The following is a 65,234-nucleotide window of genomic DNA, read 5'->3' as shown; positions in this document are numbered from 1 at the left end:
CCCTACCCAGGGGCTCAGCTTGACCTCACCATGGTGGTTCCATGCCCCGTCTCTGGGGAGACCGTGGGTACCGGGCCCGGGACTGCAGCCACATATGGGTGGCGGGAAGTGGGGACCCCTGCTGAAGGGTGTGTGCCGGGCACCCCTGACACCTCCCTGCTGTGCTCAGGCCTGAGAGACTCATGCTAAACAATGCAGGTGAGGCTACAGAGTCACGAGGCCGGAAATGCTGTGACCACGAGCTAGTAAGACCTGAAAACTTATCTAAGTGTAAGCCAAGGGGCACGACTTTAAAGGCCGTTCAGATACTTACAGGGCAGAGTGTGTGTGCGAACCCAGGCCTCCTGACTCCCAGGTCAGGACACTTGCCATGGTGCCAGGAGGGAGGACCAAGGCTGAAGGTCCCAGGAGAAGAGCTGCAGACTCATGAAAAGGCTCAACCATAGAAATCTCTGGAAAAGCCCACCTGCCTCACCCAGGGAATGCAGGAAGCAGAAAAAATCAGGTCACCCTCCAGGGGTCATGTTACCCCTGCTCTTCTATCTGAGGTGGCCAACCATTGGGGCCCAAGCCACCTCATCTTCTGAGACTCAGCTTCTCTCCCAGGAAGGAAAAGTGACACTTTCTCTCTTTGCCTCCATACTGGTCCTGAGCCTGAAATGGGTTCTTTCTGGATTCTCAGATGCTGGTACATTCAAGCTGCTTCTCTGATATCCACTAATAAGAATGACTTCCCCACCTCGTGGAGGAGACCATGAGGAACATATTGCTAAAGTGCTCAGCTCCTTGGGATCCCTGAGTGACTCAGCGGTTGAGCGCCTGCCTTCAGCCCACAGGGCATGAGCCTGGAGTCCCAGGATGAGTCCTACGTCGGGCTCCCTGCATGGAGCCTGCTTCTCTCTCTGCCTGTGTCTCTGCCTCTCTGTGTGTGTGTCTCTCATTAATAAATAAAATATTTTTTAAAAATTAAGTGCTCAGCTCCAAGTCACCGCAGGCGTAGGCTCTGTGTCTCTGATGTGCACCCAGTGCAGCTCTGACCTTCAGTCTGTTTCTCCAGCAGTAAATGTGGTCCTGGACCAGGAACGCTGCTCACCTCAAGCTCCTGATCTCTGAGAATGGAAACAGGGCACTTTGAGAGGCTCTCTGCTGGGGCCAGCTACTCATCTCCAAAGACTCAACACCAGCCCTCATGTGCTGGATCTGGAGGGCCACTCCTCTGGGACCCCCCCACTGGATGGTGGCACAGCCATACTGGGACACCGAACTCTGAAGGTGGCTTGAGAGGTGGTGAAGAGACAAGGAAAGATTTCTCTGCCAGAAGGAGGGCATCTGGGCTGTGAGGGTCATCGGGTGACAGTTTTGGGCACTCACAATCGCAGAAATCAAACTGATTCCGGATGAATATCCTCAAATGGAAACAGTGACCATGAGTAGCAAGTAGGGACGAGTGATTTCAATAAAAGATAGAGGTCACCTATTTTACCTGTTAGGACTCCTTTATAGGGAAATTAGTCTCATTCTTTAGGTTCAATGAGCAAGGATAAGCTGACCCTGTGTCCCTGAACTGGACGCGCTTCCCCCGGGCCTCTCTTGATATCTCCTTGGAAATGTGCTCATTCCCAGAGCCGTGTTGGGCCTATATTGGGCATCCAGGAAAAGACACATGTGCCCGACTCCCTGCCCTCCCATCAGGGGTTCCCAAGGACAGTGTGAGACCTGTGGTCTCCACATATCCAACGGATCCGCCCCTTGGTTCCTGGTAGAGGCCTTGGCGTGTGTGTTCCAGGTGCCACACGTCCCCATCCATTATTTTGGGGACAGCCCATCCCTCCCCACAGCCCAGCCCTGCCCTAACACGTCCAGCAGCTGTCCTGAAGCTGCAGAAGCACAAGACTCTAGGTGCTTGTTGACAGTCCAGATTCCTGATCCACCCACAGAGGACCAGCTGAGGCACCTCAGGATCAGAACTCGAGAATCTGCTTTCTGAGTGGTGCTCCAGCTGCTTGGACATTACACCCTGAGTAGTACCAAAGTAGTACTTTTGAAATTCTAGCATGTAAACAAATTATGAGAATACTGTGTACAGTACTGATGCTGATCCTGTAAGCCTGGTGCTGTCCTTCTAGGCATAAATTTGGAATAAAGATTAAACTTTAGTCTAAATTATTTAACCTTGGGCAGCCCTGGTGGCTCAGCGGTTTGGCGCCGCCTTCAGCCCAGGGCCTGATCCTGGAGACCTGGGATCGAGTCCCATGTTGGGCTCCCTGCATGGAGCCTGCTTCTCCCTCTGCCTGTGTCTCTGCCTCTCTGTGTCTCTCATGAATAAATAAATAAATTCTTTAATAAATAAATAAATAACTTAGCCTTCTTTATAAGGGGTTTCACCACATGACATGCCCTTCAAAATCCAGTATTCAGGGGCACCTGGGTGGCTCAGTTGGTTGGCGTCTGCCTTCAGCTCAGATCATGCTCCTGTGGGCCTGAGATTGAGCCCCACATCTGGCTTTCTGCTCAGCAGGGAGCCTGCTTCTCCCTCTCCCTCTGCTGTTCCCCCTGCATGCTCGCTCTCTGTCAAATAAGTAAATAAGTTCTTTTTTTAAAATCCAGTATTCCAAAGTCAAACAGCCTGACAATTGAGCAGTTCCATGCACAAGAGCCCATGAATCTATGTGCATCAGTCTGCATCACTCTGTGTGTCCTTTGGCAGCAAGTGGTGTCATCATAACTGCACAGAGTCCCCAATGCTGTGGGCTGTTAGATGTTCCCTTCGACAGTGGATGGCTGCAGTGCCTTCTTTGCAATTCCCAGGCCAGAACACAGGAGCTGTCCCATCAGTGAACATGCCTCTTTATCAAGTGGCAGATCTGTGGTCAAGTCCCTCAGCGGCCAGTGGCTCAGGGAGGACAGCCGACAAGCACAGCCTCTGCCTACCAACGACCTGTGCAGTGTCCTAACATTTGTGCAGTATGCTTGGCCCCAAGAAGAGGTGCCATTTCCACTTCCCATGGAGGAAATTCTGCACTTTTCATCCCTCTGATGATGTGAGAAGACTCCTGATGAGAGAGAAATCCTAAGTTGTTTTTTGACATGATAGCAAGTGTTACTCAGTAGGATCTGATAACCTGGTGCACTTGCATCTCCAAGGACTTGTGCTGCTCAGAATTGAGGAGAAGCCTTCAGTTCAAATGCCCAGAGCACCCCGAGTATTCAGGCATCTCACTGATGAAAGCTGCAAGCAGCTGTCAGATTGGGGACAGTCATCTGTCACTTCATGGTTCTGACGAGGATGGAGGACTAGACAGCTTGATTCAGATTTAACTCAACTACTTCCCAGTCCTCCATCCAATGTAGCTGCTTCTCTGGGGACTTGGTGCAGATAATGTAAGAAAATTCTCACATGTGGAACATGTTGTTTCCAATACTTAAGAAGCAGTCAGATGGAAGTGTGGTGGGGGCTTCCTTCTTGGTCACTGTGGGTTATATCAAGTCAGCTGTGAGTCCAGACCCCAGGCCTCCTTGCATTTCAGTTGGAGAAACCTGCATACAGAATGCCAGGTGCCTGAACCCTCAGTGGTTTCACAAGATCACACCATAGGCTCTGACCTCTTCACCCCCAATCCTCTCAGGTGAGACTTCTGGTAATGGCAGGAGGGAGTGGTTGAGTCAGTTCTTCCGCAGAAGGCAGTAATGAAAAACATTAAAAATAGTATTTGATGTTGGAGAGGATGTGGAGAAAGGGGAACCCTCCTGCACTGTTGGTGGGAATGTGAACTGGTGCAGCCACTCTGGAAAACTGTGTGGAGGTTCCTCAAAGAGTTAAAAACAGACCTGCCCTACGACCCAGCAATTGCACTGCTGGGGATTTACCCCAAAGATACAGATGCAATGAAACGCCAGGACACCTGCACCCCGATGTTTATAGCAGCAATGTCCACAATAGCCAAACTGTGGAAGGAGCCTCGGTGTCCATCGAAAGATGAATGGATAAAGAAGATGTGGTCTATGTACACAATGGAATATTACTCAGCCATTAGAAACGACAAATACCCACCATTTGCTTCAACGTGGATGGAACTGGAGGGTATTATGCTGAGTGAAATAAGTCAATTGGAGAAGGACAAACATTATATGGTTTCATTCATTTGGGGAATATAAAAAATAGTGAAAGGGAATAAAGGGGAAAGGAGAAAAAATGAGTGGGAAATATCAGGGAGGGAGACAGAACATGAGAGACTCCTAACTCTGAGAAATGAACTAGGGGTGGTGGAAGGGGAGGTGGGCCAGGGGTGGGGGTGACTGGCTGACGGGCACTGAGGGGGGCACTTGATGGGATGAGCACTGGGTGTTATTCTATATTTTGGCAAATTGAACACCAATAAAAAATAAATTTACAAATAATAATAATAATAAATAAAAATAGTATTTGAACTCACTGAAAAGTAAATGAAGGCAGGCAGGAACATGAGAGAACTTTAATCCTGAATAACTACTGCTATGATGGGCAAGAAGCGCTAGTTCCCAGCCTTCTCACCTGTGGGGGCTCTCCCCTCCCCCAGCATAACTGCAGGCTCATGGGGCCGATGACAGCAGTCACAGCAGGTGCCAAGGACTTGGACATTTCATGGGGAAAATCTGAAAGTGAGGGAGCAGCAGAGGGTCGCGATCCAAAATCTGAATACAGGCTCAGTCAAAATCCCTGGAACCACCATTCTCTGCAGGGCTGTGGGACACTCAGGAGACACTGCAGAAAAAGCAGAAAGAACCAGAGGGAGCTCTAGCTTTTTTTTTTTTTTTTTAATTTTTATTTATTTATGATAGTCACAGAGAGAGAGAGAGAGGCAGAGAGAGAAGCAGGCTCCATGCACCGGGAGCCCGATGTGGGATTCGATCCCGGGTCTCCAGGATCACGCCCTGGGCCAAAGGCAGGCGCTAAGCTGCTGCGCCACCCAGGGATCCCCGGGAGCTCTAGCTTTAAAGAGAGAATCATCCTGATCATCAGGCACTTGGCTGGCTCTTCTGCAGAGCATGAGACTCTTGATCTCAGGGTTGTAAATTTGAGCCCCGCATTGGATGTAGAGATTACTTTAAAATAAATCTATAAAAACATTCTTTAAAAAAAAGATTGTCCTAGCCCAATCTGTGAGTCTGTGCCTTTGACTTATGAATTTTACAATCAGCACAAGGCTCAAGCAACAGCAAGAAAAATGTCATACTGGGGGAGGGTGGCGGGCTCAGTCTGTAAAGCACACAACTCTTGATTTTGGATTCGTGTGTGCAAAACCCACGTTGGACATAGAGTTTACTTAGAAAAGTAAAACCATACTGGACAAACGTATCAGATATCAGACCCTGGGCTGGAACGGCATTTGGAAATTTAGGGGACATCCCAGGAACAAGGCAACCACAGAGAAGGTGAGTGCCAAAATCTGAATACAGACTGCACAGAACATTGATTGACCACTAAATCACACAGATGGAGGGCAGCTCTCTCAAGACTGAGGAGGGAAATGCAGCTACTGGGTGTGGGAAAACAGGGCATAGACAACAGCAGTCAGCACTGCAGGGTCCATGCAAGTGAAATACCAGGAAAAAAGCAATCTTCAAAAGAAGAGAATAGATTCCAGATCTGCTAAATTACTTTTAAAATACTTATTACCTGACATACAAAGAAACAGAAATGAGTCACTCTAATGAAACGCATTCCCAGTGCGCCCAGATGTTGGACCAGAGGCGCCCACGCGGTGTCAGGAATTACGTGAAAGAATTGAATAGGGGACCCTGGTGGCTCAGCGGTTTAGCGCCACCTCCCCCCCCCCCCCCCCCCCCCCCCCGGGCGTGATCCTGGAGACCTGGGATATAGTCCCACGTTGGGCTCCCTGCATGGAGCCTGCTTCTGTCTCTGCCTGTGTCTCTGCCTCTCTCTCTCTCTGTGTCTCTCACTAATAAATAAATAAGATCTTGAAAGAAAGAAAGGAAGAAAGGAAGAAAGAAAGAAAGAAGAAAGAAAGAAAGGAAAGAAAGAAAGAAAGAAAGAAAGAAAGAAAGAAAGAAAGAAAGATTTCGAAAGAAAGAAAGAAAGAAAGAAAGAAAGAAAGAAAGAAAGATTTCGAAAGAAAGAAAGAAAGAAAGAAAGAAAGAAGAAAGAATTGAATAAACGTGTTGAAGGAATTTAAGAAAATCTTGTTATTAAAGCATGAACAGAAAGGAAATCTGAATGAAAAAGAGGAATGTATACAGAACATCAAATAGAAGTTCTAGAACTGGGCAGCCCCGGTGGCTCAGCGGTTTAGCGCCACCTTCAGCCCAGGGCGTGATCCTGGAGACCCGGGATCAAGTCCCATGTCAGGCTCCCTGTAACGGAAATTCAGTGAGTAAAAGCCACTGAAGCTTTGGGAAGGCAGATTAAAGAATCAATGAGGAAAAAAAGAATCAATGAGAGTGGGGGCACCCGGGGGCTTAGCGGTTGAGCATCTGCTTTCAGCTCAGGTCATGATCCTGGTGTCCCGGGATCGAGTCCCACGTCGGGCTCCCTGCATGGAGCCTGCTTCTCCCTCTGCCTATGTCTCTGCTTCTCTCTGTGTCTTTCATGACTAAATCAATAAAACCTTTAAAAAAAAAAGAAAAAAGATTGGAAAGAAACTAATAAAACTCAGTTATCCATGTAAGAATGTTAAAATGGCAAATAGATGATCAGAGTCCAAACATGAAACAGGAAAAAAAAGAGCGGTTTGAATCCAGTTTGAAAATTCTTCTAATTGAGTGCAGGAACCGAGAACCTCGTCCCTGACTCTCCAGAGAAGAGAAGCAGAAGCACATCATACCTGGGCTCATCCCTGTCCACAGGAGGGAACCAAACAGAAGACAAATCTTCAAAGCAATGACAGTTAATGATGCCTTCCACCCAAGGTGAACTGGTTGTAAAATGCTCACAGATTCACTGAAATCCTCCAAGAAGAAGTAGAATTGGCCTCCTCTTGTGGGTGGACTGGACCTGGTGACTCACTCCTCATGGACAGAACGAGGGGGACGTGATGGTGTGTGTGGTTTTCTGCCCTCTCTTCTCTCTCTCCCTCTCTCAGACCACAGGTTTTGGAAGCAGCAGGGTACCATGGGAGAAAGAGCCTCACTTTTGGAGACCCCCAGGCACCAGGAGCTGGGGCTCGCCCCACCCCGCCCCCCAGAGCCAAGCTCACACCCTGCAGCTCCAGGCCTCCGCATCCCTGGGCTCCTGGTCCATCTCAGCAGCAGCCTGACGGGCAACCTCAGCTGGCGCCACCCGCTCCCCTGCCTCACACGTCTGATCCCCGGGAATGTGTTGCCCTAGTAACAGCACGGGAAGCTGTGAGTGTGTTACACTTGTCACACTGCACTGGTAACTCTTACACACATTGGAACCTGGCAGCGTGCACTTTACCCGAGGCAGGAGCTTTGGAGCAGGGCAGGGGTGGGGTTGGAGGGACTCTGAGGTCAGAGTTTAGGAGACAGAGGTTAAGAGGACGGATGGAAATTTTCCAGGAAAGGGGCGGAGACCGTAGAAAAAGGAAAAGAGACCTCTAGAGCCCTACAGTTCTCCCAGGGAGAAGCTGCCGAGGACGTGACCCTCCGCAAACTCAGCTACATGTCCCAGAAAGATGGGTCAGCAGGTGCATAGGGAGGCTCGGAAACACGCCCACTGGGTGTCGTGACCCCAACATGCACTGCCACTCTGGAAACGCAGGTGGAAGGGCGGCTGTGACCTGAGGAGGCAGTGGCTCTGTGAATATCGGGAATAAAAGAGATTGGAAATGGAATGCTGGAGACAGAGAGGGCCCCTCGTGGTCTGTCTAACAGAATGAGAGATGTTGAGGGCACAGACAGGAAGGACCCCAGCAGTGGCCCAGGGCTGCGGGCGGGGGGAGAGGACCAGATGCAGAGGGGTGGCAGGAAACTCTAGGATCAGAGACCAGTTCTGTACACTCGGCGTGGGACCAGTTCCATGAGTGGAAACAATGGGTTGACGTTCATCTAACTGCACCTCCGCAACGGGGGAATTTTTCTCATATGAAAGTCTTAATTGGGGGAAAATGGCAAAGGAAGATAAATATCAACTAGGTAAATATAAATGAAGAGATGGATGCTAGATAAATATATAATATAAATAAACTATGAGAATTCATTGCCAGCTCTCCTGTCATAAAATAATTTTAAAGGAAATCCTATGGCCAAAGGGACATGACCCTGGATGGTAACATATACAGAATAGAATACTTCACAACAGAAACGGTACTATTCTGTTTAGGTACATTGTTTGTTAATTTCTTTAAAAGATGTATAACTTTAGGGCAGCCCGGTGGCTCATCAGTTTAGCACAGCCTTCCACCCAGGGCCTGATCCTGGAGACCCGGGATCAAGTCCCACATCGGGCTCCCTGCATGGAGCCTGCTTCTCCCTCTGCCTGTGTCTCTGCCTCTCTCTCTCTGTGTGTCTCTCATGAATGAATAAATAAAATCTTTAAAAAATAAAATAAAAATAAAAGATGTATAACTTTAAACTTTTAAGGAGTACAGGATATTCTCTGGCTTATACTTTGTGTTGCTGTGACACATGTGCGAATAGTAGCACAGAGGGGGTACATGGAACTCCGTTGCTACAAGTTTCCTGTTTCCTGGATGGAGCTCAATGCGACCTTAAGTAGACTGTGAAAAGTCAAAGATGCAGGTTTCAAGTCCTACAACTTCAATTAAAAGAAATAAAAATAGTGAAAGAGACACTAGAGAATCAAACTGTAAACAAAAAATATCTGTTTGAATCAAAGCAACTAAGAAAAAGAGGCACAAGTATGGAAAAGACCTGAGACAACTCAGAAACAGAGAGCATTACATACTCTAAAGCATATAATTGAAGCCAATTGCACGCATCGCCTGCAATGAGCTTACCCTCACTGCACTTTACCCTGCACCTCCCATCCCCAACTAATGACTTACATGTACCAAGAAGATGGGCCTTATTTTATGCCAATATGGCCTATTACATCATTCCTAAACGATTCTTGGGGTTATGTACTGTAGACAAACTAGGATTATTACTCTTCCCAACCCCAGCAATTCATTACTTATGAGAACTGCCTCATCTGCCCCCAATTCCCATAATATGGTTCTCATATCAGACAGGGGAACACCAACCTTACCCTCCCCTGGTGGCTCTTCCAGCCCTGGGAAAGGTCTTATATAATGAGATAAAACAAACCGCTTGCTCAGCAGAACCTTAAATGACACATCCCAAGCATTAGATGTTCTAAGTCAAGAACTAAGTAAAGTTAGGGCAAGATTTCTGGAAAATCAGGCAACTATTATTACTCATTACTTGAACATCACTCAGGTTGTAAAGCCTCTACACATATGTTGTTTTAACATAACTGACAATTCTTATAAGGTCTCATGATTAATAAATGACATTCAAGCTCAACTGAACAAAATCCCATTCTCTCCAGGACTGTTTGATTGCCTCAGAAACCATGGTCAATATTTCAGAGATGCCGTTTTACTGATGGAAAGAATTGTTGGATTTTGTCTTTCTGTGTTTGTTGGTGCCTGTTGTTTGGTGGCCTCATGCCTTCCAGCACATCCCGGGAGCCACACCATGAACTCTTGGCCTTGGCCGATCCCTGAGAATACTCTGCCTAGAGTCCCTTCGTGCCGTCCCTTGTCAGCCTGAAGCAGCCAGAGTGGTCATCGTCCCACTCCCCAACAACAGTGAGGGTTACTATTCCAGGGGGAGGAATGAGTTAGGGACAGGAGGGGCTAGGCACGGAGAGATGGATGGGGACCATGGAATCAGGCTCACTGAAATCCCAAGGATGCTGAAATATAAAAACCAGAGATAAAAATAGACCAAACCACCAGGTCCCAAATGTTAGGGAGTCTCTTTCTTTGATGGCTACACAGTAATCACAGGACTCACCAGACCCAAAAAAAGCCATATGTCATTCACCCAAAACGGCACAAGAATCTCAAGGCCACAAGGTCCCTGATCAAATTTTCAATAAGACCAGCCTAAAGCTGTCAGTGGCAACCCTGACAGGACCCCTCTCCCTCCTGAGAGCCTTTTTTCTGTGTCCTTGCTTAATAAACTTCTATCCCCTTACTCACTCTCCTTTGTCCGCCAGATTTATTTTTCTTTTTCTTTTTCCTTTTTAGATTTCATTTATGTATTCATGAGAGACACAGAGAGAAAGAGGCAGAGACACAGACAGAGGGAGAAGCAGGCTTCATGCAGGAAGCCTGAACCCGGGACTCCAGGATCATGCCTTGGGCCGAAGACAGGCACCAAACCGCTGAGCCACCCAGGGATCCCCAAGATTCATTTTTCAACTACGTGAGACAAGAACCTAGCTCTCCCACAGCGGTACAAGAACCATTCAGTGTGCAAGTTGGACCTGTGGATTTTAATGTAATGAGAAGGACATAGTGATACTGCTTCAGGTGCCACTTTGCCAAGAACCTTAGAGAAAGTACAACTTGTGTAGTTTTGGGGCACCTGGATGGCTCATGGTGGAGCGTCTGCCTTTGGCTCCTGTTGTGATCCTGGGGTCCTGGGATCTAGTCCCTTATTGGGCTCCCTGCATGGAGCCTGCTTCTCCCTCTCTCTATGTCTCTGCCTTTCGGGGTGTGTCTCTCATGACTGAATAAATAAAATCTTATAAAAAGAAAAAAAACTTGGGGGCAGCCACAGTGGCACAGCGGTTTAACCCCGCCTGCAGTCTAGGGTGTGATCCCAGAGATCCGGGACCGAGGTGGGACTCGGGCTCCTGGCATGGAACCTGCTTCTCCCTCTGCCTGTGTCTATGCCTCTCTCGCTCTCTGTGTCTCTCATGAATAAATAAATAAAATCTTAAAAAAAAAAAAAAACTTGTGTAGTTTCAAAACGTGAAAAGGTTATGAAATACATGATTCTCCCCAATTTATGCAAGGATATAAATGTATTCATACACTTCAACCAAAACAAGACAGTAAGTGAAGTAAAACTGAACGAGCAGTGATCTTCTAAGGAGACAGACAAGAAAGAGACTTGCAAAAATGTGAAATGCAACAAAACCACTTCACTCACTATGCTGTTTATTCCCGGAAATAGTTATTTTTCATACAAATAATGTTTGTTTTCATGCCGTGAGTTATTAATACCATTCTAAAGGAATTAATGAATTTTTACACCGGCTTTGTTCCTATTCTGGTAAATGCGATAGCCAGAACCCACAGCCACAACGTTTTCCTGGGATCCTCAGTAATCTGTGAGACTGTGGAGATGCCCGGTGGGAACAGAATGTTCCAGACTCACTGCCTCACACAACTCCCGGGCCAGGACTTAGGGAGACAGTGCGACAGGAGCCCTGTGTGCCCTAGGTGAGGAGTCAGGGCAAGGTCTGAGGACCCCGGGCTGCCTCTCAGGGTCTCAGGCCCCAGGGCGGGTACGGGGCGGGGTCGCTCAGGCTGGGGAGTCCCCACTTCCCCGGGGTTTCACTTCTCCTTCTCCCAACCTGGCTCAGGGCCCCCTGCCTGGAGACTCGTGACGCAGCCCCAGCTCGCACTCCCATTGGGTGCAGCGTTTCTGGAGGAGCCAATCAGCGGCACCGGGTCCCGGGCTCTAAAGCCTCAGCCTCCGCCTCCGCCCCCGATTCGAGCGGCGACGGCCAGTGTCCCGGGAGCCCGGAGATGAAGGTGGTGATGCCGCGAGCCCTCCTCGTGCTGCTGTCGGCGGCCCTGGCCCTGACCCCGACCCGGGCGGGTGAGTGCGGGCGGGAGCGAGGGGACCGGCGGGCGGGGACGCGGGACCCCGGGAAGCCGCCTCTCCGCCGCCCCCCCCCCCCCCCCGGGCATCTCACCCTGGGCCCCGGGCCCCGCGGCGGGAGGGGGTCGGGCGGGGTCTCAGCCCCTCGGCTCCGCAGGCTCCCACTCCCTGAGGTATGTCTACACCTCCGTGTCCCGGCCCGGCCGCGGGGACCCCCGCTTCATCGCCGTCGGCTACGTGGACGACACGCAGTTCGTGCGGTTCGACAGCGACTCGGCCACGGGGAAGACGGAGCCGCGGGCGCGGTGGGTGGAGCAGGAGGGGCCGGAGTATTGGGACCGGGAGACGCGGAACCTCAAGGAGACCGCACAGACGTACCGAGTGGACCTGGACACCCTGCGCGGCTACTACAACCAGAGCGAGGCCGGTGAGCGACGCGGGCCCGGGGCCAGGGCACGACCCCCATCCCCACCGACCGGCCGGGGTCGCCCGAGTGTCCGGGTCCGGGCGTCACCCCGAGTCCGAGGTCCCCGCCCCTCCCCCTCGTCCCCGTCCCGAACCCGCGGGAACTCCCGGGAGGTTTTACTTTTTCTTTGGACTGAGTGGCGGCCTGTCGGGGCGGGGCCAGGGTCTCACACCATCCAGGTCATGTACGGCTGTGACCTGGGGCCCGGCGGGCGCCTCCTCCGCGGGTACAGGCAGGACGCCTACGACGGCGCCGATTACATCGCCCTGAACGAGGACCTGCGCTCCTGGACCGCGGCGGACACGGCGGCGCAGATCACCCGGCGCAAGTGGGAGGCGGCAGGTGCTGCAGAGCTCTGGAGGAACTACCTGGAGAGGACGTGCGTGGAGTGGCTGGGGAAGTACCTGGAGATGGGGAAGGAGACGCTGCTGCGCGCAGGTACCGGGGCGCGGGCCTCCCGGATCTCGCCTCCACTAGGGAGGGCTTCCCACCAGGAAGGGAATATGGACTCAGGGTCAGAACAGCGCCCCTCCCACGGCTGGGGAGAGGGGATCCGCCTGGGTGTTGATAGTCCTACTAGGGTGACTCACCCAGAGGCCGCTTTTCTCTAAGGACAATGGAGCAATCCAGGGTCTCCGGGGAGACAGGTGGAGGTGGAGGCCAGGGAAGCAGGTGGAGGCCATCCTGAGACAACCATCAGTGGTGCCCTTTGACCTGGAAACCACGTGAGGACTATGACTTTCCTCAAGGCTTTCGTCTCCAATGAAAACATATTTGGAGCTTGAACTGGGAGTTTTCTGACTCCTTCAGCCTCCACCACGGTCAGGACCATTAGTGTGCTCTCCACCTTAGACCTGCAGCCTCCTACCCTGGACTCTCTCCCTGATTCTAGAACTTCTAAAGATTAGGACAACCCAAAGGCTAGGTTGGTGACTGGGCTTTGTGCTTCTTCCAAGTGAACCAACTGCCCTGTCCACCCTAGGATGGTCGCACAAATGCAGTCTCAGTGGACCACACAGTTAGCCAAAGTGTGGGTTTTCCAATTCTTCTTCCTCAGAACCCCCCAGCACACGTGTGACCCGCCACCCCGTCTCTGACCATGAGGTCACCCTGAGGTGCTGGGCGCTGGGCTTCTACCCTGCGGAGATCACCCTGACCTGGCAGCGGGATGGAGAGGACCAGACCCAGGACACAGAGCTTGTGGACACCAGGCCTGCAGGAGATGGGACCTTCCAGAAGTGGGCGGCCGTGGTGGTGCCCTCTGGACAGGAGCAGAGATACACGTGCCACGTGCAGCATGAGGGGCTGGCGGAGCCTGTCACGCGGAGATGGGGTAAGGAGGACCTCGGGGTAGAGCTTCTACTCAGGGCAAGTGGAGCTCTTCTGGAGAATTTCAGCAGAGTCAGAACTCAAGCCAGAGGCCTGGACTTTCATCCTCCCTCCCCTTTCCAGAGCCTTCCCCTCTGTCCACCATTGTTGTCGTCATCATTGCTGCTGTGGTTCTCCTCCTGGTCGCTGGGGTGATTGGAGCTGTGATCTGGAGGAAGCAGCGCTCAGGTAGGGAACCGACTGAATACTCTGTGTTTTTCTGTCCTGCTGGGGGGTTTCCTATGGATCCGCTGTCCTGCCTTGTTAACGGGAGGTGTCGTCCATACGCGGTTACTCTCCCACACTGGAGCTGTGTACTCACACTCACTGTGCAGCAAACACTTGGGAAAATGAAGGCCAGAGTTTCGCCTTGGTGATTCTGGTGACGGGGACTGATTCCTAGCCGTCACAGGACAGAGCGGAAAGCCCCTTCAGCAAGTCAGGTGGTCCAGTGACCCCTCACCTCATGTCATGTCCCCTGACCCTGACCTGGGCGGTCAGTCAGAATTCTGCAGACTCACTCTGCACCAGGACTGGGAGCTTCCTCAAGGATCTCCTGGCCCAGCCCTGTGCCCAGCCTCTCACATGATGTTTTCTTCCCACAGGAGGAAAAGGACCAGGCTACTCTCATGCTGCACGTGAGTATGGACAGGGTGATCCTGAGACCCTGGGGGAGTGTAGACAGGACCCCATGGGGAGCTCACCCCCACAGCTCCTCCTTTAGTCTCACCTCCTGTGAGCTCTGACCACGTCCTGTTTATTCTCCTTTAGGCGATGACAGTGCCCAGGGCTCTGATGTATCTCTGACGGCTCCTAGAGGTGAGACCCCAGAGACCCTGAAGTGGGGAGGGTTGGGGCACTGGGGACCGGATGAGTGCGAGGGGGACTGTTGAGAATGTCAGCACTTATGTGACCGACCTCAATTTGTACTTGATTGTTTCTCACAGTGTGAGACCAGCTGCCCTGTGGTGACTGAGCGATGCAAGATGTGTTCACATCTCACGTGATGACATCAACAACCCTGACTTGTCTCTGCAAACAGTGTCAGGATGTGCCTGTGTCCCTAGGAGCATAATGTGAGGAGGTGGGGAGATTGGCCCACCCTGCCCACCATGACCTGTCCCTAATCTGATGTGCACTCTCTTCTCTGATGTGCTTTCCTGTCCAGGAGAGGCAGGGCTGGACCACCTCCATCCCTGTCTTTGTTTCATGTTGAGTACTAATCTTTTACTACCCGATTGATAATAAGAATCCAGATATGAGTTTGTGTTTCCTCAGTCTTGGGATGTGGGGCTGATGAGGTAATAAAACAAGATTTGTGAAGTTGAGAGAGCAAATAAATGGCGCCCTGAGAACCTTCCAGAACTCTCATGTTTGCTGTGTTGAGTCTGTTGAAGTTGGGGGCCGAAAGGTGTCAGGAGCCGAGGGGGGATGGGGCCTGTGCCCAGTAGGTGCTCAGTGCATCCTGGGTGCCCCTCAGCTGGGCCATCTCTCTGCTCCATGTCCTTGCTGTGGAAGCTTGTCTCATAATGATTTGTGATCAAGGGGACTTGGACATCACCTGTCACCAGGACCTTCTTTAGCCACAGCGTCCTAAGACTGAGTTAGCCTAAACTCATGTCTGCGTTGCGGCATAGCCCCCATTTTCTTTTTTAATTACTCCACTAGAGGCTCATGCCTGCTGTTACTCTTGTGTTCAAGTTCCTGTCCCATTGTCCCTTGGTGACCCCATCGGTTACAGTAGCAGGTGTCCTTTGGGCTTGCGTCCCCACAGGCCTAGGTCGTCCCCTGCACATAAGAGTCCCCGAAGTTTGGAGAGATGAACTTCCAGATCCATCCACTCTCTCCCTCCCAGATCGAGTCCCACATCGGGCTCCTTTCATGGAGCCTGCTTCTCCCTTTGCCTGTGTCTCTGCCTCTCTCTCTCTCTCTCTTATCTCTCATGAATAAATATATAAAATCTTTAAAAAAAAAAAAAAAAAAGGATCCATGGGATCCCTGGGTGGCGCAGCGGTTTGGCGCCTGCCTTTGGCCCAGGGCGCGATCCTGGAGACCCAGGATCGAATCCCACGTCGGGCTCCCGGCACATGAAGACTGATTCTTCCTCTGCCTGTGTCTCTGCCTCTCTGTCTCTCTCTGTGTGACTATCATAAATTAAAAAAAATAAAAATAAAAAATAAAAAAAATAAGGATCCAGATAGGGGTTTGTGTTTCCTAAGTCTTGGGATGTGGGGCTGCTAAGGTAAGAAAAGATTTCTGAAGTTAAGAGAGCAAATAAATGGAAGCCCTGAGAACCTTCCAGAATCCTCATGTTTGCTGTGCTGAATCAGTTGCAGTTGGGGGCTGAAAGCTGTCAGGAGCCTAGGGGGGACGGTGCCAGTGCCCAAGTAGGTGCTCAGTACATACTGGGTGAGTCGTGTTCAGGCCTCAGCGGGGTCCTCTCTTCTCCGTGTCCTTGCCCCTTCTGTAGAAGCTTGTCTCACCAGGACCTGTGATCACAGGGACTTGGACGTCACCTGTCACCAGGACCTTCTGTAGCCAGAGCTTCCTGAGACTGGGTCAGCCTGCTAGACTCAGGTCTGGGTCACAGCATAGCCCCCATTTCGTTTCTTCCTTTTTTTCTTTTTTTTTTTTTTGAGTTGTCCTCTAGAGCCTCATGCCTGCTCTTGCTCTTGTGTCCAAGTTCCTGTCCCATTGTCCCCTGGTGACCCCATTGGTTACAGCAGCAGGTGTCCTTTGGGCTCCCGTCCCCACAGGCGTAGGTCGTCCCCTGCACACAGGAGTCCCCGAGGTTTGGAGAGATGAACTTCCAGATCCATCCACTCTCCCCCTCCCTCCCCAGCTGCTTTCTGGATTATTGTTCACATCCTGAGGTAGAGAGGGGAGAAGTCAGAGGTTCTCCTCCTCATAAGCGTCCAGGAGTTTCTGCCTCCCCTGCTGCTCTGCCCTCCCTCCCCGCCCTGGGCCCCGTGATCCCCGTGGGATTTATAAAGCAGAGTGTAACGTAGATTTCTCTGTGGCTGGAGAAGAGGACCCAGGAAGCCCAAGTGCAGGGTGCCTGAGGAGTGAACTCTGTGCGTGGTGTGTGCAGGAGAGACGGTGTGGGGGTGGGGGCTGAGCTGAGGGAGGGAGGTGAGGGCAGCCCTGTGAGGAGGGAGAGGTGGCAATGATGACCAGTGGCTGCTGGGGGGGGGGGGGGGCTGCAATGGAACAGCTGTGCCCCAGGCGCTTCTAGAAGAGGGAGACCCTCTTCCTGCGCATTCATTCAGCTGTAACTGTCCTGTGTCACATGCAGGACACACTGTTTGCATCTGGGCAGCTCAGTGAGACTCAGGTGAGGCAAACCTGCTGGTCTCCTGGAGAGTATGTTCTAGTGGTCGGGGGAGACTACACCTGACCCAAGCTGGTGGGTGATTGGGGCAGAGACCCCCTTCTGTCGTAGGAAATCTGAGTGTAGCTCATGTCTCCCCCAAAACATGCCAGCTAATAGCGTGCTCGTGACTGGAAGCCTCACGGAGAACAGAGCAGTTGCTTACACTGTGTGTTACGGGTAGTGTGTACTGTGCTCTTACGATGAGCGAAGCTGCAATAAATTAGTAAATCATAAGGAAGGGAAACACCGTGGATAGTACTTACAGTAAAAAGTCCTCATACAGGTGCACACGCACAGTCCCAACCCATGTAATTCAGACATGAACTCTGTGTGTGTGTGTGTGTGTGTGTGTGTGTAAGCACAAAAGTAAGGGAGGTGTAGACATTGGAAGTAGGTAGGAGCCTTGAGGAAGGTGACCCAGAGAGAACCTGCTCTAGGACAGGGACGGTGGCCACCTTACTGCAGGGATTGGGGAAACCTCCCTGAGAAGGCGACCTGGGAGAGATTGGAGGACATGAATTGTGTAGGAGGATGTCTGGGGGAAGTTCTTTCCAGGCAGGGAACCTCCATACCCAAGCTCCAGGGCAGGAGCCTGTCCCATGTTTGAGGGAGGGTGAGGAGGCCCCTGGGGCTGGAGCAGAGAGCAAGGGGGGTGACATGACGTCACGTCATGGAGGCCTGAGGACAGTAGAAGGGTTTTGAGTTTTCTCTGAGTGAGATGTGGAGTTATAAGAATGAACAGATCAATTCATTGAATTTCTTTACCAGCACCTGTTTGCTGCTGTGCAGAATTGAGAGGTGAAGGGGAGCAACTAGTAGGGAACCTGTAGGACCCAGGGCAGTGTCCCAGGAGAGGGATGGGGGCTGAACATCTGGAGTGTGGGGAGGGAAGATAATAGGAAATGAGTGGGTGCTGGATATGTTTACAGGTGAACTTTGCAGCATTTCCTAAGGCATTCCTTCTGGGGGGTGAGAGGGAGGGATCAAGGAGGGCATCCGGTTTTTCAGACTGCAAGGAGAAGTGTGCAGTGCCTTCCATGTGTCTCTGCCTCTCTCTGTGTGTCTCTCATGAGTAAATAAATTTAAAATAAATAAATAAATAAATAATGAACTTATATTCACCTAATAACTCAACACCAAATACATGAAAACTAAACTGACAGAACTTGAGAGGGAAATAGACCTAAAGACAAAAATAGTCAGGAACTGCAATATATCACCTTCAGTGATCAATAAAACTATACAGAGATCAATAAACATTCAGAAGATTTCAACCACACTCTAAACAAGCTATAAATATGACATTTATAGAACATCCCATCAATCAACAGATTATAAATTCTTTTTAATGCACGTGGAGCTTTTTTTAAAGATTTTATTTATTTATTCATGAGAGAGACAGAGAGAAAGAGGCAGAGACACAGGCAGAGGGAGAAGCAGGCTCCATGCAGGGAGCCGGATGTGGGACTCAATCCCAGGACTCCAGGATCTCACCCTGGGCCGAAGGCAGAAGCTCAACCACTGAGCCACCCAGGCATCCCTGCGTGTAGCTTTCTTGAGGCTAAACCATATGCTATGCCATAAAACAAACTTCCATGAATTTAAAGGGTTAAAAATAATACAAAATTTGTTCTCTTAGCACAGTGCCATGATACTAGAAATCAAGCAGTAACCGAAAGAAATTTGGGAAATTCACAAATATGCAGAATTAAAGAACAATTTTACATAATCAAAGGGTCGAAGAGATATCAAAATGGAAATCAGAAAATACTTTGAAATTAACAAAAATGAAGACAGAGCTCACCCAAACCTAGAGGATGCTACTAAAGCAGTGCTGCAAGTGCCTGGGTGGCTCAGTCGGCAGTCGTCTCCCTTTAGCTCAGGTCATGATCCTAGGGTCCTGGGATTGAGCCCCCCACATCAGATTCTCTGCTCAGTGGGGATCCTGCTTCTCCTCCTCCCTCTGCCTGCCTCTCCCCTTGCTTGTGCTCTCTCTCTCTGTGTCAAATAAATAAAACCTTAAAAAAAAAAACTAAACTAAAGCAGAGCTGCGAGGCAAATATATAGCTGTAAATGCCTATATTAAAAAAAAAAACGTCTCAGGGTGCCTGGGTGGCTCAGTCAGTTAAATGTCCAACTCTTGATTTTGGCTCAGGACATGATCTTAGGGTTGTGAGATCAAACCCAGCGCTGAATGTGGAGCCTGCTTAATATTCTCCCTCTCCCTCTGCCCCATCCACACACACATGTGTGCATTCCCTCACTCTCTCTAAAAAAAGAGGGATCCCTGGGTGGCTCAGTGGTTTAGTGCCTGCCTTGGGCCCAGGCCGTGATCCTGGAGTCCCGGGATCCAGATGGAGTCCCTCACTGGGCTCCCTGCATGGAGACAGCCTCTCACTCTGCCTGTGTCTCTGCCTCTCTCTCTCTGTCTGTCATGAATAAATATAGAACATCTTAAGAAGAAAAAAAGAATATATAATGAGATAGAAGATGGACTCAATTGTCAAAAACCATTTTGGGGGGACACCTGAGAGGCTCAGTCGATCAAGTGGCTGACTCTTGGTTTCGGCTCAGATCATGATCTTCAGGGTCGTGATATCCAGCCCCACATCAGGCTTTGTGCTCAGCATAGAGTCTACTTGTCCCTCTCCCTCATCCTCTCCCCTCCTCAAATAAGTAATTAAAATTATTTGGCAAAAATACCCGGAAGTGAAATTACCGGTAGTTCTATTTTTAATTTTTTGAGGAATCTCCATACTGTTTTCCATAGTGGCTGCACCGATTTACATTTCTGCCAATAGTGCATAAGAGTTCCCTTCTCTTTCTACATCATCTCCAACACTTGCTATTTTTTGTCCCCCCCTTTTTTTTAAGTAATCTCTATGCCCAACATGGGGCTCAAACTCACAACGAGGAGGTCAAGAGTGACATGCTCTACCAATTGAGCCAGCCAGGCGCCCCTCTTGTCTTTTTGGTACTAGCTATTCTGATTGGTATGAGGTGACATCTCAAAGTGGTTAGATTTGCATTTCAATGGGTAAGGAAACATTAACAGGAATGATAAGTGCAAGCTGCACATGGGCTTTTTGGATATATATGTAGCCCATCAGCTCTAAGGAGTCCCAAAACCTCATAAAAGAGACAACATGTTAACTGCATTTGAGGAATGAGTAGAAACCCAGTGGACACCCAGGACAAGTGAACATGGCTCAGAATCCAGGACATGAGTGTCTTTGCCCGGGCCAGGCCTAAATTCAGGTGCCAGGTGCTTCCTGGTAAGAAAGTGTCCTGACCTCTGACTATTCGGAGTCACAGCTACTGCATATTGAAACTTGAGAGAGGAAAGCCTGATTTGAAAAGCAAAATCCTGCTGGAGGGCTTATTAAAATCCGGTGTGAAAAAAAGAAAAAAAAAAAAAAGAAGGGCAGCCCCGGTGGCGCAGCGGTTTAGCGCTGCCTGCAGCCCAGGGCGTGATCCTGGAGACCTTGGATAGAGTCCCACGTCAGGCTCTCTGTATGATGCCTGCTTCTCCCTCTGCCTGTGTCTCTGCCTCTCTCTCTCTCTGTCTCTATGAATAAATAAATAAAATTTAAAATAAATAGATAAATGAAAATAAAATCCGGTGTGTTGGACCCTCACCCCTGGATTTCTCATTCAGTAGGTCCTGGGTAGAGCCTGAAATTTGCATTTCTAACAAGTTCCCAGGTGTTGCCAATGCAGCTTGTCTCAGGTCCACACTTTGAGAACCATAGCTCCAAGTCAGTCTGGTTTGGTTTCTAATATCAGAAGAGGCCTGGAGGGCATCTGGGTGGCTCTGTCAGTTAAGCATCTGTCTTTGGCTCAGGTCATGATCTCAAGGTCTTGGGATCAAGTCCCACATCAGGTTTCCTGTCAGGTGGGAGCATGCCCGTCCTGGGCCTCACTTCCCCTTCTGGGCCTCCGGCTTTCTGGCAAAGGCTCCTGCTTTGACGAAGCCCGTGCCACCCGCCAGTGCCCACCCCACCCCCAGCTCCCAACCCCAGCCGGAGGCCCTGAGCTCAGGCTGAGCCCAGCCACCTCCCCAGGACTTCGCAGCAGGTGGGGGTGCGGTCCCTGTTCCCAGCTCTGTCACTTGTGTGGCCTCCGGGTGGCCATCACGCTGGCCCCTGGCACGGGTGGGACCTCGCCAGGGAAGAAGAAAGCTGCGGCAGGGCCCCGTCCCGGCAGGAAAAGGAGGCTTCCCGACTGGCCCGGGCCAGCCAGGGCCTCTTGGCTGCTTTGGCCATAGCCCCAGCTTGGTCCTGCCACCCTGGCCACAACTATTAAAGTGCCATTTCCTGTCTGGAAAAAAAAAAAAAAAAAAAAAAGAGCCTGCTGCTCCTCCTACTTGGGTGCTCACTCTCTCTCTCTGTCTTTGTCAAATAAATAAATAAAATATTTTTTAAAAGGAGAAGGCGAAGTGGCTTGGAAAAGGACTATAAGGCAGCAGTATAGGACAAACTGAACTACACCTGGCTCATCCTGGAACCCTGCTCCAACCCCAGTGATCCCGTGTTTGTCTGATTGCCTTGAGTTCCAGCAATGGGCAGACATCCAGGCAGGCACCAGACATGGAGGTCTGAGAGGGTGATCCAGAAGCAGCGCTTTACACCTGGGGCAACTGTGCCTCCAAAGATTGGTTCCTGTCCCCTCAGGCCCTTCCACCCCTCACAGCATTGACCTCCAGGCCCTTGCTCAGCCATTGGGACCTATGATGCGACCTGAGGAACTCTGAGCACACTTTGAGCACACTTTCTAATCCAAAGATAGGGTAGCATAGTCTGACAATGACAAGCCAACTAACAGGATAACACAATGGGCGGATAATGATGGTTCTGCTATTTTGGCAAATGGCTACAACATGATGTCCTAGACTAGAAGCACCAGTGATTTATTTTTTAATCATTGGACTTTTTTTTAATTTTTATTTATTTATGATAGTCACAGAGAGAGAGAGAGAGGCAGAGACACAGGCAGAGGGAGAAGCGGGCTCCATGCACTGGGAGCCCGACGTGGGACTCGATATCGGGTCCCCAGGATCGCGCCCTGAGCCAAAGGCAGGCGCTAAACCGCTGCGCCACCCAGGGATCCCGAATCATTGGACTTTGAATCCATATGGACACTAGAGGGCGTCCTGAGACTGCTAAAGCTACAAAGATTGTGTCTAACCATCAACAACCAAAAAGTCTTGTAGATTGGGCTTTCCTGCTGAAACCAAGACTTGGTCGATTTCCTTGACCAAACGAATTGCATTTGTTGAATAATCGTGCCCTTATTCTACCTCTTTTAATGAATGAAAACCAAATATATCAAGAAAGATACGGCATTTTTAAAAACGATTTTATTTATTTATTCATGACAGATACAGGGAGAGAGAGAGAGAGAGAGAGAGAGGCAAGGGAGAAGCGGGCTGGAGACGGCGCCTAAACCACTGAGCCACCAGGGCTGCCCAGATACGGCATTTAAAAAGAAAATAACCTGCTGAGTTAAAACGGTAGTAAACAGGGCAGCCGCGGTGGCTCGATGGTATAGCGTCGCCTTCAGCCCAGGGCGCGATCCTGGAGACCCAGGCTCCCTGCATGGAGCCTGCTTCTCCCTCTGCCTGTGTCTCTGCCTCTCTCTTTCTCTGTGTCTCTCATGAATGAATAAACACAATCTTAAAAAAAAAAAAAAAAGCTGATGCTACAATATATAATTTTGAATACAGTCATCTTGCAGGTATATAAGTATATCCTGGGACACATTCCTAGTGCTCACTTCAGCAGCACATATACTAATATACTACTAATTGGGACGCATTCCTAGAAATGGGATTGCTGGGTGTATATTTTTTTAATGATTTGTTTATTTATTTATTTGAGAAAGAAAGCAAGAGGCATAAGCACATGGGGTAGGGGGACGGGCAGATGGAAAGAATCTTCCAAGGCGACTCCACCGCTGAGCTGGGGATTCCTTGACCCATAAGATTACAACCTGAGTGGAAACCAAGAATCAGCTGCTTAACCAACTGAACCACTTAGGCACCCCTATTTATTAATTATTTTTAAGTAATCCTTACACTCAACGTGCAGCTCGAACTTACAACCCTGAGATCAAGAGTCACATGCTCCATTAAGCCAGCCAGGCACCCCTGGGTGTACACATTCTTTCACAGAGAGAGGCAGAGACACAGGCAGAGGAAGAAGCAGGCTCCATGTGGGGAACCTGATATGGGACTCAATCCCAGGACCCCGGGATCATGCCCTGAGCTGAAGGCAGACGCTCAACCGCTGAGCCACCCGGACATCCCAATTTCTATCTAATAAATAAAAAAATTGGGATGCCTGGGTGGCTCAGCGGTTGAGCGTCTGCCTTCAGCTCAAGGCATGATCCCGGGGTCCTGGGATCATCCCACACTGGGCTCCTGCAGGGAGCCTGCTTCTCCCTCCACCTATGTCTCTGCCTCTCTCTCTCTGTCTCTCATGAATGAATAAATAAAATCTTTAAAAATTATTAGATAGAAATTTAATTTATAGATAGAAATTGCCATTTTGCCTTTCAGAAAAACATGACCAGTTTGCAATTCCATCTGCACAATATATTTGAGCACCTATTTGGGTGTGCTATATCTTAAACTATGATAAGATGTAGATATATATTTCGGGCTGTGTATAAATGATATTTAAAATCCTGGGATGGGCAGCCCCGGTGGTACAGCGGTTTAGCGCCACCTGTAGCCTGGGGTGTGATCCTGGAGACCCGGGATCGAGTGCCACATTGGGCTCCCTGCATGGAGCCTGCTTCTCCCTCTGCCTGTGTCTCTGCCCCTCTCTCTCTTCTCTGTGTGTCTCTCATGAATAAATAAACAAAATCTTTAAAATATATATATAAAAAAAATCCTGGGACTAGATGAAAGTGGAGTGATTAAGAAGGCAGTAAAAACAGAGCAAGCAGCCCATATACAGTTCTTAAACACACCAGTATTTAGAGGAAAGAGAGTCAGCAAAGGGCGTCAAAGAAAACCAGAACTATGTAATGTCACAGAAGCTTTAAAAGAGGGGCAGTAGAGGGAGGAGTACTATAAAACAATGCAATCACTTCAGAGAACAATTCAGCATCATGTGGTAGAGATGTGCAGTAATTCCACTCCTATAAACATATCCTAGGGGAACTTACACAAGGAACCAAAGAAAGAAGCCCTAGAACATTCACTATAGAAACAAACTAGAGGGCAGCCCCGGTGGCTCCGCAGTTTGGCGTTGCCTTTGGCCCAGGGCCTGATCCTGGAGATCCAGCATCGAGTCCCACGTCGGGCTCCCTGCGTGGAATGGAGCCTGCTTCTCCCTCTGCCTATGTTTCTGCCTCTCTCTCTCTCTCTCTGTGTGTGTGTGTGTGTCTCTCATGAATAAATAAATAAAATCTTAAAAAAAAAAAAAACTAAAGGTCAATGGAGAGAGGGAATAAATTATAGCATATTGGATCCCATCTCATAATAAAAATAAATGAACTATTTGGATAAACATGGATTCATTTCATATATAATGTTAACCGAAAAAGCAAGCTACAGAATGATGCATTCAGAGAGAAACAATTTATACAAAGTCTTAAACATGCCAAATAAAGGGATTTTTTAGAAAGTCTTGGTAAAGGGGTGTCTAGTGGGTAGAGCATGCAACTCTTGATCTCAGACTCATAAGTTTGAGCTCCACATTGGGCATAGAGTTAACTTCAAGAAATAAAATAAAATTAAAGTCTTAGTAAAAAACATACCTATACATCAAATTCAACACACATCCGCCAGGCAATGCAATAGGTGGGTGACAAAGGATCTGGATGTGGAGTGTATAAACAACTCCTATAATTTCACAATGAAAGAAACAAAACCAACAACAAGAAACATGAACAAAAGACTTAAACAGGGATTTTACAAAAGAAGATAAGTGAATGGTCAATGGTCAATATATATGAAAAAACTTTCAACATCAGTGGTCATTAGTGGAAAATGCAGAGTAAAATCACAATGGGAAACCAGTATGTACTCATTAGAATGACTAAGAGTAAAAAGATTAATAAACTATAAATATTTGTAAGGATGTGGAATGATCTGAATTCTCATCCATTGCTTATAGGAATATAAAATAATCAGGACACTTGGCTGGCTCTCTTAGTAGGACATGTGACCCTTGATCTCTGGGTCATGAGTTCAAGCTCCCCATTGGGTGTAGAGATTACTATTTAAAAAACAAAAAGAGGGGCAGCCCGGGTGGCTCAGCGGTTTAGTGCAGCCTTCAGCCCAGGGCCTGATCCTGGAGACCTGGGACTGAGTCCCACATCAGGCTCCCTCCATGGAGCCTGCTTCTCCCTCTGTCTGTGTCTCTGCATCTCTCTCTCTCTCTCTCTCTGTCTCTCATGAATAAATAAATAAAATCTTAAAAAAATAATAAATAAATAAAAAACAAAAAGAGGGCAGCCCCAGTGGCGCAGTGGTTTGGCGCCGCCTGCAGCCTGGGGTGTGATCCTGGAGCCCCCGGGATTGAGTCCCACATCTGGCTCCCTGCATGGAGCCTGCTTCTCTCTCTGCCTGTCTCTCTCTCTCTCTCTCTCTCTCTCTCTCTGTGTCTCTCATGAGTAAATAAATTTTAAAAAATCTTAAAAAAAAAGAAGAAAAAATTTAAGAAACAAAAATAAAAAAATAAAATCCCACAGACAGTGAGGAGGCTGCACAAATACCTTTTTCTGGGTAGATTCATAATTACCCTGAAACACCTGCCAGACAAGCAAACTAGCTCAGAGAAAAGAGAAGCAGAAAGAGCTCAAAACACCGGATCTCTGGTACCTTCACATTTTAGGAGAAAAGAGAAAATGGGGACACCTGGATGGCTCAGGGGTTGAGCATCCGCCTTCAGCTCAGGTCCTGATTCCAGGATCTGGGCTGGAGTCCCCCATCAGGCTCCTTGTGGGGTGTCTGCTTCTCCCTCTGCCTGTGTCTTTGCTTCTCTGTGTGTCTCTCATGAATAAATAAATAAATAATCTTTTTTTAAAAAAGAGAGAAAATGTACCAAACAACCACACGATGACAATATAGGAACATATATATCTGCAAGCCAACATTTTGTGATTTGTATAATTTCGGGAAAGAAAAAGATGAATGTGGCCAGAAGAGCGATTAGGGTCTTGGGGGCAGAGAAAGGAACTGATGGGGGAAGTAGCTCACTTCTTGTAGCATATATTGTTTGGGGGGAACTTATATTAATATCTTTTAATCTTCACAATGTTCATGTGAAGAGGAACCTTCCATTTTAGAGATCTATAACTGAGAGTCAAGAGTTTAAATAACCATTCTACAAAATCACCAGGAGCAAAGCTGGATTGATACCTGAGACTCCTGCCTCCAATCGTGCCGTTTCCAGCGTCTCACCTCAATACTCCTAAGAAGGGGAAGATTTTGAATAGCTTATGAGATGGGGGATAATGCAGGAGCTGATCTTCCCTAAAACCGTAGAGAAGTTCTCTCTCTGTACCCCTGGAGCCCTCCTCAAAGGACTGGAATCATCCTCTCTGATCCACCCAGCACTCTTTCTTCTCTCTCTCCCCACAATGACTGGAGGAATAGGGAAGGATGGAAGAAGAAATTGCTTTTGTCCTTCTTGGGTCCTCCCCTTCTGGAATCTCAGCCTTTCAACCATTTACCTCCCCCCCCCCCCCCCCCCCCCCGCACCAGGTCATTCACTTCACAATCAAATACCTATTTTTTTTAAGTTTTTATTTACTTATTAAAGAGAGAGAGAGAGAGGATGAGCCCCGGGGTGGGGGGTGGGGTGGCAGAGGGAGAAGCAGGCTCCCCATTGAGCAGGGAGCCTAATTCTGGGCTTGATCCCAGGACCCTGAGCTGAAGGTAGATGACCTGAGCTGCAGGTAGATGCTTACCAGATTGAGCCAAGCAGGTGTCCCAATCAGGTGCCTATTCTATGCCAAGAACTGTGCTTGCCTCTAAGGATAAGAAAATGAGTAAGAGGGATCCCTGGGTGGCGCAGCGGTTTAGCACCTGCCTTTGGCCCGGGACGCGATCCTGGAGACCTGGGATCTAATCCCACGTCGGGCTCCCGGTGCATGGAGCCTGCTTCTCCCTCTGCCTGTGTCTCTGCCTCTCTCTCTCTCTCACTGTGTGCCTATCATAAATAAATTTAAAAAAAGAATTTATAAAAAACAAAACAAAACACAAAGACACTAGACTAGATAGTAATAATTTCCCGTGTTAAAAATTAGGTGTCACTTCCAGCGTTAGAGGGAGGACAGAAGTAATGCAGGGAAGGGGACCTGGACAGAGCTGACACATCCAGATATGGCTGGAACTCTCTTTACTGGAATTCAAGTCTGGACACAGGTTAATAATGCCTTTTTTTTTTTTAAGATTTTATTTATTTACTCATGAGAGACACAGAGAGAGAGGCAGAGACACAGGCAGAGGGAGAAGCAGGCTCCATGCAGGGAGCCTGATGTGGGACTAGATCCCAGGACGTGATCCCGGGACTCCAGGATCACGCCCTGGACGGAAGGCAGGTGCTAAACCGCTGAGCCACCCAGGCATTCCAAATAATGCCCTTCTGACTAAATTCCTTTCAGTCTTCTGGAGAGATGGGTAAACTCATTCCAGAACAAGGAAGACAAGTGGAGTGAAGAGACCAGTACCTAAAAACATAGACTCAGGACACTTGGGTTCCACTGGTCACCACTGCCTACCCAGACTTTACCCAGGTCCCAGCCTTCTTCCAAACTTCTCATACCCCTAGACTGTATTCCACCAGGCTCACCCCAGAGATCATGGCCACAGTGAGCCTCAGAGCCAGACTGTTAAGAAATGAAGTTACACTGACCCTAAATCAATCTCCTTGAGGCAGAGATAAACTTGGCACTTTCAGCCCCCTTTACAGATTTAATTACAAATCCAAATGGCCTGCATTTTTAAGAATGGAAACTATGGAGATTGGAAACTGCTTCCATGGTTTGTGAATATAATCTGAAAGTATAAATGAAAACACCTATGCTGACCTAGCAATCCATAGAGGGGAAGGTTATAAATATATAAGGATGTTTTATATTGTTTTGTTTTTTGTTTTTGTAATCTCTACACTCAGTGTGGGACTTGCACTTACAACCCTGAGATCAAGAGTTGCATGCTCTACCAACTGAGCCAGCCAGGTGCCTCTGTAAGGATGTTTATGTACCTTTATTTGTAGTGTTGAAATGGAAAGAATCAAAATGTCCCTCAAGAGTGAAAACACTGGATAAATGGTGATATGTCCATATTATGGACTATTACGGTGTTATTGAAAAGGTGAAAAACAAACAAATAAATAAATAAGAAGGTGATTGGGACACCTGGGTGGCTCAGTACTTGAGCGTCTGCCTTTGGCTCAGGGCATGATCACGGGATCCTGGGATCCAGTCCCATATCGGTTCCCAGGGGGGAGTCTGCTTCTCCCTCTGCCTGTGTTTCTGCTTCTTTCTCTGTGTTCCTCATGAATAAATAAATAAAAGTATTTAAAATAAATAGGTAGATAAATAGGTGATTAATCTATGCATACAAAGAGATGTCTGTAAGTTTATTTGTATTATGCGTAGTACTATCCTATCTTTGTAAGTGTACAAAGAGCGAGCCTCAAATATGTGGCTGTCTGCTTGTATGGTCATCAGAGAGAGGGTTCACAGCTGTTAAAGTGGCTACCTCCTGGTAGTGGAAAACAGTGCATTTGCTAACTTTTCTTTCACAAAGTTTTGGATTGTTCACCTACAACGATAAGCATGCACTACGTCTGTAATTTATTTTTTTTTAATTTTTTTTTAATTTTATTTATTTATGATAGGCACACAGTGAGAGAGAGAGAAGCAGAGACATAGGCAGAGGGAGAAGCAGGCTCCATGCACCGGGAGCCCGACGTGGGATTCGATCCCGGGTCTCCAGGATCGCGCCCCGGGCCAAAGGCAGGCGCCAAACCGCTGCGCCACCCAGGGATCCCTACGTCTGTAATTTAAATTTTATGCTCCATATATCAAAGTTCTTGGTGGTGGTTGCACAACAATGTGAATATACTTTATGTCATGTAAATGTACTTCATGTATACTTAAGAATGGTTAAAATAGGGAGCACTTGGCATGTCGTTCTTGATCTTGGGGTCATTCATGAGTTCAAGCCTCAAATTGAGTGTAGAGATTAGTTAAATACATAAACGTTTTAAAATGGTGGTGGTGGGGGACCTGGGTGGCTCAGCCTTTTAGGCATGGGGGCTCTTGATCTCAGCTCAAGTCTTCTCAGAGTCCTGCATTCAGGGCTCCTGTTGGGCTCCACGCTGGGCGTGAAGGCTACTTTTTAAAAAAAAAGTTAAAATGGTAAATTTTTATGTTATGTGTATCTTACCACAATTAAAAAAAAAAAAAAAAAAACTTCCGATGCATCTTCAAGTGACTGAGAATGCAAGTTGGTGTTGGTCGGAGGCTTGGAAATCAGAAATGAAGGTGAATTTTTGAAAACATGATATTTAATTGGTGGGGAATCCGAGAATTAAAACACTCATAGGGCCACAGTGACCAAGGACGCAAAATCCCGAATTTCAAGCGGATCTAAGCACCCGTCCCCACCTGCGGAGCGCAGAATCCCGCCTCCGATTGGATTTGGCCCAATGGGATACAAGGAAAGGGCAAGTCCCGCCTCCCAGGCAGATACCGCCCAATGGGAGCCTTCGGAGGGGCCGCTGGGGCCCGGGGCGCGGAGGACTGGGAGCTGCGGATGAATGGAGCTCTTCGCCGCTGCGGTGCTCGCTGCGGACAGCTCGCTGCGGGACCCGGCGTGGGGGGCCCTGTTGAGCCTTCCGAGCCAGCCGACCGCTGGCCCCGCAGCCCAGCAGGAGCCTTGACCTCCCGGGAGACTGAGGCCGAGTGTTGCACTTCCACCGCTGGAGGCCTGACACTTGGGCGCTGAGTAGTGAGGAGGCTGGATTGTGTAGACCCCTCCCCTTCACCCCAACCCACCGCCCCCAAACTGTGGCCTCTAATATGAGGCCCTTTGTGACCACTTCCTGGAGCCGGGCTGGAGAGGCCTGGGGAGCTGGAGGTTGCCTAGTCTGAGAAGACGTAACGCCCCCTGGCTTAGGGGTAGCGTTTCCTCTGAAACTAGCTGCCTCGAACTAATAGATTACCCTGAATCCTCTCCCCCACATATGAACTTTAAGCTTAACCCCTACATTTTGTCCTACAGCATGGCAGGAGATGAAGAGAAAAAATGAATTTTACGTCAAATTCCTTTTTGCAACCCCCACTTACTAATTACTTCCTGCTGGGCATGAGTGATGCAAAGAAGAATAAGGTCTGGTCTTAAAGGGTGTCAATTTGATGGATACTACTGAGCAGATTAGTGCAAAGAAATATTAGACATAGCTGCTATCACAGCAGAATATGTAGGGTCTTGAGGCTTTCCAGCAGAGGAGTGAGTTCTACCTGTGGAGGTGCAGAAAGACTTGAGAGGAGGTGGTTAACATTGACTGTTGGAGATGAGCAGGGTCTTGGGTAGACAAACTAGATTGGGGGACAGCTAGAGTGGGATTCTGGAAACCACAGGTAGATCTGAAAACCTGCCTGGGGCTGGGAGGACACCAACTAAATCAAGTGCTCACTCTTGTCATTGCTGTCTGGGCACCTAATAAACTCTTGAATCTCAGCCATATAACTTTAGGTCTTATTTTCCTGGGTTACAGATGAGAGATGCAAGCCTGGAAGTTAGGCTATTTCATAAATTCGTGCTGTTGGTATGTTTGTGAGTAAGGAATGTCAATCTAGGACCTTCTGATCACAAATCCGAGGCAATTCCCAGTCCCCCACAGGAACCAGGCCAAGAAATTGACTATTTTTAAGGGTGGCGGGGAGGGTCTCATTGAAAGATCTCAGGCAAGGCAGTAAAATGAATAGACTTGACAAATCAGCTACTTGCAGAGAGATGGTAGGAGCTGCAAGAGAAGTCCAGAGATGAATGGGTTTCTCCCGGCAAAACTTGTAAAATGCTTGGAGGTTGGGGCTTGAGGGAGTGATTCAGAAAACCTGATGTCACTGCCTAGGCACTGAAGGCTGTCAGGGAGGCTTGAGAAGAGTCAGCTCCCAAGCAGGACAGTGACAAGAGAAAGATCCAGGGCCACAGCCTGCTGAGAGACCACCTCAGGATAGAGGTGCAAGGAGTTGGTGGATTTAGCAATTAGGAAGTGGCTGCTGACCTTTGCCACATCATGTTTAGGTGAAGGCAAAAGCAAGATTTGAGGAGATAGGTATTCACTAAGTGGAAAAAAAAAGTTTAGAATCTTATTTTTTTTTTAAGATTTTATTTATTCATAGAGACACACACGGGGGTGGGGGGGAGTGCGCAGAGGCACAGGCAGAGGGAGAAGCAGGCTCCATGCAGGGACTCAATCCAGGGTCCCCAGGATCATGCCCTGGGCTGAAGGTGGCGCTAAACCACTGAGCCACTCGAGCTGCCTTTGTTTTTTATTTTAAAAAGCAGGTTCGGGGATCCCTGGGTGGTGCAGCGGTTGGGCGCCTGCCTTTGGCCCAGGGCGCGATCCTGGAGACCAGGGATCGAGTCCCACGTCGGGCTCCGGGTGCATGGAGCCTGCTTCTCCCTCTGCCTATATCTCTCTCTGTGTGTGACTATCATAAATAAATAAATAAATAAGTAAATAAATAAATAAATAAAATAAAAAGCAGTTTCGGGCAGCCTGCGTGGCTCAGTGGTTTAGTGCCTGCCTTCAGTCTGAAGCTTGATCCCCCAGGATCAGGTCCAGCGTCAGGCTCCTGCATGGGGCCTGCTTCTCCCTCTGCCTGTGTCTCTGCCTCTCTCTCTCTGTGTCTCTCATGAACAAATAAATAAAACCTGAAAAGAAAAGAAAAGAAAAGAAAAGAAAGAAAAGAAAAGAAAAGAAAAGAAAAGAAAAGAAAAGAAAAGAAAAGAAAAAAGCAGGTTACTATACAGAAGACCATTCACCAAGCTGACAACAGTGGTTGTCTTGAGGGGAAGGGTGTTAGACAACCAATTGCTTTCTTCGTGATATTCTGAGATAGTTGATGTTGCTTTTTTATCAGAAAAAAAAAAAATAAATTAAAATATTTTGTGAATTAGGGGTTCCTGGGTAGAATTGGCTAAGCATCTGCCTTTGGCTGAGGTTATAACCCGAGGGTCCTGTGATCGAGCCCCGCATTTGGCTCTCTGCTCAACAGGGAGTCTGCTTCTCTCTCTCCTGTGCTCTCTCTCCCTCTCTCATTTTCTCTCAAATCAATAAATATTTATTTTATTTTATTTTATTTTTAAAGATTTTATTTATTTATTCATGAGAGACACAGAGAGAGAGAGAGGCAGAGACATGGGCAGAGGGAGAAGTAGGCTCCATGCAGGGAGCCCAACATGGGACTCAATCCCAGGTCTCCAGGATCACACCCTGGGCTGAAGGCAGGTGCTCAATCGCTGAGCTACCCAGGGATCCCCAATAAATATTTTTTAAAAATATATTCTTAGGCTTCCTCCAAATCTCCTGAGTCAGATTCTGGAGAGAAAAAGCCTAGAAAAGAAAAAAAAAAGAAGAAAAAGAAAAAAAAAGAAAAAGACTAGAAAACAAATAACCCAGGTGATTCTTAGGCTCTGGTGAGCTTGGGGAGCACTGCATTGTACCTTCCCATCTCTCTTAAGAGGTGCCATTCAGAAAAAAAAAAAAAAAAAAGAGGTGCCACTCAGGACTGGGTTTCCCTGCTGGATAGAAGGGCATAGCCCAGGGATCAAAGGGAGGCCAAGAAGTCAACTTTCGACAAGAAAAGGGATGGTCCCTTAGGGTAGTACAGCTGTAGAGGAGTGTGGAGGGTGTGTGTGTTATGGATTAGCCACTGACCCCTAAATTGGAGAGCTCACCTCTGAAATAAAGGGGTGCTGCCCTGTAGTAGATGATTTGAGGCCAGGGTAAGAGTTTAATGTGGCTGGTGGGGGGAGCAGAAGAGAGGAAAGAAACTCCCTTTGATAGAGGACAGTTTCTGGGACATAGAACAGCAGCAGGACTATAGAGATTCTCAAACATTCCTGTTCCAAGATGGTCCAGTGAAGGCAGGGAGTAATTGGTGATGAAGGGAGAGAAGTCAGCCTTTGAGAGGCCTTGTTTAGCCTGCTAAGGAGCTTGGAAGTCATCCCGAGGACAAAGGGAATTCTTGAAGGAGCAGCAGAGTGGTATGCAGTAAGATATGTGTTTCCAGATAGATCACTGATTGTATCAGGAGGACAGATTTTGGGCAGCCTGGGTGGCCCAGCGGTTTAGCGCCGCCTTCAGCCCAGGGCATGATCCTGGAGTTCCGGGATCGAGTCCCACTTCAGGCTCTCTGCATAGAGCCTACTTCTCCCTCTGCCTGTGTCTCTGCTTCTCTCTCTGTGTGTCTCATGAATAAATAAAATCTTAAAAAAAAAAAAACGCAGGAAAACAAATGGGATGGATGTAATTATCAGAAGTGTTGCATGAGGGTAAGTACATTGGTAATTTGTGAGACATGTTAGACATTGACAAGTAAATAGAATGTATTCCTGTGAACTGAGATAGAAAAAGAGGGAAGGCTGGGGCTCCTGGGTGCCTCAGTTGGTTGAACGTCTGCCATCAGCTCAGGTCATAATCTCGGTGTCCTGGGATGGAGCCCCCGTGTCAGGCTCTGCGCTCAGTGGGATCTGCTTCTTCTTCTCCCTTCTCCCCTCTCCCTGCTCATGCTCTCTCTCTCTCTCAAATAAATAAATAAATAAATTAAATAAATAAATAAATAAAATCTTTAAAAAGAAAAAAGAAAGAAAGGGAGAGGAGGCCAACCAGGTGCTCATGATATTCATGTACCCTAAATATATGATCTGAGGCACTTGAAATTCAGGAGGAGTCCGTCTGACAGGACAGATGCACATTGAATAGCCTAGAATATAGGCTGTATGATCCTTCCATCCAACTTGTACCCCACTGCTTTCCTCTTGCTCCTCACTGTGTGCTTTACCCTTATCCAATAAACCATGTGTCAAGCATCTTAATTTAGTCTATGAGCCTTTTTTTATTTTTATTTTTATTTATTTATGATAGTCACACAGAGAGAGAGAGAGAGAGAGAGAGAGAGAGAGGCAGAGACATAGGCAGAGGGAGAAGCAGGCTCCATGCACCGGGAGCCCAATGTGGGATTCGATCCCGGGTCTCCAGGATCGCGCCCTGGGCCAAAGGCAGGCGCTAAACCGCTGCGCCACCCAGGGATCCCCCCCTCTATGAGCCTTTTTATTAAAGTTTATTTCAGGGACTCCTGGGTGGCTTAGCGATTTGGTGCCTGCCTTTGGCCCAGAGCATGATCCTGGAGTCCTGGGATTGAGTCCCATGTCGGGCTCCCTGAATGGAGCCTGCTTCTCCCTCTGCCTGTGTCTCTGCCTCTCTCTCTCTGTGTCTCTCATGAGTAAATAAATAAAATCTTAAATAATAATAATAAAGTTGATTTCATTTTTGTTTTTAGTAATCTTTACACCCAATGTGGGGCTCGAACTCACGACCCTGAGATGAAGAATCATGCTCCAATGACTGAGCCTGCCAGGTGCCCTAGTCTGTGAGCCTTTTTATTCTGTGACTTCTGGGATGACTTCCTGGTACTGCACCAGCAGGCTACTATAGCATCAAGGTCATTCCCCACACCACAACCCAGCTCTGACTTGAGTAAGTGGGTAGACTGGATGGTGATGTCACCTATCAGGATTATAGGAAGAGGGTCTGGTTGTTCTATGGGGGGGGGGGGGGGGGCTAAGGATATACTCAGTTTGGATGTGTTGAGTTTGAGGCAATGTAGGACTCTAGGTCAAGAGGGCCAACAGGTGGTTGTTCATACTGACGTGAAGTACAGGGATTTAGATACTGGTGGTCATTACTATTTAAAGCAATGAGCTTGGGTGAGAGCCTGTTGAGAAACAAAAGTTTTCCTTCCCACTATTCACTCTCCATTTCCTTTACTATCCCTTTGGTGCCCTAAAAGTAGTCATACAGCCTCACCTTCTCACAGGAACCTTGTGGGGCCATGTCATATGTTGAAGCCTGTGAGGGATAAACCCTGACCACCATTTATTTTCCCTCAGCCAGGTATACTCTGCGATAGAACTTCATTGCTCTTTCCCAGCTCAGTGCTGGGCAAAGCCCCTTAGGAGTCTCAAACTACTTGGAGGACTAGCCTTTCTTATAGTGCTGCAAGGAGAGCATGGGGCTTCTCATGCCAGGCCATGGTCCCAGAGCTTGGGAGAAGCTGACTCTCAGACTGAATGTCAGAGCTCAGCACCTTATCATCATGCCAAGGAGCCTGATGAAACAGAACAATTACAACAAAGGTGACTGGGGGTGGTGGTGGGGGGGGGGGGAGGGGGCAGTCTTGGTGGAAGACTCACTACAGGCCTAAAGATACGGAGCCAGGCATTTGTTATCACTCAACTATTTATTCAGTTTGGGCACCAAATAAATATGCCGGGTGCTCTAGACATAGCATCCTCCACTGAGATTTGATAGTATCTCTTCCTTCCACCTAAGGGATTATATCTCTGAACCCAAACCCATGTACCCAGTGATGCCAAAAAGACTGCATATTAGGTGTTGAGTATTGGCAAATGTAGGATGTAAGTGTAACTCCCCCGCCTTAGCCCAGCAGAGGAATAGGAATAGAACTCCCCATTGCCTCTGGGCTCCCAAGCCTTCTCTTCAGGTGAAAAAAAAATTCCAGCTTTTTCAAATCCAGAGTCTGGGAAATAACTGGCCTTTTTCTGACAGTCACTTCCCTACCCCCACCAGTAGTTCACAGGAACCCTGGAGACTGGTCGGGGTCTGAAGTGAAGCACCTTCTAACTTACATCTTCTTTTTTTATCTAGCAAACATCTGAGGGTCATGAAAATGCTGTTCATTGTGCATCACCAATAATACACATGACAGTAGCAGCTACCAGTCCTTGAATTCTTTTTTTTTAAGATTTTATTTATTTAAAAAAATTATTTATTTATTTATTCACAAGACACAGAGAGAGAAAGAGAAAGGCAGAGACACAGGCAGAGGGAGAAGCAGGCTCCATGCAGAGAGCCTAGCGTGGGACTTGATCCCGTGACTCCAGGATCATGCCCTGGGCTGCAGGCGGCGCTAAACTGCTGCACCACCGGGGCTGCCCAGTCCTTACTATTTTTATCTCGGATTCCCAGATGAGGAAAGTAGGGCTCAGAGATGCTCAGAGAGGCTCATTTACATTAGCCGTGGGCCATACAGTCCGCAATAGCGTTTAGATCTGGATGTCAGCAGGATGCTGTGCAGGGACCGCAATGGCTTTCCACCCTCAGCAAGTCTCAGCGTGGTGAGGTGACAAGACCCAGTGTCATCAGTGCCATAAGTGTGGCATGAGCAGTGTATTCAGGGAACACCAGAGCAAGCCACTTGCTGCACGAGCTGGAGGATGGGATGCAGCGTGACTTTGCTGGGATGCAGGAGAGTGGAGACAGGTCTAGGAGAATGAGCGAAGGTTAATCAGTTGGAGAAGGGAATTCCAGGCATTTTGGGAAGTGGTGGGAGTGGAGGTGGAGAAAGCCACTGTTTGCTCTCCTGTAACTTTGGTGTTCAGGAGTTTTGGCATTTCAGAGTCACATGGCCTCCAGACACTGGTAGTTTGTGAGTCGCTAGGGAACCAGAGTGTCGGAGAACACAGGCCAGGACTTCTCAGCATGTGGGAGTTTTTCCACTCCAGCAAGAGCAAGCCGAGAAAAAAGCAGAACTGCATGTGGGGAGAAGAGGAAAGAGCAAGGCTTCCTGACCCAGAGCTGCATCTACTGTCTTCAGAAATACCTGGGGAAAAAAAAAAGAAAAGAAAGGAAATACCTGGGAGCTGGGGTGGGGCCCAGACTAGGTTGGAGTGACAAGTGTGGACTGATCAGTGTCAGAGGGAGGGGAGGGGGGATGGAGAGACCCAGTTAAGCAGGCTTCTCAGCCAACCACTCCTTCATTATTTCCATCTTATTACCTGCGCCCTTTCTGAGCATACTTCCCTGGCTGACCAGCCTAGCCATTCTGCTTGCCTTCTCTCCCATGTATTTGGTGAACCCTTTCTCCACCTGGTCTTCAAGGGCTCTCCACCAGGGCTTAGCACCCAGGAGCACTCAGGGTAGGGCATGGCCCGATATGGATGCATGACATTTTGGCCAGACTAGAGGCAGCAAGTTCCCTGGTCCAGGCCTTTTGGTCTCCTTTCCACTGCTCCTCCCTGTCCCACTACTGTGTGTGACTCTCTGTAAAGCCCCTGGAAAGGAGCCCATCCCAACACGTGGGGCCCTTGCCTCTGTCCTCCAGCAGTACTGCAACTAATCTAGCTGACAGGCTGCCTCTGAACCCTGAATCCCCAGGACCTCAAGCCACCTGATCCCCTGAGGGATGGGACTACTTACAGCCTGAGATGCCCTTTGAAGTGAACAGAGGCCCTCCTGTCTTGGGGGAGCACCCAGCCAATGCTGGGTCTCTGCAGGCGCTCAGATGAGCAGTCAGGGTGGCCCAGGTAAAGGTAGAAGAGGGAAGAGTCTAGCTGGTCCATCAGGGACCCCCATGGCCTCACCTTTCAGAGCTTCCTTGTTCTAAGCACCCCTCCAACACACACACAGTTTGGATCTTCTGTGGGCTCCTGCCTTCTGCGGTGATCGCTGTGGGTGCTACCGTACACCTTTCTCTGGAAGAAGGGCAGGACATCAGGGATGCTTAGAATCTTAGAGCCGGGAATGACCCTAGGGATCTTCTGACATCTCTCTCTCTCTCTCCCTCTCTCTCTCTCTCTGATGCTGAGGCAGGGATTTATCTATCTATCATCTATCTATCTATCTATCTATCTATCTATCTATCTATCTATCTATTTTAAAGATTTTATTTATTCATGGGAGACACACAGAGAGAGGGAGAAGCCGGCTCCCTGCAAGGAGCCCAGTGTGGGACTCGATCTCGGATCCCGGGATCATGCCCTGAGTCAAAGGCAGACAGACATTCAAGGGCTGAGCCACCCAGGCATCCCTGAGGCAGGGATTTAAAGAGGGCAACCGAAGCAATATGAAAAGAAGAAGGAGTCAGTTAGGATTTTTGTTTCCTCTCAGGCTTTTAGCCTGGGTGTCTCCTTCCCAGTAGACACAGGTGCCTGTGCACACACACCTGGGGTCTGTTTTCCATGATAAGTTTACCTCCTGGTGTTTCTTGTAACCTCCCAAGCACTGAAAATCAAGAGCACACCACCGGCCTCTCAAAATCCTCATACGTAATTTGATCAGACTTGGTGGGAATACCTGCCAGATCTCCCAGGAAGGTTGCTTGGGGGTGGGGAGGTGGGGTGCAGAAAAGCCCAGTGCCAGCCTCTCACTGTGCCCCCACCCACTCCTCCAACCCCAATTTCTCTTCACGAGTGTGCAGAGAGAAATCTATATTCCCATGGCAAACGCGTGACAAAGGTAGATAGAGGGGAATATAGGAACCGGGCAGCAATTTTATGTTGAGGCTGGAAGGAAATGTAGAGTTCATTTAATCCAATTCCTCCTTATTAAGTGAGGAAACTGAGGCACTGATAGGGGAGGTGCTAGGGAGCCAGAGCCAGAACCAAGAACCCTGTTCTATGGACATTTTACTCCTGACTTCTGACTTCTGATAATCTCCCAGAGTAGGCAAAGCCTGAACCTTCTCACCTCAGCCCTCCTTGCTTTCTTTTGCCTACAGGTTGATAGAACCCAGAAATCAAGATAAGTGGTCTGCTACACTGGTGTAGGGCAGGTCTCCACTGGTCTCCATCTGAGCCCTTTGAGGTGGTTCTCCCAACCAGACAGCACCCCGATGCCCCAGCAAGGGGACAGTTTGGCTGACCTCGCTTTGCAGCCAGCCAGCCAGCCACACATGGGGAGTGTGGACCTTGCCTGCCCTCCCTGAGTCTCCTGTGAGTGCCTTGCAACCAGATACTCCCATTTGTCTCTGTGAAGGGCCTTGACATTGCAAGGTCATATAATAAAGGTATATGTGGAGAGTTTGTGAGCCCAGCCCTAAATTGGTTTGGGGGACTTGAAGTTTTTTAGTGATTCTATAATTATGACCCAGGAAAGTTGAGCCAGGTCTGGTGACTCAATCTCATTTCTAAGTCTCCTCTAGGCAGACAACCTTGGGCTGTCCTGCAGACAGCTGGCTGGCAGAAGGATAGCCCCCCTCCCCCAGGCTCAATGGGAGGATGGAGATGGGGAGAGGAGCATGTCTCAGCCTGGGTCAGCCCCCAAGAATCCCAGGAAGGGCTGGCTTGGGCTCTAGACAAATTTAACTTGTCATTAAGGTTCTGAGTAGGTCTCCAGGGGAGCATGGGGCTGACCTGGCTCAGGTGTCCCACTACAAGCTGACCAGGGATCCTAGCACCCACCCCTCTTCCGGTTGTCTCTCTGGAATGGGCCTCTTGCCCAGGCCAGAAACATCACCTAGAGCAATTGCAAACTGTAATCTAAAAAATAAAAGGGTGGTGTTGAGTAGGGAAGCTGGGAAGGTGTTTGAGGAGTCGCTGGGAAGTTAGGCAGCAGGGGCAGCCTGGACTGGCATGGGGAGACAGAGTTCTGGGAGTGTAAAATACGCTTTCTGAGAAGCACTGGTGTAGGGGATTTCAGCCAAGACCTATGGTTGCCCCTCCCCCTCCTCCAGGAGGCTGCCTTCTTGGCAGACAGCAGATAGATGCATGACAAAGGTGCCGTGATGGCCCTGTCCCGGGGGGGTGGGAGAGATGGCTGGGGAGGGGCCCCCTCCTGTTCTAAAGCGGGTCTCTCCACCCCCACCTGGCCTCTTAATCTATCTGCCTTTTGGGCAGTTAGTGGCTTAGAGGTGAATGCAGTTAGATCTTTCAACAGACCTATGGAAAGGTATTGAAGTCACGCATATAGTTAGTTGTCCAAAAAATTCATAGAGATGGGCACATGAACAGGGCTATGTTATACAGGTCAGAAGAAAAAAGAAAAACAGGCTCAAAAGCCTTCTGGATACTGAGGTGCAGACAGCAGGCCACTTTCAGGAGGGCCCCACCAGGACACCCAGCCCCTCAGAATGCAGACACTGAGCCACTCGCCCCAGCAAACAACCACAGATGGGCCCAGTTGAAGACAGGCCTCAAAGTCGGCAGAGGTCAGTGTCCCTAAGCTCAGGATTCTCACCTCTCAAGCTGTGGGGAACTCTGATCCCATCTCCCAATTTACTCTAGAGCCTCCATTTAAGGCAGGTTTGGGGAGCAGACATCCTCCTTCATAGACAGGATCCCTGAGAGCTATTCTCTTGCAAACAGAATCAAGTACTAAGCCAACAGTATGGGCCCTCAGGACAGTCAGGAAGGCCCAGGAAAATAGACCTTGGGCGGGAGAGTTTAGGGCAGGCTTCCTGCACCCCCTCCCCAAATCGCTCTCCACCTCTTCAGCTTCTTTCAACCGGCCCCACTAAACAAAGTGCATCCCTTGGCCTGGGGCTCTGGGGGAGGGGTGGATGAGGAGGCTGGACGCCCCAGTCCTCCAGAGGAAGGGGAGCAGGATACCTAGGTCTCAATGGGGGGCCCCGTCTGAGGCTCAGGCTTTGAGGGGATAGGGGGGTGGTGTTGCTGGAGTTCTTTTAGCTGCTTTGAGGGGGATTCTGTGTGGGGGATTGGGGCTGGGGGTTGGGGGGCAGGAAGCTGACCCCAGGGGAGCCATCCAGGCCCATTCAAGGGTTGAGCACTTGTTTAGGGCTAGAGCTGCCCCCTCTGGGGACTGGGATTGTCCAGCCAAGGCCATTGTGCTGCCCCCTTCCCCCAGTGCCTTCCAAGCTTCTTTGAACCTGAACTCAGATACTTTTTTTCTGCCCAGCTCTCTCCTTTGGCTCTCCCCAGCCAGGGCCTAGGGCTAGAGGAGGAACGGCCAACAACAGGGCTAGATATTTGGGTCTCTGATGGGAGACGAAGAACCAACCCAGTGTGGGGGTCTCCTTGTGGGGGGCCTGGGGTGTAAATGTGTCCAAGTGCTCTGTCTGCACAAAGGTTAGAGAATGTGGGCCCAGTCAGTCCAGAGTCTGGGCCTTAGAAGGGGAAGTGGAGGCCAGTCCCTGGGTCTGGTAGGTACGGGGCTCTGGGGCAGAAGACTTGAGGCATAGAAGGGAGGCCTTGCCTGGCAGCCTGTCCTTGTAGATGGGGTGGAATTCAGCTGGCTGGGCAGAAGGCTACGGGGCACCTGTGGCTTTGGTGTAACGGAAGCTGGCCAGTAATTGGGATGGGAATGCCGAGGTGTGGGGCGGTTGGGAATGAGGGAGCACAGCACCGGTGGCTGTTAAGGAGTTGAGGGGTGGCTACAGTGACTCTCCACGCAGGCACACTCCAGAGTGTTTAGGGGCTGAGAGGATGGCAGGGCCCAGTCAGGAGATGGTGCCAGAATCTTTGGAGGGGGGTCCAGCACCTGGGCTCCTGAACAACAGGGAGGAGGTGCCTAGGCCACCCCAGACGGCTCTGACGGGCGCCTAGCTGGAGCGACCGACCACCGCCACCTTCAGGCCAGCGCCCTTCGCCTCAGTTTCTCCCACCCCCACCGCCCTGGTCCTCCACCCATCCAGGGGGCGGGGCCAGAGGTCAAGGCTAGTGGGTGGGATTGGGGAGGGAGAGAGGTGTTGAGCAGCCCTCGGGAGAGCCCTCATTTTTCCAGGCCCCCGGCTTGGGGCGCCTCTGTTCCCCATGGCGGGACACCTGGCTTCCGACTTGGCCTTCTCGCCCCCGCCGGGCGGTGGAGGCGACGGGCCGGGAGGGCCGGATCCCGGCTGGGGTGACCCTCGGACCTGGCTGAGCTTCCCGGGGCCTCCAGGCGCGCCCGCCCTCGGGCCCGGGGTGGGACCCGGCGCCGAGGTGTGGGGGCTCCCCCCGTGCCCCCCGCCCTATGAGTTCTGCGGGGGGATGGCGTACTGTGGACCTCAGGTGGGAGTGGGGCTGCTGCCCCAAGGCGGCCTGGACACCTCCCAGCCGGAGGGCGAGCGGGGAGCCGGCCTGGAGGGCAGCTCCGAGGGGGCCTCCCCCGAGCCCTGCGCCGCCCCGCCCGGGGTCGTGAAGCCGGACAAGGAGAAGCTGGAGCAAAACCCCGAGGAGGCGAGTGAACTGCAGCCGGGCTGGGGCGCCGGGTTGGGGGGCGGCCACGGGAGGCAGAGGCGGAGGCGGTGGCCTACGGCTCCTAGGCCCGGAGCCCGACAGGGGACCAGGCTGGGGCGGCCACCCGGGCAGAGAGGGGTGTGCGCCCGAGAAGCCACAAGGCAGAGCGCTGGGCAGGTGAGGGCCGGGGCAGCCCCGGGAGTCGGAAGCTGCCCCAGGCTGGCCTTGCCCCCCCCTGCCCCCCGCGTCTACTAGTCCCTTCCCACTTCCAGGCCTGGCCTGACTGGGGTGGCATCGCTCTGATGACCAGCCCAGTACCAGACCCAGCTTGGGGGTTGAGACCCTCTTCCCACCTTAACCCTTCTTGAAAATTTGATCCCTGCGGGACTCAGGACCTTGGCCTTCGGGTTAAGTACGGCCTGAGGGTAAAATCAGTGCTTATCCTAGGGTTATTGTTCCTGCAAGTGTAGGGTGTGACTGATTTCTGCCAGAAGCTCCTGTTTGGGCTGTGTGTGAAGCGTGGGGCTGGGTTTACCTGCCGTCAAGTTTAGGGCTTGCCTTCCCTTGACCTCTGCCTTGGGGCCAGTGAGTCACCATTACGCAAGTGCACCCCCTGGCACCCCCTCGTAGAGAACTTTAACTGATATCGGCCTTAATTCCGTAAGTTGTAAATGAGACAAAAACTGAAGTGGTGGATGTCCCCGCCAGGCCATTCCCCAAACGTAGGGTCTGCTGAGGGCCTGAAAGACTTATGTGTCCAGCCCTGGCCAAGGATTTTCCCTTTTTTAGAAGATTTTATTTATTTATTCATGAAAGACATAGAGGCAGAGGGAGAGGCAGGCTCCCTGCAGGGAGATTGTGATCCCAGGACCCCGGGATCACAATCTGAGCCAAAGGCAGACGCTCAACCACGGAGCCACCCAGGCATCCCCCTGCCAAGGACTCTTAAGGATGTAGCTTCCAGCCCTCCAAAGAGACCAGTGTAAGCAATTAGAGATCAAGTACTAAGCCTTTAGACCTCCCAGAAGGAGGTGCGAGCGCTTCAGCCAGCCGAGTCCTAGACGTTGTAGGAGGCGACTGGGCCTTGAATGATAATGGATGCCAATTGTGGTCCATTTCCTAAGTGCCTGACTGTGTGCTCAGTGCCTACCTACATCATTACCTCATTAACCGGCACAAAATCTCCCGGGGAGGCATTATTAGCCTGTTTCACGGGTCCTAACTACTGATGAAGCTAGGATCTGAGCCGAGGTTACTGTATTTCAAATCCCCAAAGTAGGATTTGGACCTACTCCGCTCCCCATCACCTAGCCATGATGGGGAGCGGAAGACATTTAGAGGTCTGAAGCATGAACTGAGCCGAAGTTGGCCTCTTTGAGCTTGATGGGATTGATCACCCTCGGAATACTTCTCAAAGCCTCCGGGACGGCACAGAGGTTTTAGCTGCTCTTCTGGTCCCTTTGGCCACCTGCCCTCATTGGAGTGCCGGTCCATCACCTTCTGCTCTGTCTACCTTGGCTTCCTCTCATCTACCTTCAAGCTCACATGCCTTGTAGACAGGACAACCACATTTTCTGTCTCCTGCTGGGATGGCAACATGAACTGCTCCACCCTATCTAACACCCAGTGGCTCAAGGCCCCAACCGGTCGTCCTCATTCCTTTCACATTCTACATCCCATCTTTTGGAAACTAAGCTATCTTTGCCTTGGAAATACACCCTGAAGCAATCACTACCGCCCTAGTCCCAGCCCCTCTGTCTATGGGGGATGAGATGGGGTGGGATGCCGGATGCGGGAGGGAGGGGGGTGTTTACTGAAGTTGCCTCCTTAGTCTGATGTCAACATGTCAACTGGAGTGAACATTTCAAAATCAGATCATTTTACTCCACATCCATTCAGCAGCTCCCCGTTTCACGGACCACAGTATCCACAGAATCTACTCTGCTCCCCCTTGGATTTCGTGAGCTCCTCTCCTCATCCCTTCCTAGCCCTCAGCCTTTCACCCTGCACCACTCATGGTGCTCGAGCATCACTTTCTTTTATTTAAAATTGTCCCCGTGCCCATAATCTACTCTGCTGTACCTTTTCCCATAGTGCTTCTAACCTAGTAACATACTGGATAATTACTTGTCTCTCCATATTAGAATGGAAGCCCCTTGAGGCCAGGGCTTTCTGTCCAGTTGTGTAGCCACTGGTTTACAGAAAGAGCACTAAATCTGTTGAATTCATCAAGGAGAATGCCTGTGTGTTGCCAAAAGATAGAGTAAAAATAAGGAATAGTTTGATTTTAAAAATGAGCACCAGCTGTCTACCTATCATTTAATTCACACCTTTTCAGAAATACATTTTGTTGTGTGTTTGTGTCTATACATGCCCTGTCCTACTCTGGAAGCACACTGGGGGAGAATATATTGAAATGACAATTAGAGACATGGTGGTGCCCTTTACTTTGTCTAGTCTCAAAACCGCCTCAAGTTGGGGTCATACTCATAAAATCTTTTGTATTAGTGGGCTCACAGGCAGCAGCTCCCTTCATAACTGGATGGGTGTTTGCTCTCATGGAGACCAGGGCCTGCCTTTCCGTCTGTGCATGCATGGAGCTCTGTGTGGACTGGATGCGTTGTTTTCTGGGGTGAATGATGTTTGTAGATAAATCATAACTAGATTTTTGGTGGATAATCTGGGTGCAGATACTCCATGGACCATTCCTTGAGGCCAGTCAGGTTCTTGGGGTCCAGGTGGGAAGGGGGACGGACAAGTTACACATTTGTGTTCTTATGTATCCTCTGCCTTTTTTGGATGCAGTCCCAAGACATCAAAGCCCTGCAGAAAGACCTGGAGCAATTTGCCAAGCTCCTGAAGCAGAAGAGGATCACCCTAGGATATACTCAGGCGGATGTGGGGCTCACCCTGGGGGTTCTCTTTGGTGGGTCTCCCTCAGTATTGTCCTGACTCACAGTACACAGGGAACACATCTCTGGAAGAACATGCCTGAGCTTGGGCTTTTCTTCCCACCAGGGGAGCAAGGGAAGGGTGTTTTGGGGGCAGGGGAGCAGGGGCAGGCTTTACCTCCACACATGAAATAGGGTAGAGAGGGAGGGTAAAAAAAATACCTGGACCTTGAGTTCCCTGTGGGAAGAAGTAGAACCCTGGTGTGGGGTCTTGGGAGGGAAAAGATGGGGAGGCCCTGGGTCTTGGGGTCAGGAAGTTACTGCCTCCTGCCTTCCTGCCTCACCTTGTGTTTTTTTCAACTGGCCTCCCCAGGGAAGGTGTTCAGCCAAACTACCATCTGCCGTTTTGAGGCTCTGCAGCTCAGTTTCAAGAATATGTGTAAGCTGCGGCCCCTGCTGCAGAAGTGGGTGGAGGAAGCTGACAACAATGAAAATCTACAGGAGGTGAGGGTGGGGAGGGAGGCTCAGGGAACTGCCCGAGTCTTAGCCCAGTTTTCAATGCTTCTGTCCCTGGTTTGTCACTCTCCTTGGGGGCAGTAATCCTCAGTGGGATGGAATAGAATTCCTTGGTTCTGTTGGGAAAGGGGTCCAGAACCGCCTGTCTAGACCCACACTTCCAGGATTCTATTTCATACCATCTGTTGCTGGTGACCCATCTAGTCAGTGGGGACCCTTAGCAATGAGCTCTGGAGTCACTACCCTCATGGTGCTCAAGAGATCCAAAGCCTGCCATTCCATTTTCTCCTCCCTTGCCACTCACTCCCTATCTCCCCAGATATGCAAAGCAGAGACCCTTGTGCAGGCCCGAAAGAGAAAGCGAACAAGTATTGAGAACCGAGTGAGAGGCAACCTGGAGAACATGTTCCTGCAGTGCCCGAAGCCCACCCTGCAGCAGATCAGCCACATTGCCCAGCAGCTCGGCCTTGAGAAGGATGTGAGTGGCTTGTCCCTGTGTCCTCCAGTCTCCTCCCCCGTCACCACCTCCCTGTCCCTAGCTCTGCCTCTTGCCCTCCAACCGCTCTAGACCTGTTGGCTTTGGGCCAAATGACTAAGCAAAGCCAGCCCCATTTCCCTGAGCTTCGGATCAAGTGTCACTGTACCTCATGTCTTCCATCCCAGGTGGTCCGAGTGTGGTTCTGCAATCGTCGGCAGAAGGGCAAACGATCAAGCAGTGACTATTCGCAACGAGAGGATTTTGAGGCTGCTGGGTCCCCTTTCTCAGGGGCACCAGTATCCTTTCCTCTGGCGCCAGGGCCCCATTTTGGTACCCCAGGCTATGGGGGCCCTCACTTCACTACGCTCTACTCCTCAGTCCCTCTCCCTGAGGGTGAAGGCTTTCCCTCTGTGTCTGTCACCACTCTGGGCTCTCCCATGCATTCAAATTGAGGTGCTGGCCCTTCCCAGGAATGGGGGCCAGAGGAAGAGGGAGCGCTAGGGAAGGAGAACCTGGGGTTTGTACCAGGGCTTTGGGATTAAGTTCTTCATTCACTAAGAAAGGATCTGGGAACACAAAGGGTGTGGAGGCAGGGAGTTTCGGGGAGGGGGGTGGCTGGTTGGAGGAAAGGTGAAGTTCAAGGATGCTCTTGTTTTTAATCCCCACATCACTCATCACTTTCTTAAATAAAGAAGCCTGGGACACAGTAAGTAGATACTTTTGTCTTTGGTTTGTCCTCCTGTGGTTACTGAAGAGGGTTTGGGGATACCCAATAGTTAGATACAAATAGCTCTTAGATCCCACCTGAAACCAAGGTGCCATTCAAACTGCTTAGCCACAGGGTGTCCGAGGGAAAGCCGGTATTGGAACCCACTTACTTGGAGAGTGCCCCTATAAGTGAACTAGTTCTTCAGAGCCTGGGGAAATATGAGTGGAATGCCTTATTTTTACTTTATTTTAGAGAGAGTGGGGATGGAGGTGGACAGGAGAGAAGCAGCCTGGAGACTCCTGGGATTCCATCCCAGGACCCTGAGCTGAAATCAAGAGTCCAGCACTCACCTGACTGAGCCACCCAGGCATCCCTGGCATGCCTTATTTTTATAGCTCATTGCCTATTAGGACCTGGCTTTTTGCTTTCCTCTCTCTACTCTGGAAGTGTTCTTAGTGTTTTTATACTAAGGAATGATCTTTAGATACTTTTTTTCCTGCTATTGCCCCAACTAGAAACTCCATCTTTGTTTTGTTGTATGCTTTGTTGATACCAAAGTCCATTTGGTTTCCACTTGAGGTTTTGGCCTAGTCTGTCCATGAGCAACTCCCCAAACCCCCATGTTTTTGTCCTGGCTCTGCCATTACTTAATTGGGGCTCTTGCCTGGAGCTGTTTTCTTGATGTGGGAAAAAACCAACCAAACCTTGGGCTGGTTTAAGTAGAGATAGAAGGAAATGGACAAAGATTGCCAATAGGTCAACATAAAGCTTTCCTAGTAAGAGCTACACCATTGACAGTATGTTGGCTTGGCTAACTGTACATGGGTTAGGCTCATTCATGCTGAATAAAGTCAGTATCTGCTCCACCTGGTGTACCAGGTTTTCTCTCTTCTGTAATAGTACTGGTGAAATTTGTAAAGGTTCCACCGTCCTCAAGAACTCGACCAAATTTCATCTACTTTAAGACAGTGGATCTGTTTTTCTTTTTCTTATTAGAGAGAGAGAGAGGCAAAAACACAGGCAGAGGGAGAAGCAGGCTCCATGCAGGGAGTCTGATGTGGGACTCGATCCCGGATCTCTGGGATCACGCCCTGGGCTGGAGGCAGTGCTAATAAACCTGCTGAGCCACCAGGGCTGCCCTGTTTTTCCTTTAAAATAGGAATCTTAGGTACCTCTTCTCCAGTCTCCCACCTCCAGCCCATTCCACCTGTATCTCTGCCTCTCTTTCTCTCTGTGTCTCTCATGAATAAAAATCTTAAAGAAATGAAATAAAATAGGAACCTTAGGTACCTCTTCTCCATTCTCCCACCTCCAGCCCATTCTATTTCAAGTGAGCAGGTTCACATTTCTCTGTGCTTTGCTCATCTCTTCCCCTAAGAGTCCGTTAGTTTTCCAGACCATACCATTCTTTCAAGAACTGGAAAGCCAGGAGTGTCAGACCTGGAAAAAGAATAAATGTCTAGGATTGAATGAAGCTGCTTATTTATTTGGAAATAGAAGCAAAGCTCTGAAAAGCCAATTCAAGATCATGGTCTGTGTCAGTGGTTTACCCACAATGTAAAAGCTTTGAGGTCATGTCTTGGGTTTTCCCAGTATGCCTTAGTGATGCCATCCAAGAACATTAAGCGCTTGTTTGTTCCAAGTCTGCCCAGGCATGGCCTCTGCAATTGACGGGTGCTCTGACCAGACACTCTAGTGCCTCCGACGACAAGGACCTACCTACAGCTTGTAATGGAATTTCCAGCTTGCAACTTCCGGAGGCAACAATTATCTTTGGCAGGAAACCATCTCTTCTGTCACTGTGGCCACGAGGGCCTGCTTCCGGCCTTGAATCAGTGTCCGTAGCAATGGGCATGATCACCTGTAGTCATTCCCTCCCAGGGAGGCAAGGGAAGATGGGAGCATTTCTTAGGATCCATCGGTGCTCCACTGTCTACCCCTGGCCTGGAGGTGCTGGCTCCCTGTCCTCTGGTACCCTGGTGGTGGGCCTTAAGTCTGGATGCCTACATGACACCCTGGGCACCGGAAGTCAGCCTCCCTGGCAGCCTGGATGCTGAAGCCAACACAGGCCACATGGAACCAGACATTACAACCATCGCACTGAACCCAGGCAACTGTTTCTTCTTGGGGTAGGTAGCAACAAGTGGCTGCACAGGGCTCCCCGCCCCCAGCTGCAGGTGGAGCCCTGGGAGTGCTCACTGGGTGCTTCCAAGGGCATCCACGTCGATTGCTGAAGAAAGTGACACAAAAATCAGGGTCACTAGAAACCTGTAGAAGCCTAGAACTTTCCCCTGGGTAATCCTAGAAGGAACCTAGATAGACTCACTGGACCAATGGTGGACCTCAACAGTAGAGCTAACCCAGGTCTTGCCAATCCAACATCTGTTCCACTTCTGTCCACCTCCTATTCCCATCCCCATTCCTATCCCCAGAGCAGAGGGCCACCTCCCAGCCCAGGGCACTAAAAAAGAATAAAAAAGGAATTAAAATTGAGAAAGTTCTCTCCACTTACCCAGCAGGTGTCTGTGGGGTTGTCTCTACACGGAGTTTCTTTCTGGGCTCCATAAAGACTGGGGGGGCCTCGGGAATCTCTCCCTCATCATCCAGCTCTGCCAACACTCGGTGAGCTGATTTCCTCCGATTTCTTGGGGGTGGGTCAGAAGGGGTACTCCCCACCTCCCTAGGAGGAGTGGGAACAGGCAGGTTCTGTGGCCCACCCCCACTCCGGGAAAAGGTGAGGGGAAGGGGTCTGAGCTTGCTGAGACTACCGATGGAATTGAGGATCAACGTGGCTTTCGGGGAAGGGGAAAGGGTGCTGAGGGGGCGCTTTGGGGCCCCTTGGGGGGGCAGCATAGGCTGGAAGCCAATCCCAGTTCCCTCTTCACTAGACCTCGGGATGGTAATGGCCGCAAAATCTTGAGGTTTGACTCGGACTTGCTGAAACATGAAGTAGAACTCTGAAGGGCTGGTTCCTGGGGGCCCTTCAGGGCCAAAAGTCACAAGGTCTCCATCACTCAACTCCAGCCTGTGACCCCTTGGGAGTCGGACATTATTGACCAGAGTCCCTATTGATGGCAGGGCACCAGACAGATACAGAGAATGACAAAAACAGAAATGACCAGAGTCAGGAGAGGAGAAATCTGGCCTCCTTTGCTTTTCTGGGGAACATGAGGGAGGAGAACATGACACTTGTCATCAACTTCTCAACACCTGAAGTCCCTCAACAGGTGACACCAGATATTAACCTCCTAGTGAGTTGAGAACAAGTTTATTTTTTATGCCGTCCCGCAAGGCATATGGAAGGAATGGACTCCTTCCCTCACTCTGCTGAGGTGCCATCCTCAGACCTATTTCTCACCCAGCTCTAACACAAAAACAGTTAATGGCATACCATGGACTGTCTGGGTTGAGATCTTGGCTCTGTCTTACCAGCTATGTCACCTGAAAATTAAGCTATGCTTAATGTTTGTTGTCTGTAAAATGGGGACTATATTAGTGTTCACCGACATTCGATGTGCTTAGAACAGTACCTGGTGCCCACAGTAAGCACTAAATGATTGTTGGCTCCAATAGTTAACCTAATCTCCACAACACATCTGAAACCGACCTTACAAAGCCTTACATTATACCTATGAGGAACTCGAGACCCAGAGACGTGAAGGGACAGCAGCAAAGCCCAGGCCTTCTGAGGTTGACTACAAATGCCTGCCAGTCAAGGAGCAAGACCTATGCCCTGATCATTAAAACATAGTCCAACATATAACCGCCTTCAGACAAAAACAAGGTGCCTCAACAAATTTGGAAACAGTCATCTGAATTTGGCTCCCAAGGCCCCAGATCATCCCTACTATGATACTTCCCTGATGATGGCAGGCCCTGCATCTACCTCCCAGCCCCTGTTTAGATGCTTCCAGCTAGGCAGCGACCATTGGGAGACAGTCCCACGGAGAGCTTCTGACACTGCACACCTTGAGTGGGAAGATGCAGGTCAAGACAACTGTCCATCCAACCTGATAGGGCATTTGGGAGGCAGGCAGGGTCCCTGTGAAGCCCCTTGATCATTCCAGCCCAGAACCGCAATTACCCAGGTACAAGGCTGCTCACCTTGGCTGCTATGGTCCTCCAGGCTGACCCTCCAGTCATCACCCCGGCGCTCAGCGTGCAGCTCCGCATGGACTCCAGAGATGAGGCCAGGCTCCCTCTGGGGCTGCAGGGCCACATCACACAGGTCGGCCCTACAGCCCAAGCGATAAGTGCAGCCAGCCCCGTTAGGGGGGTGGAAGGTGTAGAGATCACCACCCCTGCCTCCTCCTATGCGCAGGAGCTGGAAGCAGGGCAGCATGGGTGGTGCCCTCTCTGCACCACCTCTTCCACTTCAGAGGTCTATCACCTCTCCCACACCTGAGCCATGCACGCTGGCCTAAGTTCACTTTCTGTCTGATGCAAATTTGAGCTGTGCTTTGTGCTTTTTTTCAGCTTTGAGCACAGGCTTGAATTTGTACCAGGGATCAGTGGTAAAACTCAGAGGAGAACCCAGGCCTGAGTAGTGCAAATTCAGAGTGCAGGGCGCCTAGACACGGGATACAAACAAAACTGTCAAGCAGCTTTGCAACCGAAGAATTCAGGGAAGGTCCCAGTGCAGCGCAAAGAGGAACACGTCCTGTGGCACTTTGGTTGAGCCGGATCCTCAGGCTGCCCCAGGTATTCAGGAGACTCAATCTGTGCAAGGCAACAACACATTAGGCGCCTCCCAGGGAAATGCAGTCTGTAGATGGGTGTATGGGATTCCTGCTCTGTACCATACTACCCTGTCACCTCTGTAATTCGTAGAAAAGCAGCTTCCTATCAGACTTGCTTATCCTGCTCGCCCGCGCCGCCTCGCCCTTCAGGCCAATCCCTCTCAACCAGTTCCCTTTAACCCCAGCGGGAGGCGAATCCACTGTCCCCCAACAGACAGTGAAAACGGTCCCTGGGTTCTCCAGCAAAGCGAAGCTAAGCCCTGGCTCACGGCTTCTCCGGGCGCGGCGCAGAGGGGAAGGGGCTCCCGGGGTCAGGGGGGCCAACGCGGGCTTCCCTCCCCTGCCCTGCCCGGCGCCCCACCTACCGCGTGCAGGCTCCACGTGCTGTCCCCCGCAGGCAGTGCCCGCGTGTGCGGCGGCGGGGACCCCTCCGGCTCGAGCCGAGCTCGCGCGACCGCCGTTGACAGCGGGGAGGCCGGGGCGCGGGGGCGTGGCCTCCGGGCGCGGGCCGCATCTGACCCGCCTCCCGAGTTCCCGGGCCCGAGCTCGGAGCGACGAGCCCGCCCCCGGCCCTCCTGGTTGGCCGGTTCCGCTGTCCCCCGCCGCTCCACTGGCCGGCGCTCCGGAGAGCTCCGATTTCCCGCCTTCCGCCTCTCCTGATTAGTTCTCGTGTTTTCCCGGGTCCCGGCGTTGGGAGGGGCCGCCGGCGCGCGGAGACGTCCCCCACGCCCTCGGGCCTGGCTTCAGGCCCACTGCGCCTGCGTGCCCTCCCCCTCCCCCCTCCCCTCCCCCTCCCCCCTCCCCCTCCCCCTCCCCCTCCCCCGCGGCCCGCCGAGCCGCCCGCTCTGCGCAGGCGCGGTGGCCGCGCCCGGGGCGAGGGCCGGGGGTGGTGGCTGGAGGCGGAGGGCGGAGGGCCTCGCGCTCGGTAAGGGGCATTCGGGAGGAGTCGGTTGGGGGGCGGGAAGGGGCCGACAGGGGGTGCGGGGGTGGGTTCAGGGGTCCATAGGGGAAGAGGGGCACAGGGACCAGGGGAAGGAGCAGATCAAGTGGTCCCAACGGCCTTAGAGCCCCGGGTCCAGCAGGGGGAAGGCTCGGGTATCGGGGGAGACGCGGAGTGGAAAGAGAGCTGGGAGCCTGCAGGCGTGCAGCTGGGAGGGGGGTACGGCAGTGAGGGACTAGAGTAATTCAGGAGGAAGCAGATGAGGCTGTAGGGAGGGTGATAGGAATCCCAGGCAGGGGAGACTAGGTGCGTTCTGGTGGGAGGGTAGGGAGACCTTGAAAAGACCTCTCTTGTGTTCTGGACCCTGGAGAGAGGACGGTGGGCGGCAGGAATGGCAGCTGAGGGCATCGAAGAGAGAAACTGAGGACGGCGGCCGGAGGGCTCTGGATGAGATGTCAGGAAATTGTTTTTTCTGCCAAGGGGTCTAGGCTGCCTGTTCCCAGGGGACCTGGGGAGGTGTCCTGCCCTACATGTGGCCACATTCATCTGGGCCCAGGCCTTGGGCCAGTGCTTTAATAGGGAAGGACCCAGGAGTCATGGCTTGGTGGTGTCTGGATGGGCTTCCAGAAGGCCTTGCTGAGCCATGGAGAAAACTCTGGAGATTGGGCTCACAGCCCCTGCACTGCGTACCTCCTTTCTCACCTCCGACAAGGAAAGGCAGAGGCTGTAGAAACTTAAAGAAGAGGGTAAAGGCTTCCCGGAATTCTAAAAGTAGGAGTAAAGTCTAAGAGCTTCCTCTCAGCCTGCCTTAATTATCTCCATCTCATGGATATTGCCATAGTTCTATCAGGAACGAGGTTGGGTCAAGCAAGTGATCTTCGGGTATTTCCTCCTTCTCTGGAGAAGTTACTAAAGGATTATGACATTGTTAATTGAACTGGGGTGTCCTTGTTTTTCCTATTGTCCAGGGAAACATAGATGGCTGGACACAGAATCTAGAGACTTCAGATAATGTGGAGATGTTTCAACCTTCAGGTCAGTGGGCCCAGGCAAGGGGACTGGTGATTGCCTTTCCTTAGAAAACTGACCATCTGTGTCCTTGTGATTCCTCAGGTTCCACTGGGTTGATTCCCCCATCCCACTTCCAAGCTCATCCCCTTCCAACTGTACCAAGAATGGCTCCCACCTGGGTTTCAGACATTCCCCCGGTCCAAACCTCAGCCCATCAAGATGTCTCAGAGAGGCGGCCAGACAACCAGAGACCTCAAGTGATCACGTGGGAACAGGATGTTTCTGGCAATGGGCAGGAGCCAGGGCGGAGAGGCAGGTAGGGATTCACTGTTGCTCTTTTCTTGGGCTTGCTTGCCAGTGACCCTTTTTCACTGAAATAGATTCCTTACCCTGTTTCAGCCCTTAGTTCCCTAATTTGTGCATTTTTGCATAAGCAACTCCTGGAGCTTATAATAGGATAAAGGATAAGGCAATGCTCGATGCTACAGATGGGGATAATGAAAATGAATGAGATCCTGATAGCAATGATTTAAAAGCCCTAAGGGAAGAGGTAGATTGACCAGCAGCTGATAGCAATGAGCAACATATAGGGTGAGAGAAAGAAGTACAAACCAGGAGTATAGGCTGTACTATGGTAGCGTGGATTCTGATGGAGGACTTGCCTTTAGAGCTGACCGTGCTATTTGCCAATGTTTTTTCTATAAAAATTGTGATTCTTACTCTTGATGTTTCGTCATGTGTCTCTTCTCAAATGTACTGGAATGTCATTCTGCCATTTTGCTCTAGAGTGGGGCTGCAGATGGGTCTGCCTTGGACCCCGTCTAAGAGAAAGGAGCATGATGATGAAAAGGGGAGCCCCAGAGTGGGTGTCAGGAGACAGAGACTCTGATGCTAGTTTGGCTACCAACTAGGGTCCTTTGGCCAGTTAATATCTCTAGGCTGTAGGGACGCCTGGGTGGCTCAGTGGTTAAGTGTCTGCCTTTGGCTCAGGGCATGATCCTGGAGTCCCAGGATCGAGTCCCACATCAGGCTCCCTGCATGGAGCCTGCTTCTTCTGCCTGTGTCTCTACATCTGTCTCTCCGTGTCTCTCGTGAATAAATAAAATCTTAAAAAAATATATATATATATATAGGCTTAGATCCCCACCATTTTAAAAGAAAAATCCTGTGGTTCTGGGCCTCAGTGGAGGAGGTGTGTCAAGATCCATGTTATCATAAGCTGGTTTAAACTTTACAAGACACCAGTGGTCTATGTAACTTATTAATGTGCTGTTGATGTGCTGTTGACTCCTGGATACAGGATGGATACAGGATATCTAACACTCAATAAATGCTTTTAATTAGTGCCTGGTCTCACTGTATTGATACTAGAAGCCATGATGACCTGTCTTTCTCTGAAACTTCCTCCAACTTTTCCTTACCCTTAAATCAGAATTCAGAAGTCTCTAGGTGTCTTCCAATCTCTATTTCAGAATGTGGGGCCTAATGATGTGCGTGTTTGATGCATCTGCCTGTATGTAGCTCAAAAGAGATCATGTTCCATGAACTCAAGTAGCCTTTAGGTCCTGTGAGTGCCACTAGTGAGCCTAATATGCTTAGGACGGCCATGATAAATGACAGTGATGATGCAAATGCAGAGACTCCCCTGGCCCACCTTCATCCTCCCTCCCCCCATCTCCTCATACAGTAGCAGAAGGATCCTCCTCCTCTCTCTGTTTGTGACTTCCACCACCCTCCCAGCACCAGACAGGTCTCACCTGTGCTAACCTCTTTGAAGGTCTGTGGAGATAGAGGGGTCACAGGCCCTGAGCCAGCAGGCTGAGCTGATCTCTCGGCAGCTGCAAGAGCTGCGGCGGCTTGAGGAGGAGGTCCGAGTCCTGCGGGAGACCTCATTGCAGCAGAAGATGAAGCTGGAGGCCCAGGCCATGGAGCTAGAGGCTCTGGCACGGGCAGAGAAGGCCGGTCGGGCTGAGGCTGAGGGCCTGCGTGCTGCCTTGGCTGGGGCTGAGGTTGTCCGAAAGAACCTGGAAGAAGGGAGCCAGCGGGAACTGGAGGAGATTAAGAGGCTGCACCAGGAGCAGGTGAATATGGGGGTGAGAAGGGTTCAGTTTCTGCTGGAGGAACTGGCCAGAAGTTTCCTAGCAAAGAGCAAGTTTCACAGAAAAGTCCCTATGACCAGTGGAGTAATAAGATGACTGGGGAAGGTGAAAGACGATTTTGGGTGTTTTGGTCTTTGTTCAGTAGGAAGTACTTTGTGTTCCTGCTTCACTCAGGATACCCACTTCATGTGGGAGCATTGTAGGGGTGGTGAGGAGGGTGGGAGAGGTCTCCTGAGGTGGACTGGGGAAAGGAGAGGACTCATTCAGCAAGCATTTCTCAGTGCTACCTTTTGCCATCTGAGATCTGTGTGGGGACTCTGGGGTGGGCAAATCAGCCTGAGTCCTTGTGGGTGGAGCTGACAGCCGACTGGGGGACTTGCACATTCAACACCTTATGTAATCCTAATTAATTAATTGCAATTGGGAGAAATGCCAGGAAGGAGAAGGACAGGAAGCCCTAATGTGGACAAGGGCGTTAGGGGAGACCATCCTAATCAGTTGACATGTTAAGAAGTGAAACCATAAAGATACTGGAAGAAAACATGGGTGAATTCCTTTTTTTTAAATTTTTTTTTTAAGTAATCTCTACACCCAAAATGACCCTGAGATCAGGAGTTGCATGCTCTATCTACTGACTGAGCCAGTCTGGCAATCTGGTACCCCTGGTGAATTCCTTTATAACAGATTGGTGAAGGCTTTTCTACTTATGAGTTAAAATCCAGTCATTAAAGGAAAGATGGATACATTGGCTTTATAATTTTAAAATTAGAAATGACAAAGTAAAATTAACAGATGATAAAAAATATTTACAGTTCATATCGTGAAAAAGGCTAATATCCCTAACATACTCTGTGCCTAGAAGTTGATAAGGGAAAGGTAGCAATCTAGCCAGAAAATGGACACAGGAGGTAGTTAAAAAAAAAACAAAAAAAAAACAAATGGCCTTTAGATTTATGAAAGATGCATCTTGATAAGTTGTCATTTGAGCTGAATAGGAGTTGGCTGGTGAGCTGGCAACACTTGGCAGCCTGTGGGGCATAAGGAGGCCAGAGGGGCAAGGGGTATGAGTGTAGAAGAGGGGGGTGCCCTGGATGGTGTGCGCACGGGGAGTCCTTGGGGCCTGTTCAGAACTTTGTACTTTACCTTGAGAGCAGTGAGCTCTGTTTTTGTTATTTTAAGATTTTATTTATTCATGAGAGACACAGAGAGGCAGACACAGGCAGAGGGAGAAGCAGGCTCCATGCAAGGGAGCCTGATGTGGGACTTGATCCCGGGACTGAGCCAAAGGCAGCTGCTCAACCACCATCAGGTGCCCTGATGAAAAATTTTTAAATAGACACTGTCTGTGTCTCTGCCTCTCTCTGTGTGTCTTGTGAATAAATAATCTTAAAAAAATTTTTTTTCATCTATTTGATAGAGAATGAATGGGGGGAGGAGAATACAGAACGGGACAAGTAGACTCCCCACTGAGCACAGGGCCTGTCTCTAGCCCAAATATCATGACCCAAGTCAAAGTCTGACGCTTAACCAACTGAGCCACGCATGCGGCCCCTGCCCCAGAAGGTTTCTGAAGACTGGTCAGGAGTTTGTTGGTATTGTGCAGGCCAGAGAGGAGGGTGGCTTGCTAAGGTTGGAGACAGAAGTGAAGATACATTTAGTGGAGAGAGACCTGGCAGGGACCGCTGACAGAATGGCAGGTGGACGGAGGACAGTGGGGCACCAGGGGCTGTCTCCATTTTTGCCACGTTGTTTTTTAAGGTTACGGAAGGTGGGATTGCAAGGACAGGGTCTGAGCGGGAATGGATTCAGAAAGTCCAGAAGTGGGAATGAGCTGGCCCCTCTGTGCCCTCTCTTCTCTCCACAGCTCTTGTCCTTGACACAGGCACACCAGGAGGCTCTTTCCAGTTTGACCAGCAAAGCTGAGGGCTTGGAGAAATCTCTGAATAGTCTGGAAACTAGGAGGGCAGGGGAAGCCAAGGAGCTGGCTGTGGCCCAGAGGGAGGCCGAGTTGCTACAGAAGCAGCTGAGGTAAAGTGGGGGTGGGCACCAAATGGGATCCGGCAGGTGGGTGGATGTGGCGAGTCTCCAGGGTGCTTCACTGATGGCTGCCCGGTTCCCATCCCAACCCCAGCAAGACCGAAGAAGACTTAGAGGCACAGGTGACCTTGGTTGAGAATTTAAGGAGATATGTGGGGGAGCAAGTCCCTCCTGAGGTCCACAGCCAGACCTGGGAATCGGAGCGACAGGAGCTTCTAGAAACAGTGCAAGTGAGAGAGTGCGCCTCTGTGTGGGCTGGAGGTGGGGTGAGAAGGCTCAGGGATCAGATCCTGGGAGATGGGTGGCCCCTGAAAGCAGTGCTGACAAGGGGTGGCATCAGGCTGCTGCTTGAGGGCGTGCAGAGCAGCTGCTCCCTCCTTTGCGCTTCCTCCTGCAGCACTTGCGGGAGGACCGGGATGGCCTGCACACCACGGCGGAGCTGCTGCAGGTGCGTGTGCAGAGCCTCATGCACATTCTGGCCATGCAGGAGGAGGAGCTGACCAGGAAGGTAGGCCCCTTGCCTCCAGCGATTCCCCGAGGGTGGGAAGAGTTGCTGTGCTGCCAGAACCTTCTGGGACCTTCTCTTCAGTGAAGCCCTCTTCTTGCTGTGGCTCTTGTGGCTTGGGTGGGACAAAGAAAAAAAAAAAAAAAAAAAACAAAGCCTGGGTGCACTTCTGGCCCTTCCTCCAACGCAGGTCCAGCCTGCAGACTCCCTGGAGCCCGAGTTCAGCAGGAAGTGCCAGGCCCTGCTGAAGCGCTGGCGGGAGAAGGTGTTTGCCCTCATGGTGCAGCTGAAGGCCCAAGAGCTGGAGCACAGAGGATGTGTGGCGCAGCTGAAGGGACAGGTCACTTGACACACCCTCTCACTTGACTCTCTCTCCCTGTTCGTCCCCCTCCCCCCCCACTCCTGGCTCCTTACACAAGGGATGGTATTTACCCACCAAAGATCTCTTGAAGAGTTACTCTGTGTACCAGGAACATAGTCCTGAACAAACACAAGTAGTGCTGGCACGTAGCTTATGTTGGGCAGCAGAGACACAGCAGGCCAGCAGACAGATGATGTCAAGTGATTATCGTGTGCACTAAAGAAAAGTGCAAAAGCGTGACAGAAAGAGACCCCAGGGTGGGCGTGCTTTAGGCAGGATGGTCAGGAATGGCTTTTCTAAGGAGGTGACAAAGTCCAAGCATGGGTGGCATGGGCTGAGGTGATGCATCCTTGTTGGTATGTCACAGTGTGGTTCCTGAAGGTGTGGGCACGTGGAACGTGCTTCTGGAAGGAAACCTGGACTCAGACTCCATTTCAGGAACCCAAGCATGATGTTTTTTCAGAGACTTTGACACCAGCCCCTCCATTCCCAGTGCCCCCCTCCAGCTTTCTGCCCTAGCTGTGCCCTGTCTTGCTTCCTCCCCACCCTGCCCAGGTGGCAGAGCTCCAGGAGGGAGCTGTGGCCCAGAGCCAGGAGCAGGCCATCCTGCAGCGCTCCCTACAGGACAAAGCCGCAGAGGTGGAGGTGGAGCGGATGAGCGCCAAGGTAGTGGCTGAGCCAGGCCCAGGCTGGGTGGGGTCGGGTGTGCCTCTCACCACTGCCTCCCACGAGCCCTGGGGAGGGGACCGCTGTCTTCACTGCATCCTTCCCAGGCCCTGCAGCTAGAGCTGAGCCGTGCTCAGGAGGCCCAGCGCCGGAGGCAGCAGCACACAGCCACAGCCGAGGAGCAGCTGAGGCTTGTGGCCAATTTTGTCAGCAGGTATATGGGATGGAGGGTGGGCGGAATAGCATTTTTGCTTCCCTGGTTTCCTGGGTAGCCAGAAGTTTAGGAGCTTAGGCAAGAGGGGCTGGAAAGCTGGCAATTGGAGGATGCAGGGCAAGAGGTACCCAGCCCTTTACTGTAAAAGTCCCTGTGTTTGTTTTTCCCTGGGGCGACCTGCTCCACACTCACAGGAGGGTCGCTTGTTACAACTCCCATGCATGTTTGGTTGGAGGTGAGACCGTGCTTCCTCCTATAGTGCCGCTCACTGGGAGGTTCTCCACCTTCAGAGCTGTTGGAGGATGCAGAGTGTGGATACACCATCTTTCTTTAAAATTTTATAGGCACGCCCTGTTTAGTTGGCACCAAGTTTAATGTATTTATTTTAAAGCTGTACACCTCCTGGCTTACTAGGTAGTCTGTGACATGTATGCCAATTTCCTCCTTAATCTTTTGCGAGCCAGTGCCTCTCATACCAACTTCCTAGGTGTGTCCTTCTCGACTCCTGTTTTACAACCTGTAGGAGGGCCTCTAAGGCGGAGCGCGTGCTTCTTTGTGCTGGTGACAGCCCCTTGTCAGCTTTGGACTTGGGAATACTGAGGTGGGCCCCCATAGGCCTCCTGGCACGGTGCCCGCTTGTCATCCGCACTCTGAATGTTTACTGTTACCACGAGGCTGTTCTGGGTGGATAACAGAAGAATTACTGGTGTAGAAAATTGTGAGGCTGGATAGGTCCTTGTCCACCATCACTTTCTGTTGGGTTTGTACCTTGAGGACTAATTTCACTTTAAAATAATCATGAAAAATTTCCACTTCTCATGGACTTAGACTAGTTATAATGAACCACCCAGATTCACCTCATCGTGCATGCCTCCTGTTCCCAGAAGAATGGGAAGGTTGCACTGTGCACAGGGCTTTACTTTGGCACCAGGACATCACTGAAGTGGTCCTTGCCAATGACTGATGCCAGAAAGTTCGTGAGGCTTAAAACAACCCACACGCAGATTGTTAATCATGTCTGTTTTTCTCTAGATGGCCTGGAAACTTCATCAGGAAATGGCTATAATAAGAGCCACAGGAGGTGTTGGAAGTTTTTAAATAATGGGTTTCTGCTGTGCTGCAAGGGATACAACCTTTATCATGAGCCTTTATCATCTACGTGTTTTTCAGTCAATACAGACTTGGACTCTCCTGGAGAGTTCTCCCCTTGCCTTGGCCCTGCTCAGTTTTCGTGAGCCTTTGCTGTACCGCTTGGGGCATGGCCAGCCCATAATGCTCATGGGTCTGGCCTTCACTAGTGTCAGGGAATTGTGAGGGTAGCTTTGATCTGTAATGCATATTAGTGACCAAAACATAGATTATGAGAAATAAACTCTGCAGGTTGCTTGGAAAGATAAAAGATACATAGGCGATGCCTTCTTGGAAACTATGTGCCTTGTTCTTTAGGGAAAACATACCTAAGTTCATACACCCACACATGGCGTACAGTGCCAGGAGGTTTCCAAAACCAGGAGACATGTCCAGGGACTGCAGGCAAAAAAAGTCCAAATGAGCTAGAGATGATCCATCCTTATGGTGTCAGCCCCCATAGAGTTGTTTGTACTGATGTGTACTGAACTCTGTGTGTTATGGGCTCTGGGTCGGGATGAGGTATGTGACCCTATGAAGCTCGTTCTTGTTTTTACCACAGGGCTCTTATTAAAGATACTGATTGATAGGACCCAGAGGAGAAGCTTGCTATAGGTTTTGGGACCAAGCAAAGCCATGTGGTCCTTAGGAGCAATGGGATCATTTTTATCTAACAGACACTAAAGGGTGTGAGTGCTCAGGCTTTCCTCATTGGCCGAGGCCGAGGGGCTCAGATGCGACTGGCGGGACAGAGTTGGTGCCCCAGCCCTCGGCCTCAGCTTCTCTTTTCCCTGCTATGGTTTTCCCTGCCTGTTCCCTGCATATTCAGCAGTATAGGGTAGAAGGAGTTGTTCCTACAAGTCACATCAGGTCCTTCAGGGGATGAGTGGGGTGGAAGGGTCAGTGATGTGTGCCTTCTCCAGCTTTCAGACCTGGCTCCAGAGCACCATGGCTGAAGTGGAAGGGGCTACAGCCCGGCTGCCCTGCCTCAGCAGCCGAGTCAGCTATGCCGTCCGCAGGGTCCACACGATTCGGGGTGCGTAGGGCAACTGCCAGACAAGCTGTTCCTGCCCCTGCCTTCCCCAGCTCTCGCCTCCCACATTCGACCTCATGCCTTCTTGTCACCAGACCATGCATCCCTTCCCCTTTCCCTCCTCAAGCTCCTCTCCATTGCTCTCTGCCTTTTCTCCCCCAGGCCTGATGGCTCGAAAACTGGCCCTTGCTCAGCTGCGCCAGGAGAGGTGAAGCCTGGGGCACTGCGGTGGATGGGAGGGGGTTAAGGTGGTGTCTGCTGGGACCCCAGACAGTGAGGACTGAAGGGGATGGGGGCTTAGGGATCAGGCTAGGTCACTGCCCCTGACTCTGTTTCCCTTCCCTGCTGCAGCTGCCCCCCAGCCCCGCCAGCCACACACGTGAGCCTTGAGTTGGAGCAGCTGCGGGAAGAACGGAACCGCCTGGATGCAGAGCTGCAGCTGAGTGCCCACATCATCCAGCAGGAGGTGGGCCGGGCCCGGGAGCAAGGTACGCTTGGTCCTGGCGTTACAGAGCTGGAGCAGGGGCCAGAGTTGGGTGTGTTGGGGAGGGAGGAGTAGGGTCTGGCCACGGAGAGACCTTTGAGTGCCAGCTCTTCCCAGGGGAGGCGGAGCGGCAGCAGCTGAGTGAGGTCGCCCAGCAGCTGGAGCAGGAGCTACAGCGCACCCAGGAGTCCCTGGCTAGTGTGGGGCTGCAGCTGGAGGCCGCTCGCCAGGGCCAGCAGGAGAGCACAGAGGAGGCTGCCAATCTCCGGCAGGAACTGACCCAGCAGCAGGAGCTCTATGGGCAAGGTGTGCAGGATATGGAGTCCGTTTACCACGGAGGGCTGTGGGGAACGGAGAAGCAAAGCTTCCTCTGACACATCCCATCTGCAAACCTCCCCCCCCCCAGCTCTGCAAGAGAAGGTGGCTGAAGTGGAAACCAGGCTGCGGGAACAGCTCTTAGAAACAGAGAGGAGACTGAATGAGGCTCGGAGGGAGCATGGCAAGGCAGGTGAGATTTTTTTTTTTTTTTTTTTTTTTTTATTTATTTATGATAGTCATAGAGAGAGAGAGAGAGGCAGAGACACAGGCGGAGGGAGAAGCAGGCTCCATGCACCAGGAGCCTGATGTGGGATTTGATCCTCGGTCTCCAGGATCGCGCCCTGGGCCAAAGGCAGGCGCCAAACCGCTGCGCCACCCAGGGATCCCGCAGGTGAGATTTGCTTGGGTGACTGTGGTCATCCGGGGAGAAGACAGTGTTGGACGGTAAGGGGTTTTGTTTTGTTTTTTTAAGATTTATTTATTTGTTCATGAGAGACAGGCAGAGACACAGGCAGAGAGAGAAGCAGGCTCCCCATTGGGAGCCTGATGTGGGACTCAATTCCGGATCCGGGGATCACGTCCTGAGCCAAAGGCAGGTGCCCAACTGCTGAGTCACCCAGGTGTCCAAGGATCTTAAAGCTGTTTTTGAAGTATGCAAATAATGAAGTTACCAAGAAATGGCACAAATACATTCTGAGGTGGTGAACACACTCCTTCAGCCAGCACACATAGGAGCACCAGCATGTGGCCAGCCCTAGTGCCCCCTGAGCCCTGCCCAGCCACCCCCCTCCACAAGGCCACGGCCATCCCAACCTCACACCAACCATTACCCCCAACTTTTTTCTTTTTCTTTTTCTTTCTTTTTCTTTTTCTTTTCTTTTTTCTTTTTTCTTTTTTTTGCCTTAAAGCAATAGAAAATTGTTCTCTTACAGTACTGGAAGCTAGAAGTCTGAAGTCAAGATGCTGGCCAGGGTTGGTGCCTACTAGAGGTTCTGAGAGTCTGTTTTATGATTCTCTCCTGCATTCTCATGGTTGCTGGCAATCAGTGGCATCCCTGGTTTGTTGGCACGTCATTCTTTTGTGTCTCCATCTTTACATGATGTTCTGTGCTGCACGTGTCCGTCTCCCAACTTTTTTTTTAAAGATTTTATTTTTGAGTGATCTTTATAATCAGCATGGGGTTCAAACTTACCTAAGATCAAGAATCATGTACTCTACCGACTGACCCAGCCAGAGGCTTCCCCCCAATGTCATAGTAGGGAAAAGTTCAAATACATAGCCAAATTACAAGACTCACGCAGTGCCCACTTGTGTACCTCCTCTAACTAGATGCAACAGCTATTCATCTATTTTTTGTTAAAGATTTTTTAAAAGATTTTATTTATTTATGAGGGACATAGAGAAGCAGAGACACAGGCAGAGGGAGAAGCAGGCTTCCTGCAGGGAGCCCGATGTGGGACTTGATCCCGGGGCCCCAGGATCATGCCCTGAGCCAAAGGCAGGCACTCAACAGCTGAGCCACCCAGGCGTCCCTAACCTCAGTGTCATTGGGACACATTAAGAAGACATTAATTGCACCAAATTGAATATCCAGTACATGGTCAGATTCCCCCTAAATGAGTCCAGGAAGGTTCAGGGATGGGGTTGTGGAGCATCAGCCACTGTGCCCAGCATGCAGAAGACATAGCCCCCCAGTGTTCTGCCCACAATTCCAGCTGTTCTCGTGTCTCACTACCTCTGGGTTGCCCCACACCTGTGCCCTCTGTACCCTGGCTTCCACTAGTGGTCTCCCTGCGCCAGATGCAGCGCAAAGCCACCTGGGAGAAGGAGCGGAACCAGGAGCTCAGGCGCCTGCAAGATGAGGCCCGGAAGGAGGAGGGGCTGCGGCTGACCCAGCGCCTGCAGGAGCTAGAGAGGGACAAGAACCTTATGCTGGTAGGGGGTCAGAGACTGGGCCCTGGAGCTGCCTTGGGAGTAGAGGCCTCATTGGGGAGGGGTGGCTCTGCCCGGGCTAGGTGGCATTTGACCCTCTCCTTCCCAGGCCACCTTGCAGCAGGAGGGTCTCCTCTCCCGTTATAAGCAGCAGCGACTATTGGCAGTTCTTCCTTCCCTCCTGGATAAGGGAAAGTCTGTGGAGTCCAGCCCCAGGGACCCAGGGTCTTCAGCAGCTGTGCCTCTGGCAGCACCCACCACCAGGGAGTCCATAAAAGGTAATGGTCTAGGTAGGAAGGGATGGATGGATGCGCAGGACTTAAGGAATCTCTCCTCCAGGTGCTCTTCATGGTGAGCATTTTTCTCCATGACCTTTGGAGGCCCACAGCCCCTCATCCATGCCCATCTTGGACCAGAGAACACCCTCCCTCATAACCCTCCCATCTGATGGCAGCCCTGTTCTCTGCAACAGCCTTGTCTGTCCGGCTGCTATCCCTGGGGGTCTTCTTTCCCAGGATCCCTCTCTGTCCTGCTCCATGATCTGCAGGGCCTGAGTGAGGCCATTTCCAAAGAGGAAGCTGTTTCTCAAGGAGGCAACTCGAACTGTCCTGCTCCAGTGTGTGGCTGAACAGCTGGGGACTCTGCCTCTGGGGGCTCAGGGTGGGGGGCCGGCCAGCTGCCCTCATGGATACCAGCCACCAGGATGTCTGAATGCTGTGGCTCAATAAAGGTGATTACGGTGTGCCATGTTTTCTCTGGGACTGAGAGGGAATTCCCCTGCAGCCATCTCCATCCACCCGGAAAATGCAAGAAGTGGTCCCACCCAGCTGTTTTCTCTAGGTAGTGCCTTTCTCAAAACCCTTTCCCCAGGCTGCTTGAGAAGTTTCTGGCAAGCCCCAGGTTTTCTTTTTCTCAACTTTTGTTTTAAAACTCTTTACTTCTGGAAGAAGATCACTGCCCAGAGTGAGGAATATAAAACATCGCTCATTTGCTCAGAGCCAGGCAGTGTCCTCGCTCAGGGACCATAGTGGT

General features: G+C 50.6%; 4 protein-coding genes across 20 annotated transcripts; 3 read left to right on the top strand and 1 right to left on the bottom strand.

The window, feature by feature from the left end:
• The first annotated feature begins 11,292 nt into the window (after positions 1-11,292).
• On the top strand, positions 11,293-14,962 carry LOC140594510 (DLA class I histocompatibility antigen, A9/A9 alpha chain). Its single transcript, XM_072727444.1, has 9 exons — positions 11,293-11,378; positions 11,522-11,760; positions 11,921-12,190; positions 12,392-12,667; positions 13,287-13,562; positions 13,682-13,786; positions 14,203-14,235; positions 14,369-14,416; positions 14,545-14,962. Exons 1-9 carry the CDS (start codon positions 11,299-11,301, stop codon positions 14,547-14,549), a joined length of 1,332 nt encoding a protein of 443 aa, XP_072583545.1. The 5' UTR covers positions 11,293-11,298; the 3' UTR covers positions 14,550-14,962.
• A 26,774-nt stretch (positions 14,963-41,736) lies between these two features.
• On the top strand, positions 41,737-46,478 carry POU5F1 (POU class 5 homeobox 1). Its single transcript, XM_025990646.2, has 5 exons — positions 41,737-42,141; positions 44,947-45,067; positions 45,406-45,536; positions 45,868-46,026; positions 46,212-46,478. The coding sequence occupies exons 1-5, from the start codon at positions 41,737-41,739 to the stop codon at positions 46,476-46,478; spliced, it is 1,083 nt and encodes a 360-aa protein (XP_025846431.2).
• A 1,722-nt stretch (positions 46,479-48,200) lies between these two features.
• TCF19 (transcription factor 19) lies at positions 48,201-52,255 on the bottom strand. 2 transcript variants are annotated; one of them, XM_072727431.1, is made up of 5 exons: positions 51,840-51,966; positions 50,840-51,454; positions 49,626-49,800; positions 49,248-49,415; positions 48,201-48,965 (listed from the first exon to the last, which is right to left on the bottom strand). In XM_072727431.1, exons 2-5 carry the CDS (start codon positions 51,075-51,077, stop codon positions 48,725-48,727), a joined length of 822 nt encoding a protein of 273 aa, XP_072583532.1. In that variant the 5' UTR covers positions 51,078-51,454; positions 51,840-51,966; the 3' UTR covers positions 48,201-48,724. The 2 variants fall into 2 exon arrangements, with proteins under 2 accessions (XP_072583532.1, XP_025846180.2); XM_025990395.2 differs by having other exon boundaries at positions 49,248-49,800; positions 51,840-52,255.
• A 31-nt stretch (positions 52,256-52,286) lies between these two features.
• On the top strand, positions 52,287-64,944 carry CCHCR1 (coiled-coil alpha-helical rod protein 1). Of its 16 annotated transcripts, none has more exons than XR_011995379.1 (20): positions 52,287-52,399; positions 53,383-53,449; positions 53,528-53,741; positions 55,203-55,506; positions 57,389-57,552; positions 57,656-57,791; positions 57,959-58,069; positions 58,257-58,406; positions 58,983-59,093; positions 59,201-59,307; positions 61,359-61,471; positions 61,631-61,676; positions 61,820-61,956; positions 62,070-62,258; positions 62,359-62,460; positions 62,603-62,661; positions 63,203-63,242; positions 64,054-64,205; positions 64,312-64,480; positions 64,718-64,944. XR_011995379.1 is itself a non-coding variant. In XM_072727421.1 (19 exons), the coding sequence occupies exons 2-19, from the start codon at positions 53,434-53,436 to the stop codon at positions 64,828-64,830; spliced, it is 2,376 nt and encodes a 791-aa protein (XP_072583522.1). In that variant the 5' UTR covers positions 52,287-52,399; positions 53,383-53,433; the 3' UTR covers positions 64,831-64,944. The 16 variants fall into 16 exon arrangements, 6 of the variants coding, with proteins under 6 accessions (XP_072583522.1, XP_072583524.1, XP_072583526.1 ...); XR_011995370.1 differs by lacking the exon at positions 52,287-52,399 and adding an exon at positions 52,834-53,160; XR_011995372.1 differs by lacking the exon at positions 62,603-62,661 and having other exon boundaries at positions 64,071-64,205.
• Positions 64,945-65,234: the final 290 nt, after the last annotated feature.

This window comes from Vulpes vulpes, chromosome 1, assembly GCF_048418805.1.
Source record: "Vulpes vulpes isolate BD-2025 chromosome 1, VulVul3, whole genome shotgun sequence".
Classification (NCBI taxonomy): Eukaryota; Metazoa; Chordata; class Mammalia; order Carnivora; family Canidae; genus Vulpes; species Vulpes vulpes.
This window is presented reverse-complemented; position numbering and strand designations above follow the sequence as displayed.

Coding starts and splice junctions, on each gene's coding strand:
- LOC140594510 (XM_072727444.1), top strand. CDS start 11,299: ATGTTCCAGACTCACTGCCTCACACAACTCCCGGGCCAGGACTTAGGG. Junction 13,563..13,681: donor GCCTGTCACGCGGAGATGGG/GTAAGGAGGACC, acceptor TCCCCTTTCCAG/AGCCTTCCCCTCTGTCCACC. Junction 14,236..14,368: donor AGGCTACTCTCATGCTGCAC/GTGAGTATGGAC, acceptor ATTCTCCTTTAG/GCGATGACAGTGCCCAGGGC.
- POU5F1 (XM_025990646.2), top strand. CDS start 41,737: ATGGCGGGACACCTGGCTTCCGACTTGGCCTTCTCGCCCCCGCCGGGC. Junction 45,068..45,405: donor CACCCTGGGGGTTCTCTTTG/GTGGGTCTCCCT, acceptor TGGCCTCCCCAG/GGAAGGTGTTCAGCCAAACT. Junction 45,537..45,867: donor ACAATGAAAATCTACAGGAG/GTGAGGGTGGGG, acceptor CTATCTCCCCAG/ATATGCAAAGCAGAGACCCT.
- TCF19 (XM_025990395.2), bottom strand. CDS start 51,077: ATGCTGCCCTGCTTCCAGCTCCTGCGCATAGGAGGAGGCAGGGGTGGT. Junction 49,801..50,839: donor GGAGGACCATAGCAGCCAAG/GTGAGCAGCCTT, acceptor TGCCATCAATAG/GGACTCTGGTCAATAATGTC. Junction 48,966..49,247: donor ACCCCACAGACACCTGCTGG/GTAAGTGGAGAG, acceptor CACTTTCTTCAG/CAATCGACGTGGATGCCCTT.
- CCHCR1 (XM_072727413.1), top strand. CDS start 52,945: ATGTGGCCACATTCATCTGGGCCCAGGCCTTGGGCCAGTGCTTTAATA. Junction 58,070..58,256: donor AGGAGGAGCTGACCAGGAAG/GTAGGCCCCTTG, acceptor CCTCCAACGCAG/GTCCAGCCTGCAGACTCCCT. Junction 62,662..64,070: donor GCCACCCAGGGATCCCGCAG/GTGAGATTTGCT, acceptor TCCCTGCGCCAG/ATGCAGCGCAAAGCCACCTG.